A 69,817-nucleotide genomic window follows, 5' to 3' on the forward strand; every position below is an offset into this window, starting at 1 on the left:
AAGACCCCCCTTATGCTGCACCCTGTCCCTCATTCTACCTAAAGACCCCCCTTATGCTGCACCCTGTCCCTCATTCTACCTAAAGACCCCCCTTGTGCTGCACCCTGGCCCCAATTCTACCTGAAGACCTCCCATGGGCTGCTCCCTGGTCTTTATTCTACCGAAAGACCCCTCTTGTGCTGCACCCTGTCCCTCATTCTATCTAAAGACACCCCTTGTGCTGCTCCCTGGTCTTTATTCTACATAAAGATGCACCCTGTGCTGCACCCTGGCCCCAATTCTACCTAAAGACCTCCCATAGGCTGCTCCCTGGTCTTTATTCTACCTAAAGACCCCCCTTGTGCTGCATCCTGTCCCTCATTCTACCTGAAGACACCCCTTTTGCTGCTCCCTGGTTTTTATTCTACCTAAAGACCCCCCTGTGGTACTTCCTGGTCTTTATTCCACTTCAAGCTGGCCCCCATTCTACCTAAAGACCCCCCATGAGCAGCTCCCTGGTCTTTATTCTGCCTAAAGACCCCCCATGGGCTGCTCCCTGGCCCTCTTCCAACTAAAGATACCTACACTGTTGCTGCCTAACCTCCATTCTACCTAAGCTCCCTGCTTTTTATTCTACCTAAAGAACCCCCACCCCCGTGCTGCCCCCTGCCCCCCATTCTACCTATGCACCCACCATGTGCTGCTCCTGGCCCCCATTCTACCTAAAAAACCCCCCAAGGGCTACTCCCTGGTATTTATTCTACCTAAAGACCTCCATTGTGCTGCACCCTGTCCCTCATTCTACCTAAAGACCCCCCTTGTGCTGCTCCCTGGTCTTTATTCTACATAAAGATGCACCCTGTGTTGCACCATGGCCCCCAATCTACCTAAAGACCCCCTTGTACTGCACCCTGGCCCCAATTCTACCTGAAGACCTCCCATGGGCTGCTCCCTGGTCTTTATTCTACCTAAAGACCCCCCCATGAGCAGCTCCCTGGTCTTTAGTCTACCTAAAGACCCCCCATGGGCTTCCCCCTGGTCTTCATTTTACCTAAAGACCCCATGTGCTACACCGCGGTCTTTATTCTACTTAAAGATCCCTCATATGCTGTTCCCTGGCCCCCATTCTACCTAAAGACCCCCTTGTGCTGCTCCCTGGTCTTTATTCTACCTAAAGACCCCCCTTGTGCTGCACCCTGTCCCTCATTCTACCTAAAGACACCCCTTGTGCTGCTCCCTGGTCTTTATTCTACCTAAAGACCTCCCTGTGGTACTTCCTGGTCTTTATTCTACTTCAAGCTGGCCCCCATTCTACCTAAAGACCCCCTTGTACTGCACCCTGGCCCCAATTCTACCTAAAGACCTCCCATGGGCTTCTCCCTGGTCTTTATTCTACCTAAAGACCCCCCTTGTGCTGCATCCTGTCCCTCATTCTACCTGAAGACACCCCTTTTGCTGCTCCCTGGTCTTTATTCTACCTAAAGACCCCCCCATGAGCAGCTCCCTGGTCTTTCTTCTACTTCAAGACACCCCCTGTGCTGCACCCTGGCCCCCATTCTAACTAAAGAACGCCCATGGGCTGCTCCCTGGCCCCCATTCTACCTAAAGTCCCCCCTGTGGTACTTCCTGCTCTTTATTCTACTTCAAGCTGGCCCCCATTCTATCTAAAGACCCCTCTGTGCTTCTCCCTGGTCTTTCTTCTACTTCAAGACACCCCCTTGTGCTGCACCCTGTCCCTCATTCTACCTAAAGACACCCCTTTTGCTGCTCCCTGGTCTTTATTCTACCTAAAGACCCCCCCTGTGGTACTTCCTGGTCTTTATTCCACTTCAAGCTGGCCCCCATTCTACCTAAAGACCCCCCATGAGCAGCTCCCTGGTCTTTCTTCTACTTCAAGACACCCCCTTGTGCTGCACCCTGTCCCTCATTCTACCTAAAGACACCCCTTTTGCTGCTCCCTGGTCTTTATTCTACCTAAAGACCCCCCCATGAGCAGCTCCCTGGTCTTTAGTCTACCTAAAGACCCCCCATGGGCTTCCCCCTGGTCTTCATTTTACCTAAAGACCCCATGTGCTACACCGCGGTCTTTATTCTACTTAAAGATCCCTCATATGCTGTTCCCTGGCCCCCATTCTACCTAAAGACCCCCTTGTGCTGCTCCCTGGTCTTTATTCTACCTAAAGACCCCCCAAGGGCTACTCCCTGGTCTTTATTCTACCTAAAGACCCCCCATGTGCTGCACCCTGTCCCTCATTCTACCTAAAGACACCCCTTTTGCTGCTCCCTGGTCTTTATTCTACCTAAAGACCCCCGTTGTGCTGCACCCTGGCCCCCATTCTACCTGAAGATCCCCTTGTGCTGCTCCCTGGCCCCCATTCTACCTAAAAACCCCCCCAAGGGCTACTCCCTGGTCTTTATTCTACCTAAAGACCTCCATTGTGCTGCTCCCTGTCTCTCATTCTACCTAAAGACCCCCCTTGTGCTGCTCCCTGGTCTTTATTCTACATAAAGATGCACCCTGTGTTGCACCATGGCCCCCAATCTACCTAAAGACCCCCTTGTACTGCACCCTGGCCCCAATTCTACCTGAAGACCTCCCATGGGCTGCTCCCTGGTCTTTATTCTACCTAAAGAACCCCCTGTGGTACTTCCTGGTCTTTATTCCACTTCAAGCTGGCCCCCATTCTACCTAAAGACCCCCCATGGGCTGCTCCCTGGTCTTTATTCTACATAAAGACCCCTATTTTCTTGCTGCTTAACCTCCATTCTACTTGAAGACCATCCCCCCGTGCTGCAACCTGGCCTCCATTCTACCTAAAGACCCCCCAAGGGCTGATCCCTGGTCTTTATTCTACCTAAAGACCCCCCATGGGCTGCTCCCTGGTCTTTATTCTACCTAAAGACCCCCCTTATGCTGCACCCTGTCCCTCATTCTACCTAAAGACCCCCCTTGTGCTGCACCCTGTCCCTCATTCTACCTAAAGACACCCCTTGTGCTGCTCCCTGGTCTTTATTCTACATAAAGACTCCCCCTGTGCTGCTACCCGGCCTCATTCTACCTAAAGACCCCCCCTGTGCTGTACCCTGTCCGCCATTTTACCTGAAGACCCCCATGGGCTGCTCCCGGGTCTTTATGCTACTTCAAGACCTCCCCTGTGCTGCTCCCCAGCCCTCATTCTACCTAAAGACCCCCCTTTTGCTGCTCCCTAGTCTTTATTCTACCTAAAGACCCCCCCATGAGCAGCTCCCTGGTCTTTATTCTACCTAAAGACCCCCCATGGGCTTCCCCCTGGTCTTCATTCTACCTAAAGACCCCCTGTGCTACACAGCGGTCTTTATTCTACTTAAAGATCCCTCATATGCTGTTCCCTGGCCCCCATTCTACCTAAAGACCCCCTTGTGCTGCTCCCTGGTCTTTATTGTACCTAAAGACCCCCCCAAGGGCTACTCCCTGGTCTTTATTCTACCTAAAGACCCCCCTTGTGCTGCACCCTGTCCCTCATTCTACCTAAAGACACCCCTTTTGCTGCTCCCTGGTCTTTATTCTACCTAAAGACCCCCCCAAGGGCTACTCCCTGGTCTTTATTCTACCTAAAGACCCCCCTTGTGCTGCACCCTGTCCCTCATTCTACCTAAAGACACCCCTTTTGCTGCTCCCTGGTCTTTATTCTACCTAAAAACCCCCGTTGTGCTGCACCCTGTCCCCCATTCTACCTGAAGATCCCCTTGTGCTGCTCCCAGGCCCCCATTCTACCTAAAGACACCCCTTGTGCTGCTTCTTGGCCCCCTTCTACCTAACCAATCCCCTTGTACTGCACCCTGGCAGCAATTCTACCTGAAGACCTCCCATGGGCTGCTCCCTGGCCACCATTCTACCTAAAGACCCCCCATGGGCTGCACACTGTCCCTCATTCTACCTAAAGACCCCCCTTGTGCTGCACCCTGTCCCTCATTCTACATAAAGATACCCCTTGTGCTGCTCCCTGGTCTTTATTCTACATAAAGACTCCCCCTGTGCTGCTACCCGGCCTCATTCTACCTAAAGACCCCCGCTGTGCTGCACCCTGTCCGCCATTCTACCTGAAGACCCCCATGGGCTGCTCCCGGGTCTTTATGCTACTTCAAGACCTCCCCTGTGCTGCTCCCCAGCCCTCATTCTACCTGAAGACCCCCCTTTTGCTGCTCCCTGGTCTTTATTCTACCTAAAGACCCCCCTTGTGCTGCACCCTGTCCCTCATTCTACCTAAAGACACCCCTTTTGCTGCTCCCTGGTCTTTATTCTACTTAAAGACCCCTGTTGTACTGCACCCTGGCCCCCATTCTACCTAAAGACCCCCTTGCACTGCACCCTGGCCCCAAATCTACCTGAAGACCTCCCATGGGCTGCTCCCTGGTCTTTCTTCTACTTCAAGACACCCCCTGTGCTGCTCCCTGGCCCCCATTCTACCTAAAGTCCCCCCTGTGGTACATCCTGCTCTTTATTCTACTTCAAGCTGGCCCCCATTCTATCTAAAGACTCCCCATGGGCTGATCCCTGGTCTTTCTTCTACTTCAAGACACCCCCTTGTGCTGCACCCTGTCCCTCATTCTACCTAAAGACCCCGATTGTGCTGCACCCTGTCCCTCATTCTACCTAAAGACCCCCCTTTTGCTGCTCCCTAGTCTTTATTCTACCTAAAGACCCCCCCATGAGCAGCTCCCTGGTCTTTCTTCTACCTAAAGACCCCCCATGGGCTTCCCCCTGGTCTTCATTCTACCTAAAGACCCCCTGTGCTACACCGCGGTCTTTATTCTACTTAAAGATCCCTCATATGCTGTTCCCTGGCCCCCATTCTACCTAAAGACCCCCTTGTGCTGCTCCCTGGTCTTTATTCTACCTAAAGACCCCCCCAAGGGCTACTCCCTGGTCTTTATTCTACCTAAAGACCCCCCATGGGCTTCTCCCTGGTCTTTATTCTACCTAAAGACCCCCTTGTGCTGCTCCCTGGTCTTTATTCTACCTAAAGACCCCCCCAAGGGCTACTCCCTGGTCTTTATTCTACCTAAAGACCCCCCATGGGCTGCTCCCTGGTCTTTTTTCTATCTAAAGACCCCCATTGTGCTGAACCTGTCCCTCATTCTACCTAAAGACACCCCTTTTGCTGCTCCCTGGTCTTTATTCTACCTAAAGACCCCCCCATGAGCAGCTCCCTGGTCTTTTGTTTACCTAAAGACCCCCCATGGGCTTCCCCCTGGTCTTCATTCTACCTAAAGACCCCCTGTGCTACACAGCGGTCTTTATTCTACTTAAAGATCCCTCATATGCTGTTCCCTGGCCCCCATTCTACCTAAAGACCCCCTTGTGCTGCTCCCTGGTCTTTATTCTACCTAAAGACCCCCCCAAGGGCTACTCCCTGGTCTTTATTCTACCTAAAGACCCCCCTTGTGCTGCACCCTGTCCCTCATTCTACCTAAAGACACCCCTTTTGCTGCTCCCTGGTCTTTATTCTACCTAAAGACCCCCGTTGTGCTGCACCCTGGCCCCCATTCTACCTGAAGATCCCCTTGTGCTGCTCCCAGGCCCCCATTCTACCTAAAGACACCCCCTTGTGCTGCTTCTTGGCCCCCTTCTACCTAACCAATCCCCTTGTACTGCACCCTGGCCCCAATTCTACCTGAAGACCTCCCATGGGCTGCTCCCTGGTCTTTATTCTACCTAAAGACCCCCCTGTGGTACTTCCTGCTCTTTATTCTACTTCAAGCTGGCCCCCATTCTACCTAAAGACCCCTCTGTGCTGCTCCCTGGTCTTTATTCTACTTCAAGACCTCCCTGTGCTGCTCCCCACCCCTCATTCTACCTAAAGACCCCCCTGTGCTGCATACTGGCCCCCATTCTACCTAAAGACCCCCCTGTTCTGTTCCGTAGTCTTTATTCTACCTAAAGACCCCCCCAAGGGCTGCTCCCTGGTCTTCATTCTACCTAAAGACCCGCCCATGTGCTGTACCCTAGCCCCCATTCTACTTCAAGACCCCCTTGTGCTGCTCCCTGGTCTTTATTCTACCTAAAGACCCCCCCCCATGGGCTGCTCCCTGGCCCCCATTCTAACTAAAGACTCCCCATAGGCTGCTCCCCGGTCTTCATTCTACTTCAAGATCCCCCCTGTGCTGCACCCTGGCCCCAATTCTACCTAAAGACCCCCATGGGCTGCTCCCTGGCCCCCTTTCTAACTAAAGACCTCCCATGGGCTGCTCCCCGGTCTTTATTCTACTTCAAGACCCACCCTGTGCTGCACCCTGGCTCCAATTCTACCTAAAGACCCCCCGTGGGGTGCTCCCTGGTCTTTATTGTACCTAAAGACCCCCCTGTGCTACTCTCTGTTCTTTATCCTACTTCAAGACCTCCCTGTGCTGCATGCTGGTCCCCATTCTACATAAACACCCCCTGTCCTGCACCCTGGCCCCCATTTTACATAAAGACCCACCTGTGCTGCTCACTGGTCCCCATTCTACACAAGAAGCCATAAAGTGCTCCTCCATGGCCCCCTTTCTACCCAAGGAGCCCCCATAAGCTAAACCCTTGCACTCATTCTACCTCAAGACCCCCCATGTGCTGCACCCTAGCCCCCATTCTATCTAAAGACCCCCCATGGGCTGCTCCCAGGTCTTTATTCTATTTCAAGACCCCCCCTGTGCTGCACCCTTACCCCAATTCTACCTAAAGACCCCCATGGGCTGCTCCCTGGCCCCCATTCTAACTAAAGACCCCCCATGGGCTGCTCCCTGGTCTTCATTCTGCCTAAAGACCCCCCGTGCTACACTGGGGTCTTTATTTTACTTAAAGATCCCCCATATGCTGCTCCCTGGCCCCCATTCTACCTAAAGACTCCCCTTGTGCTGGTCCCTGGCTCTCTTCCACCTAAAGACCCCTACTCTGTTGCTGCCTAACCTCCATTCTACCTAAAGACCCCCCTTGTGCTGCTGCCTGGTCTTTATTCTACCTAAAGACCCCCCATGGGCTTCTCCCTGGTCCCCATTCTACACAAGAAGCCATAAAGTGCTCCTCCATGGCCCCCTTTCTACCCAAGGAGCCCCCATAAGCTAAACCCTTGAACTCATTCTACTTAAAGACCCCCCCTTGCTGCTCCTGGCCCTCTTCCTCCTAAAGACCCCTACTCTGTTGCTACCTAGCCCTCTTTCTACCTAAAGACCCTCTTGTGTTGCTCCCTGGCTGCCCTTCTACCTGAAGACCCCAATGGGCTGCTCCCTGATCTTTTTTCTACCTAAAGACTCCCCCATGGGCTGCTCCCTGGTCTTTATTCTACCTAAAGACCCCCCTGTGGTACTCCCTGGTCTTTATTGTACTGCAAGACCCCCCCTCTGCTGCACCCTGGCCCCCATTCTACCTAAAAACCCCTTGGTGCTGCTCCCTGAACCTCATTCTACCCAAGGAGCCCCCATAGACTGCTCCCTGGACCCCATTCTACACAAGGATCCCCCTGAGCTGCACCCTGGCACCCATTCTGCCAAAAGACCCCCCTTGGGCTGCTTCCTGGTCTTTATTCTCCCTAAAGACTCCTACTGTGCTCCTCCCTGATCCTCATTCTACCCAAGGATCCCCCCTGTGTTGCTCCCTGACCCCCATTATACCCACGGACCCCTGCTGCTTTGCTCCTCGGTCTTTATTCTACCTAAAGACCCCCCTGTGCTGTTCCCTAGCCCCCATTCTACCCAAGGCCCCCCCTTGCTGTTCCCTGGCCCCCATTCTACCTAAAGACCCACCCTATGCTGCTCCCTTGCCTCATTCTACCCAAGGAGCCCCCATAGACAACGACACCTAATGTGCTCCTCCCTGGCTCCCATTCTACTCAAAGACACCCCCCACCCCGTGTTGCTCCCTGGTCCCCATTCTACACAAGGACCGCCCCTGTACTATTCCCTGGACCCGATTATACCTACAGACCCACCACCCTATGCTGCTCTCTGACCCCCATTCTACCTAAAGACCCCTCTGTGCTACTCATGGCCCCCATTCTACCCAAAGGCCCCTACTGTGCTGCTCCCTGGCCATTGTACCAAATGTCCCACTTTTGCTGCTTCCTTGCCCCCATTCTACCCCAGAACTCCCCCTGTTTTGCTCCCTGGCCCCCATTCTACCCTAGGGCCTCCTACTGTGCTGTTTTCTGGCCCCAATTCTACCCAAGGAGCCTCCCTATGCTGCTCCCTGGTCCCTATTCTACCCAAGGACCTCCCTGTTCTTCTCTGTGAGTGGTGGGTAGCCTGTCCCAAGACTTCCCCCTACCTGCCTGTGAGGGACTCCCTACTGTGCTGCTCAGGGAACCCCGCCCCCACCAAGAGCTCAGGATGAACTCCTGGATGCCCACCACCCTCCTCAGATTATGTGCTATATATTTAGGAGAGACTCCCCCTGTTATGCCCAAGGAATTCCACACTACCCTGCTCGATGTCCCCCCCCCCAAAGTCTCTGTACTCATGAGAGACTCCCTTTTGTTGCCCCCCACCCAGCCCAGTGGTTTCTTAATTAGGAGGGTCTCCTCACTGTGCTGCTCCTTGGCAGTCTCTTTTGCTCCTGGGCTTTAACTTAGGTGGGCCTCTCCAATATGCTGCTCCTGCTCTGTCCCAGTACACCCAGTTCTTGTTCAGCCCTCCCCCTTTCCCAAGGACTCTATGATTAGGAGTGACTCCCACTGTACTGCTGCCCACATATTTAGGAGGGACTCCCGGATGTTCCACCCCCCCCAAGGGCTATCTGTATAGGAAGAGGGAGTTGCTCAGACCCCTCTTCCCTAAAGGTTCCATATTTACTGGGTGTTGGGTCCTCCCACTTTGCTCAAGGGCTCTGTCCTCAGGAGGGCCTCTCGGCCGAACTGCTCAGCCGAACTGCTCAGCTCTGGCCCAAGGGCACTATGGTTAGGAGGAACTTCCTGCAGTGCTGCTCCATGGAAGGTGGGCATATGCCCCGGGACTCCTGCTGTGCTGCTCAGGGATTTCCCCCCCCCCCCATTCTACCCACAGCTCTGTACTTAGGTTGGACTCCCAGATGCAGCTCCCCTCCTCCCTGCCCAAACTCTTGATGCTTAAGAGCGACTCCCTGCTGTGCGGCTCTGTGGAAGGTGGGCCGCTCTGCCCCAGGACTCCCTGCCCGTGCTGCTCAGCACCCCCCAGGGCTCCATAGTTAGGAGGGACACCTCGCTGTTGGGACACCCCTTTTTGTCCAAGGGCTCCGTCCTCAGGAGGGACTGCCCACTGTCCTGCTCAGGGGACTCCCCGCTGTCTCCCACAGGCTCTGTAGTTGGGTGAGACTATAGTGGGGCACTATTCCAAACGGTTCTATGCTCACAGACTCCCAGCTTTGCTGCTCAGGTGCCCCCACAATGCACAGGAGGGACTCTTGGGTGTTGGGCAACCCTCAGCCCATGAGCTCCATAATTAGGAGAGACTCCCTGCCCCCAGAAATCGGCAGCCCCCACAGACAGGTGAATAGCCCCTTGGGAACACAGAAAACCGCTAAGACTTATCACTTGCCTGTGGCCAGACCTGTCCTCAGCCCTGTAGGATCACAGGGGAAGGACCTTAGCAATGGCTCGGGCTTCTCCTTCTACGGCTGGATAAGGGAGACGGGGTTTCACAGGCTGAACTCGGGAACTCGGGGCCCCGCATGCTTAAGGCGGCCGCTTCCGCCGCCTGGGGGCGTGCTGGGAGCGGGTTCGCGGGCGCTCCGGGGTCGTGGCCCTTGGAGCCCCCGCTGCTGGGACCCTCTCGGCCTTTAGAACGCGGTCTGGAGTTAAAAATGGTTGCCCGGAGAGCGCTGTTTGGCGATGGAACTCGGAACAAAAGCGTTCGCTCATTTGAATTTCTCCGTGTGAATCCCAATCACCCCAATGTCCAACACCACGAACACGCAGAGAACCCCAGGAGATGACGCGGCGGAGTAAACCCGGCCCCAAAGAACCTTGCCCCGAGCTCGCCGGGGCGAGCCCCCGTGCCTGGAAAAGGCAGCTGGGGGCTTCGCTCTTCGGTTCCGGGCCTGGGGGCGAACCCCGCCCCGGAACCTCCGGCCCGAGGCGGGCTGGATTGGATTTGGGACCCTTAGCTGGAGACCTGGAGGGCGGAAGGGGAAGGAGCAGGGCGCTGGCCCGACTTCTGCTTTGCGTGTTTCATTAGGGGGGAAAAAGCTGTCATGGCCCAAAAGAGCCTGTCCGCTCCCAGGGGGAGTCCGGGCCTCTGCTTGGCAGGTGACTGAGCAGAACCAGCGCCGGCTTACAGGCGCTCGCTCTGTACCTGCCGCTGTTCTGGCGACCCCGCGGGACAGGTGTCCCCGTCATCCGTCAGCCCCCGGCTCTCCTCCCAAAGGAAGTTATCTGAGGGCACGAACTCTCGTTTTGTACCCCATCCTCCCCTGCCTTTCCACCTCCCATCCCCCTCCTCGTCTCCCCAATTCCTCCCAGTTCATCCCGCTCCCTCCACTGCCGCCTCCCCACCTCCCATCCCCCTCCTCGTCTCCCCAGTTCCTCCCAGCTCATCCCGCTCCCTCCACTGCCGCCTCCCCAGTAAGCCGGGCTCCAGCAAGGCTGACACACAGACACGGACACGGACTCTTGACATAGCTGCCCATCTGCTCAATTCAGGGGCCATCTTTATTTTGAAACCGGATCGGCTTGCTCCGGGGCAAAGGGATGGGCGGGGGAAGGGGGGAGGGGGAAGGGGAAGGGGGGGGGGCCGAGCTGCTAATCCTCCGGTGCTGCTCCCGTCCGCCGCGACAAAACTCGTTGAAGAGAAGGATAGTGAAGAGCAGCAGCATCTCGAACACTATGCCCAGTAAGGGCCAGAGCGCGGCAAAGTGGCTGCGCACCTTGAGCAGGACGACAGCGGCGTGGTGGCCCTGGCTGTTGCTGCCCACACAGATGTAGTGTCCAGGGTCCTCGGCCGCGTCCAGGCGTCGGAGGATCAGCTCGCTGCGGTGGCCGCTCTCGGTGATGAAGACGCGCCGCCCGGTGCCGTTGAGCAGCAGCCTGTCGCCGTTGACTTCGTGGTGCCGGTACCAGTCCCAGTAGGAGATGCAGGGGTAAGAGCGGCTCTCGCACGCCAGGATCACGTCCTGGCCCTCCATGGCGCGCTCGATCTTGGGTTTCGCGAACACCTTGGGGGGCTTCTTCAGCCGCTTGGAAGGTTTCGCACAGGCCGGCTTATCCGGGAAAACGAACTGGAATTCTCCTTTGGGGAGCGCCTTGGGGGCCTCGGGGGCCTTCCCGGAGCTGTCGAAGCGGTCCTCCCGGAGCTGCCACGCGTCCCTGAGCCAGCGGCCGCCAGACTTGGCCGTCAAATCCTCCTCGGGCCGGGCCTCTTCCTCCGTCTTGTTCAGGGTGCAGGTGAGGTACAGGTGGGGCTCGAAGGCGACCCCGGTTCTCCATACCGCAGCGGTCCGAACCTCCCAGGGGCTAACCGCCAAGATGCCGAGCACCAGAGCGAGCCCCAGCACCTTGGCCCGGAGGGCGAAGCCCATCGCCCAGACCCCTCCAAAAGGCGCTAACGTTTCCACTTCCTCCGCCCCACCTCCGACCTCCTCTGGCGTCTCCCACAGAATGAGGGTTCGGTGGCCCGACGTTAGTTACTAAGACACCGTTTTTGGAACCCAACGGACGGCGGGCTGACCTCACAATTGATCCTCGAATTATCGATTGCGATTACCGCCTTCTGGGATCCGGCCCGCTCCTGCACAAGGGAAATAACGGTTTTTCTTCTGTTGGGTCCAAATCCTCCCGACTCCCTTGGCGGTTTTCTCGGCAGAGATACTCTTGTCAAGGCCGCCCATCCGCGGAGACACTGACGAGTCTGCCCCTTTCCTCCTCCGGCTCGTTTTACGGATGAGGAAACTGAGGCGAGCATCGTGTAAATACCCGGCTCCGGGTCACACGGCTTGTAAGTGTCCGAGGCCACACTTGAACTCAGGAACGTGAGTGTTTCTGACTCCGGGCCCGACACACTGAAGAGTTCCGCGGTGCCGTCCACAGTCCCCCTCCCAGCCAGACTGCCTTCCCCTGCCGCTCTCTAGCTGGGACAACTTTCCTTCCCATTCGGGGTTTCTTCTGATGACTGAATGGGCTAAACCGAGTGCAGACCTCTAAGAATGTGGCCTTGACCTACGCCCTTAATTGTGCAGCTAAAACTCGCCTAAGATTGTCTCAGAGAAACATTTCCCTGGGGTCCTCCCCCCCACAAAGTACACACCTTCTCCTTCGCATTTAAGTAGCTCATACAATAAAGATTGACTGCTATTCTTTGTTTCTGGACTCTGGAGAAAGTGGAACTCCCCAGCCAATGGGAGAAAAGGTCAGAAGGTGGGGCGGGGGCTTCTGGTCAGGGTCTATGGAGTCTTGTGTTTCACAGCGCGCGATTTGTTCCTCTCCCGACACTTTGTTGGGAGTCGCCCCTTCTCTCCCAATGCTGCCGAGTCCTCGTTGGCTTTTTGACCTTGAGAGTTGCTGCTTTTAATCTGGGCAAGGTTCCAGGTCCCAGACGTGGCTTTCGATTGCAACCTGCCCCAAGAGCCAGCCGTTAGGCCCCCACTCAAGCACTCCCAGGTTTCTCTCTCCGGATTCCCTCAGCTGATGGCGGCCGATGGATGTGCTGGGTCCCATCGGGCTCCGCCACAAACCTTTCAGCTTCCCCGGCGCTCCATTCTACAGGATAGGAGCTGCCTTTCCCCTCAGTGGACCGCTCCATAGCTTCCCCACTGGGGTACTAATTCTGCCCTTTGGGGACAATCATTTGCTAACATTTGGAAAACAGAACTAGTTGGTCTCTCCCCAATCCCTGCAAGGATCTGCAGCCTTAAGGCAGCCCCACTCCCCCTGGTCTCACCAGCCAGGTGGCCTTTCCTCAGGCACTCCAGCTGAGCTCCATTTTCGTTTGACAATAGAAGTAGTTTGAATCCCTAGGGCCTTCCTTCCTAGTGCCTCCCTCCCTCCCTCCCTAGGGCCTCCCTCCCTAGGGCCTCCCTCCCTAGGGCCTCCCTCCCTAGGGCCTCCCTCCCTAGGGCCTCCCCTAGGGTCTTCATAAGAATCGCCTGTGATTTCTGTTACGGGTGCCAACGCCCAGTACATAGAGGGATAAGCCAGCTACAGACGGCACCTGGACCACCCTCCATCCTTAACAGAAGAAAAGGAGGCTCAGAGAAGGCAAGGGACTGTCTGGAGGTCACACAGCTTCTTGGTATACCTTGCAGCTGAGGTAGGAGACCTTCTCATGGTGTTTTTTTTTTCCTGGGGGGGAAGATCCAAAATGCTATAGTACTCCACTGTTTGGGGAAGGCTCGATTGGGCCCAATGTTTTTTTCTTAGTTCCTTTTCATTAAAGCAAACCCAAACGATCCGCTTAGGCATCGGCATTTATTAAATGCCGCCCCGTTCCTTCCCCTAAATACATCACACCTAACGGCTCAATTTTCTGAAATAACTTTTGGGGTTACTGAAGTCACTGAAGGTCCAAAATGGGGGCAGGGGCTGAGTCATCTTGGTTTTCTCTGGACACTAAATGCCCTGGAAGGGGAGAGGACGATCTGCTGAGTCGCTACAGCAGCTGCAGTGGGTTCTGTGGGAATCAGTGGGAGCTGATTCACTTCACTCACTATCCTAGTACCTGTAGGAATGTCCCTCAGCTTCTCTGAGCCTCAGTTTCCCCAGATGTAAAAGTGAGTGAAGGTCCTTGAGACCGTGTCTCCCTGTGTACCGGGTACAAACCCTCAAGTCTAAGGGTGAGGAAGGACAAAGATAACGACCTTATTAAGAGCTCAGTCCAGTAGAGGGAGGAAAAATCAGATTATAATGCAAAAGAGAATGGTCCAATATATCACGTTTCAAAAGGGAGAAGATCAGAGTGGGGAAATCAAGCTAAGGCCAAGAGGAGGGGGATGCGGGATGTGTATGGGGACACACTCAGGTCACTTCAGAGAATTGGAGGAGAGGCCCGGTCTTCTACCTGAGGCTGCTTTGGGGCCGGCCACCCCCCAGATCCAGCTTCTGACCTGATTTTACCTTTTTCTTGGGAATCGGTGGGCCCCAGCGGCCGCAAGGCTGGCTGGTTTACCTCTGTTCGAGTCCAGGACCCCTGGGCAGCCTAAAAGGGTGTACAGCTGCCCAGGGCAAACTAGGCATCGTCCCCACTCTTTGCTACATGTCCCACCCGGATAAGTGTGGGAACCAAGCAGAGTCTGAGCAGGGCCTCTTCCCCACGGCGGGTCCGACACCTCTGGGAACCGAGGGCTCCCGGGACAACTTGCTTGTGCCTGAGGCTTCCTGCGGGGCAGAAGGCCCAAGGCCCCCGGCAGCACTGAGAGTTAAGGTGCTACAGGGGCTCAGTTCAGTCTGCCGGGGGAGGTGAGAGGAGCTGGATTTGTTCCATTCAAACGGAAGCCCTCCGAGGTGCTGAAAGGAGCCCAGTGGAGAGAAAGCTGCCCTTGGGGCCAAAGTCTCCGTTCTGCCACTTGGTGCCGGGTGAGCCCGGGCTCCTCGTGTCTCTAATGTCAGGGGTGGCCCAGCAGATTTCCAAGGTCCCTTCTAGCTTGAGCTCTATGACCCTATAATCAACTGTCTGACCCTCAGGTTTCCTCACCGGTACAATGGGCATGATATTAGCTCAAATGCGACAAGGGCCCAGAGCATCTCAAAAACCCATAGTGCCAAATGAAGGAAAGGGGTGATCGGCCACGCACCGAAGCCAGGGGTGAGGTTTCTGGCCCGGAGGAGCGCCCATTGGCTGTCACAAGAATTTGCAGTCCAGATTTATTAAGACAGATCCAATAGAAATGATGAGCAATACAGAGGGAAGCCCGACTTCCCTACTGCTCCCCCCATCCCACCCGTAGCTGTCAGTTTTGTCAAAGCCCTCCCTGGCTCCCTAATAAATGTGTTGGTTCAGCCCCACCTCACCCCTCCACTGTGACTTCCTCTGGCCTTTGGCTCAGGAAGCAGAGGGTCCCGAGGTCCAGGTCCAGAGTGATCTTGATAGAGCGCCCTCGGGACGCTTCAGGGCCACAGCCCGGGAGCTTGATGATGTGGTGGGATAGCATCCCTAGTTCAAGATAAACATGCGGCAAATTCACAGAGGCCATTCTCTTTGGCAAAAGGTAGATTTATTTAAGGGAACAAACAGACAAAATGAAAGGCTACAAAAGACACCAGAAATGGTAAATATTAAATAGAATTGGGAGAGCGTATAGTTGGCAAGGAAAAAGACGGGGGAAGTCACAATTAACCAGGAGAAAGGTGGGAGAAAACCATTGACGGCGGGTTAGACTGCCGAAAGTTGGCTAGAGTAGGGAGAATGGTGCCAGTAGAAGGAAGGCACTATGAGAAAGAGAAAGGAAAACCTCATGGTGGCCTTAGTCCTGAAAGAACTTGGCAAAGATCTTCATCAAAAGCACATCTTTTATAGGGGAAATTTACCCCTGGGGGGGTGTTCTGCCAGGGGTGGGGGACCAGAGAAATAAGAGGGAAGAATCTGGAGCCCATGGAACACCTGGCTAAAAATATACTCATCAATCTCTCAGAAGGTTGCATGAAGATACCCAGAGGTTGGGGGATGGACAATGAGAGTCGCTAAAAAGTTCCTTCCTAGATAGCCTGGGAATTAGCTGCTAAATAGAATTAGCTGAAAATAGCTTCTTCCCGACCCAGGAAGAGAATAAATAAGTCACCTCATTCACCACTCTTTGATTTGCAAAAGAAATCTTTCAAAAGCTGGCTCACCCCTAAACAGGATGCTGAAGAGAGACATGTTACGCTTAAGCATAGACACTGGGAGGGAATCCGCTAGGGAGTGTTAGAGAAAGTCGGCCCGAAGGAGCGCCCAAGTTGGCTACCAGAGTACCATAGTGGAGACTAGCACGGCGTCTGTTTGCTCCTTCCTGAGGCCCACTCAGATTAGTGTTTGGGGTAGTAGTTTGTTGAGACTCGTTGGCCCCGACGATCAGTTTCCCTCCAGATGCATGGGGCCCAAAGGCCTTTGAGGTATGGGGCAATGATCTCATGGTCTGAAACTGCTTCCCCCTGGGAATGGGCGTAGAGCGGAATCATCCCATGGGATCCCAGACTGGACAGATGCTGAGCCTGAGTTGAGGGTGGGACAGGAGCCCATAAGAGCAGTGGGATTCTGAGTCAGATCCCTGAAGCCGGTCGATCCCGCTGCCTAGTGCTCATCATTTGAACGGAAAAAGCCTAGAAATGAACCTGATAGGCAGGGGTTATGGACGGGATGCTTGTGCCAAAATGTTCAGAGGACTTGGGCATTGGCTACAGAGGATAACCGGTTGAGATCAGGTTTGTTCTAGTCTGACCACACGTTCTCCTCTCCCCCACTGACAGGAGTGGGGCAGAGAGCTTGAGAGAGCTCTCCTCCTGGGAGGTGCATTTAAAGGAGCAGAAAAAAGTGTCTTTAAAGGGGTAGCTAGGTGGTGCAGTGGATAGAGCACCAGCCCTGAAGTCAGGAGGACCTGAGTTCAAATCCAGCCTCAGACACTTAACACTTCCTAGCTGTGTGACCCTGGACAAGTCACTTAACCCCAATTGCCTCAGGGGGGAAAAACAAAAACAGAAACAAAAACCTCTTTGGTTTGTGCTAACTTTAAAATATATCTCTAGTAATAGGCAGATGAAGAGCTCAAATATCCATCTACCCAATGATGGAAAACAGTCATTTACCACAGAAAAAGGAAGAGTTTCCATTTTGTTGGGGGCTTTTAAGCTGACCACTTGCTGTGAATAGGGATTTGCAGGGACATGATCACAAAGCATCCTTAGTTATTTGAGTTCAGGTAATAGTCTGTTGACAACCGATCATGTAGAAAAATTTCACCTCACAGCCAGACTCGGGAATAATCAGGTGGGAAATGCTTGTTCAAAGGAAACTGAGTAAGAAGGATCTGACATTAAGCAGAGATTAAGGATGTCCTCCTGGCTCTTGGCCCAAGTAGATGGAGATCCACCTATAAGTACAAGATGGCATCTCTTTGAGTAACTTATGGCCTTTCTTCTGAATGGTGGATTGACTTCATTATCCATCACATAATCATAATTCAAAATTCAAAAGAATATCTGTTATAGTCCCAAGAGATTCTCCCATATCAGAGACTTCAGGTCTAGAAGAAGGCTTACAGATCAGTCTACATAACCAAAACTAGATGTTCTCATAGCATGCTTTCTTTCCTTTTTTTTTTTTTTTTACCCTTTACATTAATTTTTAATACACATTTCTTTATGAATCATGTTGGGAGAGAAAAATCAGAACAAAAAATGAGCGTAAAAAAAAAACAGAAGAAAAAGGAAAAAAATTGAACATAGCATGTGCTGATTTACATTGGGTCTCCATAGTTCTCGCTCTGGACGCAGACGGCATTTTCTATCCAAAGTTTATCGGGACTGCCTTGGATCACGGAACCACTGAGAAGAACCGAGTCTTTCCCAGTTGATCGTTGCCCAATCTTGCTGTTACTGTGTACAACATCTTCCCGGTTCTGATTGTTTCTCTCAGAATAGGTTCATGTAAATCTTTCCAGACTTTCTAAAATCAGCCTGTTCATCATTTCTTATAGAATAATAATATTCCATTACTTTGATATAACAACTTATCCAGCCATTCCCCAATGGACGGAAGCTTTCTCTTCGCTTGCAGATGAACTTGTCTACGGGGGATTTCATTTCTTCAGCACCGTGCAATCTTAAAACACCTAAAGTTGTCTGTGCTTTTAAGAAAAGCTCTAGATCATAAACAGGGAGAGCATGATGCGCTAAATAAATATTCAATAATTTGTTGAGGACAGATGAAAATTATGTCAGAAGTCATCAGAGACTTTGTAGTCAACTAAAATGAAAAAAATCTATAATGAACTTGTCTTAAAAGTTCCTAGCATTGCTAAGCTTTTGATCCAGTATCACAAATGACTTGCTTTAAAACTACAAACTTGAAAAATAAAAGCAAATATTCAATTCTTAACACCTTGTAGACACAGGCTATTCCTTTAACAATAGTAGCCATTGGAAGGGTGTGGAATATGCCCTCATATTCCAGCTGATCTAAAATAAAACTACAATACCAATTTCAAATTCAAAAGCTATTTGTATCAGTGCAATTAGAACTTCAAAGAGAACCCAGGCCCGAATAAGGAGACCTCCCAGGTCAGAAAGATCACACCTGGATTTTCTTTCTTGTCTGTGAATTTCCTATTCCATCCCAAGCTCATTTCCTAAGTCTTATGGCCTTGCTAACTGGTAGAAAGACTGGTTCTGTTGGGGTTTTTCTTTTTCACTTTCCCCACCCTAAGAAAGGATATTGGGAAGGGCTAACTGAAATCAAATTTTCACTTTATCCTTCCTTTCTCGATGGAGTAGGAGCCAGTTTTAGGTTTTAAAATCAGTTTTGGATAACAGGAGAATAATTTATATCAGTACCACAATCTCAGAAAGAACCCGTGAACTCAGTTAATATCAGCAGATAATCTTTTTTTTGTTAAGGAACTAAGATGATTCTCAAATTCAGAATATAGATGATAACTAAATAATTTTGAATGAAAACTTCACGTAACCAAATAAGCACACGTCCAGCAGGGTGGACAGAATTTTAAAACGTAGCTCATGATATATATATATATATTTTTACAATTGTACAATATACAATTTGGAAAACAATCTAACACCTTAAAACATATTTTATCTCACGAGACCTCTTTGAGTAAGTTACCAGAGAACTTTGGTTTAGTACCCAGTTTTTGCTTAAAATCAAATTAAATACAGAGAGAGATTTCCAGTAGCAATATTTCAGTGTTTGCACACAAATTTCTCAGATCTTATACTCAGAATTCCAAAGTTCACCACTGTAGAACACACTAGTTAACAGTAATCACCTCGTACAATTTTAGAATCAGAATTCCAACTTAAAAACACACAGAGTCCCCAAATTTAAAATGGGAGAAAACTGCCCTTCCGAGTTTCATGAATTTTTGCTATTTCTACTTGTCTGTTCAACTCTTCTGCAGCTGGGACCGAAGGGAAGAGGTTTCTCACGGGGTGCATGATGACTGCTTTTACACACAAAGACAAGGGAGAGGAACATGGGGGGGTTCCCATTTGGCTGTAAGAGGGGCTTTAAGAAATTGGCAGACTTTAGGATTTGGGGGGAGAGGACCTGAGAATTCTGGACCTAGGTGTGTGTGGCGGGGGGAGTGGCTTAGTGATTAGCTTACTTTCCACGCCAGAGATGTCATGTTGAAGATGTTGGGGTACCAGCATAAACTTTAGGAGAATCTGGGCTAGCCAAGGAAGTTAGCTTAGCTACGACAGATTCCACAAGCCTTTCTAAGGGACAGAAGCATGGAACATCCCACAGAAAAGGGTTTTTCTTCCTGCAGCTTTTCTGCAAGCCTCGCAGAGGGCTTTCAGTCATACTAGACCTACTTAAAAATACAACAGGCCAACTCAAGTTAACTGACTGAGATTGCACGATCTGCTAAAAATATTTTTTCTGGTTTTGTTTTTCCAGCCTTAATTAAGGGGTTTCTGTAGATCCAAATTGGCCAGTTCTGGGGTTCCAAGAAAACGTCAGGTTTTTCTTTTTAATGTGGCAGTTAAAATTTTCCCCGTTTCTGAAGGCTAAAAGACAGAGATTTGAGATGAGGGAGGGACTTAAAATCTGGGATCCCATCTCCTAGTAAAAGCCACCCACAGTCCTTCCTCTCTTTTGCCTGAAAGAGCTAGCTAAAAGCTTTTTGTATAAGTCCAATTATTATAACTTCAAAGAGAATCCTGGCCCGAATGAGGAGACTTCCCAGGTCGGAGAGATGCTCTCACCATAGCTCAGCCCACCACCACCTCCCAGGGTTGGAGTTGGTTCCGGGCTCCCCGGGAGGGCCGGCTATGGCAAGCACATCAGGCAGTCCAATCAGATAAGTCAATTTCAGAGGAAAAGCTGGGTCCTAACACTCCCCAAACGGAGCCAGAGGCGTCTTACATAGCCAACCGGAAGGCCCCGAAGTAACTGGAGGTGCCGTCAGTATCATCCACAGCCAAGGAAGAGACGGATACCAGGAGCTCATCCCCTGCTTTCAGCTCAAAGAGGCCCCCCTGGTAGATGGCGTGGAGGCCATACTCGGCCTCTGGAGACCAGCACTTGGTGGCCACACCTTTCAGGAGCAGGATGGGCTGGCGGTAGGCCGTCTGCCGGCTGATGCACTGTACCAGCTGCTGGCTCGTGAGCTGGTTCCCTTCTGCCTCTGCTGGGTAGCGGAAGTAGATCTGGGAGTAAACGTAGTACTTGCCCCCTTGGCTGACCCGCAGCGTGCCTGCCTTGAAAGTGATATTCCGAAGATGGGAGAGCAGGCCTTGAGATTCCCAATTGTGCAGGGGGTAGCGGCAGGACTGGGGCAGCTCCCCGAGGTGGTCAAGGTTATCTGGAGGGAGATGAATGAGGTACAATTCAAATCCATGAGCAATTAAAAAGCACCTATTAGATGGAGAATAGATTAGAAAGGCCAGAGAAATGGGGAAGCTAGGCAGGGAGGAAGGTGCAGAGGCAAAGGGTTGGGAAAGAATCGGATCCGTAGCCTCCCGTCCCGTCTCCCTCGGCCAGGGACCTCGGTAGCCGTCTCATCCGGCTCTTCCACCGAAGGAATCCCTAGCAGCACACGCCCAACAGAAGCGGGCGGCCAACCTCCGCTTTGGAGAACCCCAAAGGGGAGAGCCGCCCACGTTGACTAGCTTTGCTACAGTCAGCCTAAACCTCTCTGCGACCCCTTTCTCCCACCTCCCGGCCCCAAACAAAACAAGTCTAACTTCTCCCCGCGTAACAACCCTTCAAAGGTTCATATTCTAGAAACCTTCTCCCCAAGCATCGAGCTCAGACATCACCAGGTCCCTCAGCCGATGCTCCCAGGACGTGGCAAACGGTGCGGGAGGCCTCTGAATTGCCACGAGATATAGGACGAGGAGCAGTTCTGGGCCGGATTTCTTTCCAACTGGCTGGGCTCTCCCTAACCTGGTGCTGTCCTTCCCAGAGGGCCTGGCTGGGGGTGGGGTGGGGATTCCCTAACTTGGAAGTCTCCCCAAGACTTCAAACCAAACCAGTTTGCACCTAGAGGGGTGCCTCCCCCTGACTCATTTCTCTCTCCCTCCTTCCCCCCCCGCCCCCTTCGCAGTCAGTCAGCCAAACTATGCGTGAGCCTCCGCAACCGCTCTCCCATCTCCTATTATGTGAGTGGTACTCCTGGACCAAGTTTAGGGCCCTGGAGTGCTAGAAGGGTCCTTAGGGACCAAGTGCTCCCAGCCCCTCATCTTGTAGTACCTGTATAGGGGAGGGGCCAAGAATCACCCAAGCAGAACAGCGGTCAAAGAGCCTGAAGCCAGCCTAGTTCCCAAAGCTCCTCCCTCAAGCCAGCCTAAGCTCCCAAAGATAACTTTTGATTCAAGCAAATCAATTTTTATAAAGTGCCTACTATGTGCCAGGTACTCAGGGCTTTCAGCATGCCGCACCCCTCCTGAGCTCATTTAGGTGAGGATCCTAACGAGGATCGTTGGAGTCTCTGGTCCCAGGCTAACCTTTTCCAGGCTTTTCTGTCATTATTCTCCAACACGTCTACCTGGGCTTCAGTCATACTGGCCAATTCACCGCTCCCCATGCATGTTATATACACCCTCCCCTCCGGGTCTTTGTTTAGGCCTTTATGTCTATCCAAATTCGATTGCCGACACTGCCTAGCTGTGTGACCTTGGACGAGCTGTCGGGTCTCTCTGAGCCTGTTTCTTTCATCAGTAAAATTACTGATTTTACAACCCAGAATTCCTAGAGGGTTCAATAGACTTTAAGCACATTGGGCATTATACACTTGAGCAAGAAGGACAGTCTATGTGTGAAGGGGATGCAAGGTGCTCCAGTCGGAGCTCTGCAAGGGCCCTTTGGCCAATTATGGCTCCCAGTGGTCTTGTCTGTTCATCTCTCCACTGGGCTCCTTGGATGTCAGGGTGGACGGAGACCTCAGCACAGACGCTGGAATGATGGTGCTGGAAGAGACCTATCTAGCCCAACAGAGGAGAAAACCGAGGCACACCCAGAGAAGGGCACGCGTCTTAGTCACCCAGTTACAGGTTTGAACCCAGCTTCTCCCATCTCTGTTAGTTTTGCTCGGTTTCTCCAACTGGCCGAGATTCGCTTCTTCCTCAGTTTCCCCCAATAACCCAGGGCCGGGCTTAGCAAATAGTGATTAACTGAGGCTCCCCCATCACTTAGATTGGGGGAGGGTCCAGTAGGATGGTCCTAAGTTGCTGTGTTAGCCTTCTATGGCCTTTCAGCAAGGAATAAATGAAGGCCTCGAGGGGTGCTAGGGCCCATTCTTAGTCTTCTGTGGGCCAGGATGGTCTGGGTGCGAGGTGGGTCTTTGCACTCACCCATACTGGCAGTGTAGGGGATGAGGGTGACATGGGCTGAGGGCTGAGCTCCTATGGAGAATGGGCGTGGCATCAGGGCCTGCCCCTCCACGCTGGTAGCGGTGCCTGCGGAAAAAAGCAGATACCAAGAAGATAGAGGAGAACGGGGGAAGGGGAGGCTGCTTGTGATATACCCTGGCCCCCACCCAGACCTCAAGGCCAAGGTCAGAAGGATAGCTTTCCTCTCCCCCACCCCCTTCTATAGGGCAGGAGGAGATACAAACAGCTGAAACACAAAGTTTGTGGGGGGGAGGGGAGGAAAGAAAGACAGAGAGACAGAGACAGACACAGACAGAGAGGGACAGAGGGAGAGCCAGACAAAGAGGGACAGAGAGAGACAGACAGACACAGACAGAGAGGGACAGAGGGAGAGCCAGACAGAGAGGGACAGAGAGAGACAGACAGACACAGACAGAGAGAGACAGACAGACACAGACAGAGAGGGACAGAGGGAGAGCCAGACAGAGAGGGACAGAGAGAGACAGACAGACACAGACAGAGAGAGACAGACAGACACAGACAGAGAGGGACAGAGGGAGAGCCAGACAGAGAGGGACAGAGAGAGACAGACAGAGAGGGACAGAGAGAGACAGACAGACACAGACAGAGAGGGACAGAGGGAGAGCCAGACAGAGAGGGACAGAGAGAGACAGACAGAGAGGGACAGAGAGAGACAGACAGACACAGACAGAGAGGGACAGAGGGAGAGCCAGACAGAGAGGGACAGAGAGAGACAGACAGACAGAGAGGAACAGAGAGAAGGAGAGGGAGACAGAGAGAAACAGACAGAGATAGATAGACACACACACAGAGACAAAAAGAGAGAGAGAGCGCGCACATGCATATTTTTCCTGGTCCAGAGACCTTGAACCAAAGTCCAAGGGGAAGAGGAAGCCTCTCCCCTTGTCCTCTTCCTTGCTCACACTCAGCACCCCGCTCCACTTGTCTGGGACCTCATTGTGTGACCCCACAACGGCCCTGTGAGCTCGGTGCAGCCACGTGCATCCTAAGCAACATTTCCCACATGTGCTCACTGATGCTCCCAGAGCTGCTGACACGGAACTGGAACCCAGCTCTCCAGCCTCTGCCCTCTCCCATCCTCCTTCCCCGAAGGTCCGACCGTGCTGTCCCCTCCCCGGCAAACCCCGGCGGCTCCAATAGCAACTGCACGGAGCTGCCTTTGGCAGGCATATGTTATTATTCTCTGTGGAAGCAAGCCCCGGGGGGCGCGGCTCACCTTTCTGTAAACGCCGGAGGAGAACGTTTTCAGTCACCTGAAAGGGAAAAAGGGCAGACGTGAGCCAGACGGGAGCCAGACGTGAGCCGAGAGGGCCGAAGCCAATCACCACGTATTCGGCATGACGGAGGGGCCGCCGGGGGTGTGGTAGAGAAGGGCACCCGTGTGTCCACATGTGAGTATGGGGAAGACCCGGGCGGGGGGGCGGGGCAGGAAGAAGGCTCCCGGCCAAGGCTGCTCACCGAGGTCACGTAGGATTTGATGCTACCCATGAGCTTGAGGCACGTCTGGTTGTTGATCAGCTCCTCCAGGTTCGGGTTCTCCTGCAGGCTGTTGATCAGCTGGAGGCACTTCAGTTCTTCTGGAATCCCCTGGGCCTGGGTCTTTAACTGAAGACAGAATACACACCCCAAATCTAGCACCTCGCTCTCTTGGCGGTCAAGATTTCAGTCTAGATTCAAGTCAAGGAGTCTGCCTCTGATTTGCCCTTGACTCCCACTGTGGGACTCGGGGGCAAGTTGAGCCTCACGTCATTCATCTGAAAAATGGGCATATGACATATGAATACCCGCCGTTGTCGAGGGAAGTGATGGGAGAGTCCAAAAGGAACTCTCACAACTTGAGCTAAGAAGAAAGCCAAGTTTGGAGAATGTCTGAAGGAGTAGCCCGCAGAGATGTCTAGTGAATCAGCTTGGCCCAAACGAGGCTTCAGGCTTCTCAGCCGGTCTGGGCTGAGGCAGAACATTCCTGCCAGCATCACCTCCCACCCAATCTGGGGTCCACATGTGGACCGCTCGCTGGGACTCGGGCTCCTTCCCACTCATCCAAACATCTCGGCCTAAATCCCTCATTCTCTCAGGGCCAAGCTCTCGGTGGGCCCTTGGCATCCCTCCCTGTCTTTCTTCCCCCAGGCTTCTCTCACCCCCCCGAACCCCTCCCTGTACCACATGTGGTTCTTCAAGTGTGGTCCAGGGACTCCCTAAAACCACTTCAGGGGGTCCCAAGGTCAAAACTATTTCCACGATACAAAGACATTTTAATTTCCAATACGGTAAATATAACCCACGGAAACCAAAGCTCTTGGGGGAGATCTTCAACCACTTTTGAGAGTGGAAAGGGGTCCTGAGAACCAAAGATGCCGAGCAGTCTCATGAGTGGGAACATTCGGATTTGCTTAACTGAGGCACGCTGGCCAGTGCCCCTCTCCTGCTCTGCCTGGTTCCAGCTCCCCTCTCCCTCCAACATGCTGATGACCCACTTTCCCCATGCCGCCCTCCCCCCATCTGCTTCTTTTCTTCCTCCTGATCTCTGTCCTCATCCCTCCCTTTCTGCTCCCTGGACAGAGGCTCCACCTGGGGGAAGACCAGCCTGAATTAGGAAGAAATGTGCTGCAAAGGCAGTCGCCTTGATTGTTCTTGGGCCGCTGCTAGCCCATTCATTTACACAGCAGGCTCAGACCCTCAGTCCACCAGAAGAAATTGGGGGGAGGCCAAGTTTGCAAGCACTTGACGTTCCAAACAGCTTTGGAGAGTCTGGGCAAACTACCGTGGACAGCTCAGCAGCCCTTCCCCCCCCAAAAAAGGGGGGGATGATAGCTTTTGTGACCCAGTACGGGGCAGAAAGCCAAGCCTGCCTGCTCACCCCATGGCGAGAGGAAGTGGCCAAGCCACTTTCCACCCAAAGAAAGTGACACTTAAGCAGCACGAGAAAATAAGAGCCACCCTGAGAGCAACTGAAGACAACCTAAAAGGACCGGCTTGAGACCTGCAATCCCCGAAAACGCAAGAAAATGTCATTTACTGGCTGATTTCTTTGGGGGTTTTGTTTAGAGGCAATGAGACGTGATGGAAACGACAGGATTGGGGAATCGGGATCTGCATTCGATCCTCCCCCCAACTCTTAGAAGCTGCAACCGGGCCTTGTTCTTTGAGCCCCAACTTCCTTTGTTGTCATTCAGTTGTTCTGTAGTGGAAGACTAGGATCCGACTCTGTGACCCCATTTGGAGTTTTCTTGTCAAATCTACTGGAATAGATTTTTACATTTTATGGAAGAGGAAACTGAGGCAAAAAAGGGTGAAGCCCAGGGTCATAAGGTGAGGAAGTGTCTGGGGCCACATTTCAACTCAGATGTTGAGTCCAGACCCTAAATCGGCTTCCCCATAATAGTCCACTGGCACTTCATAAGTTTGTTGTAAGACTCTAGAAAATACTCCCAAACTACCAAGTGAGCTATGGCCCTTGGGTGGCCCTCTTTTCACTGGTTCTCCCTCGGACAGCTTCAAGTCTCACATCCTTTCAGGGCAGGACTTCATCTTTTTTTTTCCACTAGTGACCCCTTTTTTGGCCCAAGAAATTCGCATGTGACCCCGGGTCTCCAGATATACAAACTAGACATAGGAATCAAACATTCGCCGATAAAGAAATCATCATCTGGGGTTCCCATATGGAATCCCGACGCAATTCCGGCTTTGTTTTAGAGAGACCTCCGAGCGTAACGTGTCCCTGATACTCCAGTCCCGACCCGCTACCGGTGCCACCCGTCTAGCACTTAAGTGGGGGGGAGGGGCGAAGTCCAGCCGGCAGGACTGAGAAGAAAAATGATGACTCGGCAAGGGAAAGACTGGAAGAGATGACTAAAAGAGGCAGATGGGACTAACCAGAAACACGATCAGAGTCCCAGCGAGCAAGCGACCAAGTGGGTAAAGGGAGGCTCCAAAGCTGGAAGCGCTCTGGGCTCACTGGGCTGAAATGTTTTTCCTGGTTCCGAGAGGATTCATTCCCAAAGTGGCCGGGGTCCGACAGTGCCGGTAAAAACAGGAGGCGGCGATAAAACTTAGCTTAGAAGACATAAAATGGCCCGACTAGATTATAGCAAGACATGAAAATCTGTCCAAGAAATGCTATTATTAACCTGGCAGGAGCCTCGCCCTTGCCTGGAAGCCCAGCCCAGGGTAGCTGGGGGTGGGGTGGGGAACACGAGGACCCACATCCCAAGAACCTCAGAACCTCTCCTCTGCCAATTCTAGTCATTGGCTGCTCTGCTCCATCGTCACTTTGTGGCCCTGGGGGAGTGGGGGTGAGAGAGACTGGCTGAGACTTGCTGAGTCTTCCCAGGAACTAAAGAAACAGTCGATGGGGCTGATTTTCGAGCTGAATTGGCTCTTCAGAGATTAGGGGAGGGAGGCCAGGCCCCCAGACAGATGTTTCCTTCCCTACAAAATCATCAGTGATGATGTGCACTGAGAATTCTGGGATACCCTGGGTTATTTATTACTTCCCCCATTTGATAAATGAAACAACTGCATCCCAGAATTCGTTTCTTGTCCAAGATTTCCCGGCTCACACTTACCGGCTCTCCTGACTCATTCGATGATTTCCCTCGCCCTACAACGCTGCTCTGAATCTCTGGCCAATCTCACCCCCACCCCCAGAAAAAACTGTGGAAGACTAGGATCGTCTTGCCCCACACAAGGTCTATTCTCTTTCTAGACGGGTAAACTGAGCCCCAGATTAAGTGACAGAGGTGGGATCAGAAGCCAGGTTTTCTCTGACTCCAAAGCAGAGGCACCCTACCGTGTTACCCCACCTGCCTCCCAAACACTGTCCCAACACCACCCCTTCCTCACTGCCCCCTGTACCTGGCCATGTTACCCAGACCAGGCTAGGTGTGCCAGTCAGCCTAAAACTCTGCTAATGGCTCCTTTGCCCCAAGATGCTCTGGATATATGTGGGCTCTAGGAGACAAAACCCACTGCCTGAGATAGGTCCAGGCCCGCTGGACTGTCCTAAAGCAGGACAGCAAGTTCGACCTAGTCTGGCGGTCCCAAGTCTCTGAGCCTGGAGCCCCCTCGTACCGAGGAGCAGCACCGAGAAGTCCAAAGGGAGGAGCATCTCAGCCCCGAAAACTAACCGAGGAACCAGGAGTCGATCAGCCTTTCCCTCAGGATGGCTCTGAACAGCTCACTCACCAACAGTCAGGGGCTGGGACTTGGGCTTCTCTGCCACCCTCCCCACCCCCTTCCCCAGTCTGTGCCCAGTCCAGGTCTAGCAGGCAGGGATGGCTCCCCAGACACCTGTGGAATGACTATCTGTCCTTCAGCCTGTCCTCCTCCTCCTCCTCGGAGGGCCCAGACCTTCCACAGAGTCAGTCAGGTATATCTGCACATGGCCCAGTTAGGAGGACTCCTGCTCCCGGAGGCCAAGGAGGTGCCCTCCACCTGGAGATCCTGGGCTAGTGACACAGCCAAGAACTGAAAGATAGGAGGGAGAGGGGGAGAGAGGGAAGGAGCGGGAAAGGAAAGGGACAGGGGAAGAAATGAGGGGCGGAGAAAAAGAGGAAGGGATAGGAGATAGAAACAGAGAGAGAGAGAGAGAGAGAGTATATGAGTGAGTGTGTGTATGTGAGGGAGATAGAGACAAAACAGACAGAGACAGAGAGAGACAGTCAGGGACATAGAGAGACAGAGAAAAATAGTGAGACAGACAGAAAAAGACAGAGAGATGGAGACATAAAAAGACAGACACCCGCTTTGGTGTAAAGACAAAAGGCATGGATTTAGAATCTGGAAAGGAGCTGGGTTCCAATCCTAGTCCCCCCCTCCACCTTTAAGAAGCATCTAGTCTTGGGAGACCCACTTCCAACTTCAGATGGGACAAGTGCTAACATTTACCGCCTCTAGAAGCAGCACAGTAGGAGATGGAGCAGAACACAGATTTGAGGTCGGAGGGCATGAAGCCAGATCCCAGCTTCCCCCTTTCTCTGTGTGATCTTGGATAAGTTGCTTCTCTCTGAGCCTCGGTTTCCTCACAGACCCAGAAAGCAACAAGGAGCCATTTAGCTCTTGATGCTCCAGCTCTTTGAATTTGGAAGGACCATTGAGCTTCCAGGGTCTCAGGGACTGAGATGAAGGGAGAAGTGAGTTTTGACTCATGCCAGACGGACTTGTGTATCTCTAGGGCCCCTGAGCCTAGAGTGCCGAGACAGCTAGTAACTGGGGAAGCTGACCACCAAATAATAAATTCTCTTGGTGTCTTTGATATTAAATCATTCGTGGAAATACCATCCTCCTGACTCCCTCCCCCCTTCTACCCCAGCTGCCCTGTACCCATCACACACGTACACAACTGCCCGTGTCGTCTCCCCGTTTGAAGGTGAACTCCTCCAGGGGAGGGACCAAGGTTTTGATTTTTTCCGACTTCCCCGGCCTTCGTACCGTGTTTGGAACACAGTAGGTGCTTGCTCACCGGGTCCAATTCAGGCGTTAATACATTTTCAAAGGAGCAAAAGCAACCCCAGACTTGAGGTGGGGTAAGACGGCCAGTCCCAACACGGCCAGGTAAAAAGTGACCCGCAAACCAAGTGTCGGCAGCCGCAAGTCGAGCTTTTGGGCTGGCTCTGAGCCTGGGTCTGCTCCATTCTGGGAAAGACAAAGCTTGTAGAGGCAACTCAGCTGGAGGCGGTAATCACAGCCAAAGCCAGGATGAGGAGGGGCTGATGCTAACAAGTCTGGGAGCTCAGATGGAGGCAATCAGATTAGGCCATGAGTATGAGTGGGGAGAGGAAGGGAGGGAACTGTCTCCCCTCCTTTCTTCCCTTAAACTCTGTAACTTATTTCCAAGATTTCCCAAGAATCAACGGGCATGTACCACATGGACAAAGAGCTGGGATTTGCCACCCTTTCTCCACAATGCAAAGATTCTGGGGCTGAGAGTCAGGAGCTCTGGCTGGGAGCCCAGCTTTGTGGCTGGCTGTGGACTGGCAGAATGGGAAAGCTGAGGGGACTCTAGTCTGAGGAATAAAAAAGGAGGTAGCCTCTGGGAAGGCAAGAGACAAATTCCCATCCCAGTGGCAGAGATGGGACAGATCCCAAATCCCTGAGCTCCCCTTTCAGGGCTCTTCATTTAGCCACGGTTTCCCTCGGAGACTCATTTTCTGCTGTGTCGAGTGGGATGAGAGACAATCCCTCGTCCGAGCCCCACAGACCTGGAGAGCGGGGAGGGGCTGGTGAGATAAAGCCAGGTGCTAAGTGTGAGCCCGACAGAATGGTGAGCAGGACCAAGAGGTCCCCGGGGGTCAGCTTGGAGAGGCTATGTGCATAGATGGGACCGGCCGGCCTGGAAGAGGAGTGACAGCAAGACGAATGGAAAGAGGGGGAGTGCCTTTCGGGACCCCCAAAGGCTCAATGGCAATAATGGAATCGCCAATGAGAGGTACTCGCCACGAGACCACCCAGAATGGCAAACGGAGCCTCCTTTCCACACAAGTGGCCCACAGCCACCCCAAGGGGCCCTCTGGGGGAAGGTGTGTAGTTCGTGCTACCTGGGTACCAAAGAGCAGCAGGTTTAAATAGTTCAGAGACGAACCAAAGCTACGGCCTCAGAGGCTACCTGATCAAGAGTGGGAAAGGAACTAACAAGTAAATCCCTTCCCTTCTAACCTAGAGGAAGACTTCCATTGCTGCTGAAGGGGGGGTGGGATTGAAGAGGGCCGTGAGGGAACAGAATCCACAGAACCTTTGAATTTGCAAAGAAAATTGCAGTGAAGACTTGTGAACCTGAGCACCTGGAAAGGGATCTGCTGGTAGCTCCTTTGGGGTAAGAGCCAGATACCGAAGGTTCCCTAGCTTCCACCGGTGGGGCAGTAAGCCTCCCAATAAGTAAGAAGTCCCCAGAGTGTATCCAAGCTGACAGCATCAGGAGCTGCCTCAACTAGATGGGCTACTCTGTTTATACTGAGAAACTGAGGTAAGGAGGTCTCAGGCTAGGAAAAAAAAGGGATTTGGAAACCTGAAGGCTTCATCTTCCCTTGGGAAAGGGGAGCTAGCTACTGGCACCTCCTCAACTTGACTCAGTTCTTCTACACTATAAGGGGACTGGGAGCACAAGAGGCCACCAAAAGTGGGTGCTGGCTTTGGGATCAAAGCACTTGAGTTCCAATGGTGCTCCGGTCTGTGCAATCCTGAAAAATGCTAACCAAGCTGGGCCTCAGTTTCCCTGGGGTTAAATGAGGGGGTGGGGATGCCAGGCACTGAAGGCCAGTTCTAACCTGAGGTGATTGGGGTTCGGGAAAAGGCTCTCAGCTGAAAAGCGGGGCGGGGGGCGGGGTGAGGGAGGTAACTGTGGCGTCTGTGGGGGCCTACTTTTGCACCAGCCCCTTGCCGGCTCCCGCGGCTGCTTCACTTTCCCTCAATGTCGTCGCTCGGTCTTTCCACAGTTCGCGAGTGGCCCGACCTCGGCGCTCGGCCTTTGCTTTCATTTTCGTTCCTCTTCCACGAACGTGCCCTTTGTCCGGGCGCCGGGGTCACGAGCGAGGCGCCCTGGGGCCGAGCTAGGGGCGCGAGCGGAGGGCAGCGGCCGTCGGGGACCAGCTCGGGCCGGCGCGCTAAGTCCGCAAGCTGCCCGCAAGCTCGGCCCTCCCGGGGTCCGGCCTCCCCCTCCTGCCGCTGCCGCGGCCCCGCTTCTCCGAAAGCCGGGACTAGGCATTTCTATACAAGCACAGGCTGTTTTGCAGCAGGATCTCGAAGAAAACAGAATCCCCCCGCCCCCAGCCACAATTCCTTGTAAAACTTTTTACTAATCCGTCCCCCCTCACTCCTTCCCCCGCCCCCCGCCCCGTTCCCGCTCCGGGGAGCTCCTTCCTCAAGGCTGAGCCTGAGGGGAGCGCAGACGAGGCTCTCCGGACCCGTCTCCGCCAGTGCCCAGGGTTTGGGGGGGGGGCAGAGAGAAAGGGAGAGCCCGCGGACCGCCCGCGGCCCGGGGCAGAGCTCCAGCCCCGGCTCACCTTGGAGATGGACATGGTGAAGTAGACGAAGAGGCCGGTGGTGGAGGCGACCTGCAGCGCCAGGATGGCCATGGCCGCGGCCGCGAGCCAGACGGGGCTGCAGGAGCCCGACCTCCCCTGCCTCCTCCTCGGGACCTCGGCGTCGTCCGAGGTCCCCATCATGCACGCCGAAGAGTCGCTGCTGTCCGAGCGGAAATAATGCTGGGTGGGGGGCGGCAGGCCCATGACCGGGCCGGGGCGGCGGCGGCTGGCGCGCGAGGGGGGCGCCGGGGCAGCCGGGCCGGGGAGCTCCGAGTCCCGAAGTGCGCGCGAGGTCGGCGATCTCCAGCAAAAGCCCCTCAGCGTCTCCGCCTCTCCGCGGCCCGCCCCCAGACACACCAGCCCTCAATCTCCGAAGCGCCGGGCCCGCGGACCAGACGAGAGGGGCGGGGAGGGGCGGGGGACAGCCCGAGAGGAGGGGCCCAGATTGTTTACCAGTCCCAGGCCCGCCCCTGGAGTGCACTAACTCCCAGCTCCGCAGAGTCCTCCCTTCCCGAGCTAGCCCAGCTCCGGGCGCCCTCCCGAAGAGGACCCGTTCTTTTTGTCCCTTTCCAAAGACCCTGGGATCTCCGTGGGCCCCCCGAGCCGAGCCCAGAGGCCTTTGCGGCAGCTCGCAATCCCCTTAGAAAAGCCTACGGAATACGCTCGTTCCTCAGCCCCCTGGCCCTGCTCGTGGCCAACTCACGCTCCTCTCCCCTGCTACTGGCCTCTAGGAACTGGTGACCCTCGCCTACGGGGGGAGGGGGTCCGTGGACCACAGCCCACAGTCACAGCTGGCTAAGTGTCTGAGCGCTCCTTCCTGGGGCAAGAAACCGAGGCTCCGAGTTGGGGTTAGCAGTCCTGACTTGGAAACCGGCTTGTGAAGCTGGAAGTCGTGACCTTGCTCGATTAGCTGTCTCCCAGCCGGACTCCCCTTTGTCCCGAAAGGCTCAGCATCACCTTGGTGGCAGGGACCTCTCCAAAGGCCGTCCGCAAGCCTGGAATGCCAGTATCTAGGAAACGATGGCGCCTTGGATTGCCCAAGTCTTACTAAGACCAGGTGGCTCCCTAGGTTGCTATGCTGGGGATACATGAGAAATCAGAGAAGGAGGAAGGCACCGAAATTAAAAGCAGTTGGAAAGACTTCTTGTAAAGTGGGATTTTAGCTGGAACTTGAAGGAGGCCAGAGAAGCTGAGGAGGCAGGGATGAGGAAGGAGAGCCTTGCAGCACGGGGGAGAGATTTTTCAGAGCTGAGGGATGGAATACCTTGCTCATGGAAGGCCCAGGAGGCCAGTCAGTGGATGGAAGGCAGTTGTCAGGGAGTGAGGTTTAAGACCTTGGAAAGTTAGGGTTATGAAAGTACTTTGGGTTTGTTCCTGGGGGCCACAGAGAGTCCTGGAGTTCATTGAGTAGGGAGGTGACAGGATGGGCCCTGGGCTTTTGGGAAAATCACTGGCCAGCTTCGAGAACTTAGAAGGAATCTTCCAAGTCCTCTTGGCAGGGCCTCTCGTTGGAAGTGATGAGGAAACCGAGGGACAGAAGCGACTCGCCCAAAGTCAAGCAGGTTCTAAATGGAAGAGCCCGATTTTGACCAGGTCCCTCTGCCTCCCAAGTCTCCAGAATCCTCTTTTTTACTGAAATAACTCTGGTTTTTTCTCCCCAGTGGCCATGGTTCTGCTCTTGGGCTTGAAAGAAAAAGCGAATTTCTTTCCCACTCACCAACAATTTGGATACTTTATTGTCTTTTGAGAGCTAAGTGGCCCCTCCTGCCACTGACCACTCACCAGCCGCTCCAGTGGCCACTGGGCTCCTTCTGGTTTCTGCCGGGTGGAACCTTCCATTCCTTTCACCCTCAGGCATCCTCAGAAAGGCAGCTTCATCCTAATGTTCCTCCCTTCTTACAGTCTCCCTGAGCCCTTCCCCAGACTTGGGGGCCGAGAGGAGGGGTGGGCGTTTGTACACCTTCCCTCCCGGCCCGTCCTCTCTCCCTCCAAAAGGACTCCGTCTCTCCCGAGGAACTTCAGAGTGGCTCTCTTCTCTCCTCAGGTTAGATCGCTCTCCTTTCCCCCCAGACCACTGGCAGTCTTTTGGTCTAGCCCCAATAACCCCGTTCCCTTTGGAACACTCCATGGGCCTCCCATGGCCTGAACTTCCCTGAGCCTCCAGGCACAGAAATGTGCATCCCAAAGAAGGGGGGGTTCCCGCACGAGGAGCTGCGAATTCCCAGGGAGCCCCAAGAAGCTAAGCAAGGGGGCAAGAGCACTGGGGTCAGTAATTACACTAGTCAATTGAGATTCATCCCTAGTGCTTCTTCAGTGCTGATTGATCCTTGTATATAGCCATTTCCATGAGTGGGGGAGGGAGTGATGTCCTGAAAGCAGAAGGTACAGGGTGGGGAACCTAATTCGGGGTACGGCTTGGTTGCCGTTTTAACACTTGACTTTGGGCACTGGCTCACCAGGCCCACTGGCTTTTAGGCCACCGAGGGGCCTGGGCACAGGTACTCCTTCGGAGCTTAAGCGTGCTCTCCGGATTCCTCCTTCCCGGAACAAAGGTTTCTGGGCAATCCCTTTCCTAGAATGACTTTGGGGTGGGGCCTTTCTCCATAGAAAAAGTCAGCCCGCTCAAGAACTGAAACTCCTCGGGGTGAAAGAGGCTGAGCCAGAGGAAGAAAGTCCACGGCAATGTAATTATTCAGCTCTAAGGTCTCGGGGCGCTGGGAGTTTTTGCTTCTCCCGACATCCTTAGGGCGTAGTCCTCGTTGGGAGTTAACTGTCTGCAGGGATTGGAAGCGATAAAGAAATCAGGAATCGGTTTAAACAGTTCTCCACTTCCTTGTTTTTTTGTGAGTGCGTGTGCACTTTGGGCCCCCCCTCCTCCCCGGAGTGAGTATGGGTGTGGATACAGGTGTGGAGGAGGGACTTTGGCCTAGAATGCCCTCTCTCCCTATTCTGTTCTTCTAGTAAGGGAAGCACTGGAGTGGTCTGGGACAGCTGCCCCAGGCTCCGGCTGGGCTGGCTGGAGACAGAAGCAGGAGGAATTCTCTCCCCTCCCCGGCAGAGAAAGGAAATGGCCCTTTGTTCAGAAGGGAAGGGAACGGGGCAGGAGAGTTGGAGACTCTTATCTCTGAGCTTTCGGAGGAATCCAGCTGTGGGGCCTCTCCATTGGCCACCAAACTGGCGTCCCCTTGTGGTAGACGTAAAGCTTCTCTCCGCTTAAAATCCACCCAGTCTTTTTCCCACCGATCCTTCCTGCCGACTGTGCTGCCGGCCCATAGCTCTCCTCACTGCTAAAAGAGCCAGTAACATAAGGGGTTCCACCCTGATCTGAGCCTTAAAAACCACCTGGTCAAGAAAGCCCTAGAGGAAAAAAAGAAAGAAAGCACTAGAGGAATTATCGTTCCACTTTTACAGGTAAAGAAACTGAGGCTCTGAGGGATCAGGTGGCTGATCAGCTCGGGTTCCGAAGCAAAGACTGAAATCAGGTCCTCCATAGGCGATGGCACCATGTGACCCAAATCTTCACGAGCCAGTCTCCATCCTTGCAACCTAGATCTGCTGAAAACCTGCTGGGGAAAAACTGGCTCTTCCATGGCTTCCTCTCACTTCTCAGCCTCCTGATGTGGGCAGATGGGCCGGTAGTAGGAACCATTGCTTCCTTCTCCCCCAACACGTTACTTAGGGCAGCTCCGCTCCCTATGACTGGCAGTAGAGTCTATCCTGGCAGCTCCACAGAGGAACAGAGACTGTGGCCCAGTGAAAGGGGCCTATACCAGTCAAGCCCCCAGCTACTGAGGGGCAAAGGTCAATGTTGAGTTGGCATGTGAGGGACCAAAAGTGCCATTCATTTGCCTTTTCCTTCTGCTCATTTTGTCTGGTCGTTTTTCAGTCATATCGGATTCTTTTTTTGACCCCACGTGGGGTTTCCTTAGCAAAGAGACTGAAGTAGCTTGCTATTTCCTTCTCCAGCTCATTTTACAGATGAGGAAACTGAGGGCAAACAGAATTGATTTGCTCAGGGTCACACAGCTAGGAAGCGTCTGAGACTGGGTTTGAACTCTGGTCTTCTTAACTCCGGCCCCAGCGTTCTATGCACTATGATGCCCTTTAGATGCCTCGGCCCTGATACCACGAGCATCACAGCGGGGAATCCCCTCCCCACGTTAAAGCTATTGGCTGAATTATGGGGCCTAAGCATCGGAGTGGGGATGTTCCCATAGTTTACAATGCCAGGTCAAAGTGGGGCAGAGGCAGACAGGCAGAGGGCCCCTGACATGAATTACAGTCCTTCAAAGAGGTGGGGTTCCTCGAGTAGCACAGTGGGATCACCCCTGAACACAGCTTTTAGTCCGATTGAATGTAGAGGCAATGGGCAGCCCAGCAGGGAGTCCCCTGAAACATACAGTGTTTATAGCTGTGGGCTGAAGTTAGGGTCTCTCGACACAGCAGGGAGCCTGGGATTGTTATCCCCATTTTGTAGATTAAGACACGGGGTGAGGAGTTGGGAGACAATGAGAGGCTGGGATTCTTCCCCCTTTCTCCCTCCTTGCCCACTAGCTTGAGCCCACCAGTGCTTCATAACCACAGAACCTTGCCTCACACGTGACCACGATACTCTGGAGGCAGGCCCGGATTACCTGTTGCCCTCCCAAGATAACCAGATCCGAGCAAAGGGTTACAAGAAGGGGGAGGACTCTCTGCCCATCTCCCCTTACATGGACTGGGGGCTATATGATGAGATGGGATTCCCACTTCAGCGAAGGACTTTATGGGGGGGCTCCCTGGCCAGGGATTGGAAACTTTGTGTGGGATTCCCTATTTGTGCTGCCTAGGAGCCCCCGCCCACTTCAACCAAGTTGAGGGTTATAAATTGTGGCAAAGGGATTCCCCCTTGTGTTGTTGCAAGTGGGGAGGGACACTCACTTTGGCCAGAGTGGCTATAAGCTGCACCTGAGACTCTCTGCCGTGTTGCACTCTGATCTGGACAGGACTTCTGGGCTTCCCCTGTGGGCTGCCAGGGCCCCACTTTGGCCAGGGGTTGTATGCAAAGGGTCACAAGTTGAGCCACTTTGGCAGGTGCAGTCAGCTGTGTGGAGATCCCCACTCTGGCAGATCTCAAGGTGAACAGAGTTCTACACACATCGGTGTGTGTGGCTATGAGGGGGGTCCCTGCTGTGTCGGGAGACCCTAACTTCAGCCAGCACCTATAAGCTCTGTATGTCTGTTCGGGGGACTCCCTGCTGGGCTGCCCATTGCCTCTACATGCAATCAGACTAAAAGCTGTGTTCAGGGGTGAGCCCACTACTCGAGGAACCCCACCTCTTTGAAGGACTGTAATTCATGTTGGGGGGGCTCTCGGATATCAAATACCAAGCGTGGGCAATCACCATCTGACTAGTTACCTGGGATATAAACTAAACTTAAATACTCCATCTTGATAAAGTCCATGCCGTATGAATATTACTCCAAACCACATTAATGCAGAGCGGTAAGATGGCCGCCCACAGACACCAGGTAACTTCTGCTTCACGACCAACGTGAATTCAGCAAGAAGGGAATATTCCAAGGAAAATGGTCCATAAGAGGCACGTGTGCCATTTGTTGATGGTGCTGCAGGGGCAGGAGATGTAGGCTTAGTTATGGGCAGGGCATTTTTAGGAATAGAAGGCAGCTGTTTCTTTGGAGCAGTTCGTGGCGGACTAATTTTCAGGTCCCCAGCCACTGTCTTCTCTTCACCATCAGAACACTTGTGTGCAGAACCTGTAGACATGCTCTGGAAAGGGTTCATAACATGTATTCCAAGCAAAGAAATTAAATTCTCTGTCACCTAACTGTCAAGCCCTCAAGATTCTCTTTCCACCGGACGGCCCAGCGGCTAGCCGCAGCCTGCCCCGTGGTGTCTCAATGCCGTGTCCTCCGCCGCCGAGCGCCACGGCTGCCCGACGCCGTCTCCAGCCACAGCGCTGGGCCCGCCTCCCCCCGCTCCGGCTGCACTGCCCCACTTTGAACTGGGCTTGTAAACTACGGGAGCATCCCCACTTGGTTGCTTAGATTCCCCATAATTCAGCCAATAGCTTTACCGTGGGGAGGGGATTCCCCGCTGTAATGCTCATGGTCCCTCATGTTGGCGTGCCACTCACCCCTTTTCCTTGCACTGTGGCCTGGGATTGCAAACTAAGGGTGGGGCTCCCTGATTGCTGAGGGTACCCGACTTATATGAAGGAGTGTAATTTGGTGGGGAACTTCTTGCAGGCTTGATAAAGCCTGCTACTGGGGAAGGACCATAATCTGTGACTGGGGACTCCCTGCTGTGCTGAGAGGGGGGGGGGGCCCACCCAGCACACACATTTGGCTAAAGATCGAAACTTCCAGGATCCCCCATGGAGCTATTCCGGACTGGCTGTGGGCTGTATGCTGACGGGACTCCCTAAGGTCGTTTGTCGTAGCCATTTTTGATTGTTTGGGAACTCCACAAGGTGCCGCTTGGGGCCTTTCACTTTGTGTAGGCAATGTGAACTCCGAAGGGACTTTTTGCTGTGTCTCTCAGAGATCTTAACTTCAACCAGGAGCTATAAACTGTATGTATAGGGACGCCCTACTATGCTGCTGTGGGGAAGATTCCCTGTGGAGTTGAGGCCTAACCCCTGCTGTCCTCCTCAGTCTCTGCATAAGGGAAACTCCTACCTATATTACAGACAGTTCCTACTAAGAATGGCTATATGTGTGTGTGTGTGTGTGTGTGTGTGTGTGTGTGTGTGTGTATATATATGCGCTATGCTCAGGGATACGCTTCTATGGACCAGTCATCTGAGTAGAGAGGATTCCCCACTGATCTGCTTTGGAACCCCTACTGTGGCCAAGGCCTACCTGCTTAAATGGAGAGACTTTGCCATTTTTTTCAGTGATTATCAACAACAATTAGGAGCTCAGGGAGGAAACTCTCTGTACTGTGTCCTACTCAGGGCATTCCCTGCCCACCCTGAGGATTATCCTCGGAGGAACTTCGAGCAGTGCTGATCAGGGGCCTCCCACTATAATATTTTCTAAGGACAAATCCCTCCTGTGCTGCTAAATTGGCCCCACCTTTGGCTAAAAGCACTATTCCCACTGGGACTTCCTTACTGTGCTGCTGCAGCACCCCCCACTGTGGACCAGAGCTGGGATTCTAGGGACCCCCTACTGGGACTTTAGCCAACCCTACTACACTGGGGACCGGAGAGGTCTTCTTGGGGGAGACTTCCTGTTGGAGGACCTCCCACTATGTCCAGCGGATGTATTTTTAGGAAGGAGTGTGCCTGATTCTGTAGGCCCTCTGGGATACCCTCTTGGGACGAATCTGGAAGACTCCCTGCTGTGCAACTCTGGCACCTCCAATTAAGAACCAGAGCTGTCTTCACAAGAGAAAACCTCCTGCTATGGTATAATGTAGCTCAGGAATGCTATACTTGGGACAAGAGCCATCTTTGCTCCTTTCATTGCTGCTCAGGGTCCTCCCTCTCCTATGGGGATCAGAGTTCTTATAATAAACCCCGCTGTTCTACTGAGACTCCCCCACTATTTCCAGTGAATGTATTCTTAGGAAGGAGAACATAATACAAGTCTGTAGGCAGGACAGCTAGCTGGGTTACTCTGGCACCCCCAAATGACGAGAACTGGCTTAGTATGGAGAGCTCCCGGTTGTGAAGCTCAAACCCCCCCAGTGTTGCCCCATATCCCCACCTTGGGAGGACCCCCTGCCATGGTGTTCAGGGTCTCCCCCCTCAGTAGGGACAAGAGCTGTTTTTGACAAACCTATGAACTATATGGACACAATTAGAAAACACTTTTCATCCGTATAAAGTCAGATCTCAACAATTAAAATATCAATTGCCCATGGGAAGGCTGAGCTAATAAAAATGACAATTCTACCTAAATTAATCTACTTATTCGGTACTTTAGCAAACTGCCAAAAAATTTTGTGGATCTAGGAAAGATAGTAACAAAATTCATCTGGGAAGAACAAAAGGTTAAGAATAACAAGGGAATTAATTGGGGGGAGAAAGCAGCAAAGGAAGACGGCCTAGCTGTCCAGGTGGGGAGAAAGCAGCAAAGGAAGACGGCCTAGCTGTCCAGGCTGTTTGATGTTCATCAAAACCATTTGGTACTGGCTAAGAAATAGAGTGGTGGATCAGTAGAATAGGTAGGTTAGGTACATGAGACACAATAGTCAATGATTCCAGTGGAGTCCAAGACTCCAGCTTCTGGGATAAGAAACTCATTGAGAAAAATTGCTGGGAAAAGTGGAAAGTGGTATGGCAGAAACAAGGCACTGACCAATATCTTACACCCTGTGCCTAAATAAGGTTGAAATGGATTCATGATTTAGATATATAGGGTGATACCATTAAGCAAGTTAGGAGAGCAAGGGTACTTCATTAGATCAATAAAGGGAGGAATTTAACAACATTTTGGTGTAGATGACAGGAAAAGAAATGAATGTTGCAGGGATTGTGGGAAACTGGGAATATTACTGTGGGAAAACTGGGCCATTTCTGTATTGGTGGGAGTTCTGGACTGATGCAGCTATTCTGGAGAGCCATTTGGGACTATGCCCCCAAACTATAAAACTGTTCTTATCCTTTAATCCAGTAGTCTCATTACTGGGTCTGCATCCCAGAGAGACAAAGAGGTTGGGACCTCCCCAGGGACCTCCCTCTTTCCCCCCTTCCTCCTTCCCCCCCCCTCCCCCCTTCCCCTCATCCACCCCCCACCACTGTGGATTTAATTATCTAGGTATAAACGACTCCATGCTATTTTTTTTTTTTTTATATTTTTTTAATTTTTTTCTCTCCCTGACGCCGGATCCCCCACTATTTCTAGTAGATGGTTAAAGGAGTATCCATGTAGGCAGGCAGTACATCCTGTGGTATTTTGGAACTGTTTGATAACTGGACCTCCCTGTTTGTAGCCAAATATTCCCACCAAAATTACTGTAGCCCAATGGTATTTCCCTGGGAAGGACTTCCTGCCGGGCTCCTCAGATGTTTCACTATAGTGAGGGCGCTCCTTTCACTTCAGAGTGTTAGATGAAGTTTAGGAGGGGCAGTATACTACTTGTTCTTGCTCAGGAACCATGTCTTCCATGCACTCTCCTCCGATGATGATCTCTGTATGGAAGGCACTGTGTGCTGCTATACTGATAAGTTCCTGTTTCCAGGGAATGTATTCGGAGTATCGAAGGAGTGAATCTGTAGGTAGGAACATCCTGCTGTGTTGTTTCTGTTTCCAGGGAATGTATTTGAAGAGTATTTGTGAATCTAGGTAGGAACATCCCGAACATCCTGATGTATCATTCGTTCCTGTTTCCAGGGAATGTGTTCGAAGGAGTATCCGGTGAAATTGTAGGTAGGAACATCCCGAACATTCTGATGGTTTCCAGGGAATGTATTCGAAGGAGTATCCGGTGAAACTGTAGGATCATCCCGAACATTCTGATGGTTTCCAGGGAATGTGTTCGAAGGAGTATCCGGTGAAACTGTAGGTAGGAACATCCCGAACATTCTGATGGTTTCCAGGGAATGTGTTCGAAGGAGTATCCGGTGAAACTGTAGGTAGGAACATCCCGAACATTCTGATGGTTTCCAGGGAATGTGTTCGAAGGAGTATCCGGTGAATCTGTAGGTAGGAACATCCCGAACATTCTGATGGTTTCCAGGGAATGTGTTCGAAGGAGTATCCGGTGAAACTGTAGGAACATCCCGAACATTCTGATGGTTTCCAGGGAATGTATTCAAAGGAGTATCCGGTGAATCTGTAGGTAGGAACATCCCGAACATCCTGATGTGTCATCATTCTGTTTCCAGGGAATGTATTCGAAGGAGTATCCGGTGAATTTGTAGGTAGGAACATCCCGAACATCCTGATGTGTCATCTGTTCCTGTTTACAGGGAATGTATTCGAAGGAGTATCTGGTGAATCTGTAAGTAGGAACATCCCGAACATCCTGATGTGTCAAACGTTCCTGTTTGCAGGAATGTATTCGAAGGAGTATCTGGTGAATCTGTAAGTAGGAACATCCCGAACATCCTGATGTGTCATTCGTTCCTGTTTCCAGGGAATGTACGAAGGAGTATCCGGTGAATCTGTAGGTAGGAACATAGCTCTATGTTACTCTGGAACGAGGTCAGTGTGGACCAGGACCCTGGTCATGTTCCTATAGATCCTTTCCTATTCCCACCCCCAGTGGATCAGATCTAGCTTGGTTGCCTGCTTAGTACCCCTCTCCCCCACTGGCTTTTCACACTCTGGAGGACTCTACCTTTCCTCCTGAAAGATTCTTCTATTTCCAGTAGATGTATTTTTTCAGTTACTGTATCTTTACGATGTTGTACGATGTTGCTCTGGAACCTGGACCTGTTGAAGACAAATGAGCTTCGTTATAGAGGACTCCCAGCCATGTAGCTAAAGATTTCCCCTGAAACCTTTGGTTTTTTTTCCCCACTGAGGGAGCCCGTTATATACTGCCCTGGCTCTCCCCTTGTTATGGCTCAAGCTGTCTTTGAAGGGAACCTGTAATGATCCAGAATGGCTTCTCAAGGAGGGTTCCCCTACTATGTTGCTCAGGGACCCCCCGTGGTGGACCTGCTTATCTACATTTAGACTACTCTCTGGTGCTCTGCGTTAATTGCCCACAGTTTCCAGTGAACATACTGGTAGATAGACAAACGCATTTGTCTAAGCAGGACAATCAGTTGTGTCGCTCCAGGACTCACCTGTCGAGGACTCGGTTACGATGGAGGAACCCATGCTGTGCATATATAATGATGTTCTTGCAGATCCACTTGTACACAATGCTTTCTTCCCTTAAGGAGGAGTCCCTGTTGTATTTTTGAGGGTCTCCCACTACTATGGGCCAGATTATTTTTTCATTGGCAAGGCACCCTTCTCAGCTGTTCAAAAATCACTCATGATGTTTTTCAGGAGGAATATTCTCCCAGCGGTGTTGAAGGACGCCTCTGCACCCTCTGCAAATAGATTTTATATTGGTAAGGAGACCCCTGGTCTTGTCCCTGCTGAACCCTTTCCCCTTCTTCCCCACCACAATGGCTAAGATCTAGTTTGGGAGGGAAAAGCCCTGCTGGGCTGCTTCAGTTCCTCCCCCTGCTCAGACCCATCATAGCTTAAGCTGTGACTACGGAGGATTACCTGCTGTTCTGCAGAACATTTTCTAGGTTTTCCAAATGATGTTCCGAGGGAGACGTACAGTGGCGAATAGGGAGAGTTTTGGTTGTGGCACTGTTGGAACCCTAAATTGTAGATGAGAACTTGTTAAGTATGGAGTATCCCGATGAGCAGGTAAGGGGGGAGAGGCCTCTTTGCCCTGTACTTGAGGAACCGCTCCCATTTTGCTGGCCATTCAGCTTTTTTTCTTTGTTAAAAAATTTTTAAGCATCGGTTTTATCCTCCCACTTGTCCACCCCCACCCCCTGAACAATCTTTAAAAATATTTTTCTGCTTATAAAAGACCCCTTAGGCTAACAAGAGGTTCCCACCATGTTCACTCACCTGGGAAACCTCCCAGAAGAACTTTCCCTTGTCAATGAGATGTTATGTCCCTAGGTGGTATTGGACATTAGGGTTGTAAACACTCCAGAACTGAAAAACAAACCGCCCAAGGACCCGAGTCAGTGATGTCCTACCAGCCGTGGCTGCCCTGGGGGTTTTCCGGAAGCAAAAGGGCACACCCCCTGCTGGCACAGTGGCAGGTTACAGGGGAGGAATGGCCTCTAGGAAGGTTGAAGGTCTGGGCAGGGGAGAGTCCAGGCTCTCTGGGAGCCCTGGGCAGGAAGGGGCCGGGGGTACTCTAGGTAGTCTAGGTAAGAAGGAGAAATAATACCTTAAAAGAGAGCAGAGTGGAAGCCTGAAGCTTGGTAGTAAGGAGAGAGGCAGGAAGAAAAGTGGCACCTGGGAGAGTAGGCACTGCCTGGCAGTCAGGGGTAGTGAGGAGAATGGTTCCTAGTGTGTACCATTCGTTGCCAGGAAAACTATGGAACTCTGCTGGTTGTGAGGTCACTGGTGTGACAGTTAAGAGCTTAGGGTGGGGGTGGGGGCAGTTAAGTGGGGGTGGGTGGGGCTGCAGGTGAAGATGGAAATGATTATAACCGAATATACATGAAGGTCTGATGATCATGTGACAATCATCCCTCCCCACTAGCACCATGGTCTGCTAAATTTTTACATTTATTTGAATTTCACCCTGAATCTGACTTGGAGAGACACCAGCTCTGTAGATATTTGTATTAGTACCTCCCCTCCCTCCCCCCCTCCAAAGCCAGACTACTGGTTTAGAATGGAGGCAGCTAAGAGTTTCCCTTCAATACACAGTTTCCCTGGGGAGGTGCTCCCTTCCGGCCTGCACAGAAATCACTCACGATGTTTTTGGAGCTGTCCCTTGAAGGGGGGTTCCATTTAAAGTTGCCAAAGGATGCCTCTGCACGTCTGCAAATTAGATATATATATATATATATATACATAAGTAAGAAGACCCCTGATCTTATTTCTCCCGATCCCTTCCCCCTTCCTCACCCCTATGGATTAGGGGGAACCCCTGCTGTGCTGCCTGCCCCCATCCCAGCCCAATTGTCAGCTTCTTTGAACTCTGGGGGATTACCTGATGTTATGTTGAAGATTTGCCAGTTGTTCCAATTGATGTTCTGAGGGAGACTTGTACAGATATAGGGAGAATTTTCAGTTGTGATGGTCTGCAACCCCAAATTGTAAATGAGAATTGGTTAAGTATGGAAAGACTCTCTGCTGTGCGATCAAGGGTTTCCCCTCAACTAACTTTCCCTAGGCAGGACCCCCTGCTGTTTTCCCCAGCTTCTCCCCCTGCTAGGGATGAGAGCAGTTGCTTTAAGTGTCATGTACACCTCTGGATCCCTTCCCCCTTCCCCACCACAGTGGATTCTAGCTTAATAGGGCAAAGCCCTGCTGTGCTGCCCAGGGAGGCTCCAGTGTGGATTGGGTGATTGTTAAGGAGGACTCCCTGCTGTCCTGCTAAAGATTTCCCAGTATTTCTAATGGATATATTCTGAGGAAGAGCTGTGTGGAGGTATATGGGGAGAATTTCCAGCTGGGATGCTCTGGAAAGGCCAAATATCAATGAGAACGTGTATTATCAAGAACTCAGACACGTCGTTAAGCAATTTCCCCCAAATCTCACTTTCCCAAGGAGCCCTGAAATTACGTCGTTAAGCAATTTCCCCCAAATCTCACTTTCCCAAGGAGCCCTGAAATTTTCCCAAGGGTCTTTCCCTACTTACCATGAGGAGTGCAGGGCTGCATAGAAATCACTCACCATGCTGTGTGGAATTCTCTTTACTAGGACTCCCCCCTTCTAGGCTGTTCAGGGACCCTGTCCTCCGAAACGGGGAAATACGTCTATATGGATAGATAGGAAGACCATTTGTCCTCTACCTGGGGAACATCTGCCACACACTGCCCCCCCCCCCCCTACCAATTATATAGCTTATTGCTTAAGAACTAGTTTGCTAGAAGAGCCCCTGCTGTCCTGCTTAGGTACCCTCTCCCCAGCACCATTGGAAGACGAGTTTTTCTTCTCCTGAAGGATTTCCTGTATTTGTTGGGAGGGCTCCCTTCCCTCATTCCAATAAATCTCACAAAAAGGACTGGAGCTGCCTTTTTGGAAGGAGGACTCCCTGTTGGGCTGAATGGGAGGGAGACCTTGAAGGCCTTGTCCCTCCAGATCCCTTCCCACATCCACTACAATGGGCTAAGATCTAGCTTGGGAGGGAGAACCCCTGCTTTACTTGATTTTCCCTCCCTCTCCTTGGCCCAATTGTGTGTTAACTTCTTTGAGTATGGAGGATTACCTCATGATCTGAAGATTTCCCCGTTTTCCCAATCGATGTATTCTGGGGGAGGCTTGTACAGCTGTGTATAGGAAGAATTTTGAACTGTGATTATCTGGAACCCGAACTTCTAGAGAACTGCTTTAGTATGGAGGCTCCCTGCTGGGTGGCTAACGGTTTTCCCCCAATACTGTTTCCCTGTGCCTGACCCTTGTTTTTTCCCTAAAAGTCTCCCCCTGCTGGAGAAGAGACCTCTTGCTTGAGGGAGTTTTCCCTTCAGTGCTGCACAGGAGTCCCCGTCCCTGTTTTGGGGCCCTCTTTCCCAGTAGTTTTGTCCTGGTGAGAGACCCTGTCCTCCTGTGCTGGTCATTAGAAGTATGTGGGTGGGGAGGCCTCTTTGCCCTTTACCTGAGGAACCCCTCCCATTTTGCTGTCCATTGAGCTTTTCTTTGTTTAAATTTTATTTTTTAAGCATTGATTTAAGCGTTAATTTCTTTTAAAATATTTTTTCTACTTATCCATGTTCATAAATTAAAAAATACCCATTTCTTTTTGGGTGGCCATTGAACTTTTAAAACAAATCCTCAGGTCACCAGATCTTTCCAGTGCCTGTGGAGGCTTTTGGATCCTTCTGACCCCCCTTGCTCCAGAGACATCCTATCCCTCCACGGGGCAGTTCTTGGCAGTGTCCCTCCATCTCTGTCATTTCCTGTCCCCATTCCCCAGTTCTGATTTTCAGAACCACATAGAAGATGGTTTTAGATTTCCTCTCTCCCACAATCCCTCAGGTCACTTCTTTTTAAACCGCTAATATTAACAGTATGTTTAACGTTCCAGGAAGGAACTTCCAACTTTCCCCGTCTTGCCCCACATATGTTGAGGCGCTTCCCCCTGGGAACAAACACTGTTACTTGCTTCAATCTACCTCGTGGATAACGGCTCGCAATGGAATATGTTCAAAACCCTCTTGGGACAACTAGTGGTGAGGAGGTTGGGCCTCGGGCGGTGGGGGGAGGCCTGGCCTAGAGATGGGGGGCGGACTCTCGCTCACTCCTACTTACTGGTTGACTGTGGTCTGCTTTCCTTCTCTAGGTCTCCTGTTTCTCCTCCTCCTCATGTCTGCGCGGCGTTGGATTGGTGGCTGTGGTGTTGGGGTAACCTTCATGGTCTTCAAGATCCCCGCGGGCACTGCTGCTGTTCAGACTGTGTTTGTTCTCCAACTGCTTCTGTACCCAAAAGGTTGCATATCTCAGAGCGGTCCAGAGCCTCCGGACGCTCCCTCCCGCTGGGGCCCCTCTGTCAGCTGTCGGGGCCAGACCCCAGAGTGATCCCCCGGGCCGAGGAGAGGCTTTGGCCCGGGTGCTCCGGCGACCCCTGCCCCCAGCCAGCTGTGGCCTTCCCAGCTGTCCCCAGCTGCCGCCCTTGGGCGGATCTCCTGACTTGAAGGGCCCAGGCTTCTGCCTCTCCCTGGGCCCCCTGGGGGCTGCTCCCTCTACAGTCGGGTCACTTCCTATCTGGGATGTGACATTGGGCCGAGCGCAGTACAAGGCTCCGTCCCTGGATTTCTGCCACTTCCTAGGTCTGTGACCGTGCCGAAAATCCCCTCCCGGCTCTGGGGGCCCTTTCCCCCTGTCCAGTCTCTGAGTTGCCCGCCAGTCCTGAAATCCACGGCCCCTTAAGCTAACGAGGGACCCCCATCATGTTCTCTACCTGAGGAAGCAACCAGAAGGACCACTTCGTTCCCTTCTTCAAAAATGTTGTATCCTCAGTGGTGTTGTGCCATAAACACTCCAGAACTGAAAAACAAACCGCCCCGGGACCAGTCATTGATGCGCTGCGACCAGCCCTGGCTGCCCTGGGGGTTTTCCGGAAGCAGAAGGGCACCCCCTGCTGGCACAGTGGCAGGTTACAGGGGAGGAATGGCCTCTAGGAAGGTTGAGGGGTCTGGGCTGGGGAGACCCAGTGGTTCTCAAACTTTTGTTTTCAGTATCTTTATCCTATTAAAAATGATTGAGGATCTCTCCAAAGCATTTTTGTTTATCTAGATTCTATTTATAGACATTTACCATATTGGAAATAAAAACTATTTGAATTTGTAGACCCTCTAAAGGGTTTCAGAGATCCCCAGGATTCTCTAAGACCATACTGTGAGAACCACTGCTAGGCTCTCTAGGAGCCCTGGAAGGGGGGGAGGGGGAGAGGAGATACCTGCCTAGGGAAGAAGTAAAAAAAATTTAAAAATTACCTTAAAAGAGAGCGGAGTGGAAGCTTGAAGCCTTATGTTAAGAAAGATAGAAAAAAGAGAAGGGGAGGAAGAGGAAGAAAGGGGGAGGAAGAAGAGGAAGGGAGGAAGAGGAGGAGGGGGGAGGAGGAGGAGGAAGACAGAGAGGTGGGCACCCGGGAGAGTGGGCTCTGCCTGGCAGTCAGGGGCTGTGAGCGGTGAGTGGTGCCTGTGCCACTTTTATGCTGTCTGGAGGACTACTGGTGATTGTGAGGTCACTGGTGTGGCAACTATGGGCTTAGGGTGGGGTTGGGGTGGGGCCGTGGTAGGACGGTTGGGGTGGGGGTTGGGAGCGAAATTGGAAATGATTATAACCAGATTTCCACGTTTGGACAGTAGGACGCATACCCATCAGATGTGGCTCCACATTTGCAATAAACTTTGGGGGGATGAGTTCTTAGCTGAATGGTGGGGCCTGAGTGCCATGGGGGACCCTCTATCCTGCTCTGAAGCCCACAGGCCTCTCCCAAGGCTCCCAGGCCATCAGCACTTGGTCTGGGGACATGGGGCCGGGGCCCAGCGGAGCTTAGTACTCTCCTTCCCTGGAAAGCCACTTCTGGCTTCGATGGCGTCACCTTTGTCTCCCCTGTTCACCCGGCCAGGGGGTCTTGGCTCATCTCCTTGGCCACTTGGGGGGTAGGAGGGCGGCTGACTCGAGTGTTTGTCCCTTAAAACTGTTCAGAAACTACATGAAGGTTCGGTGATCATGTGACATAATCATCCCTCCCCACTAGCAAAATAGTCTGCTAATTTTTTTTTATTTGAATTTCACCCTGAGTCTGACTTGGGGAGACGCTATTTGTAGAAGTCCCTCCCCCAAGTCCTCTAAAGCCAGACTACCCCCCAGTGTATGTCTGAGAGTGGAGGAGGCACAAGGGGCCCCAAAGAATTAGGCTCACTGCCCTTTCCAGAACAGGCTGTTGTGGCTCTCCTCCACCCCCACTCAATTCTCTGCCCTACCAGGATTAGTCATATCTGGCTTTCCTGGACCCCCCGTCTCTCTCCAACCCTGCATAGGAATCACTGTCAATGTTTTGGACTCTTCTGAATAAGGAGGATGCCTGTTGGGCAGTTGAGTGGCCTGACCATGAACTCTGGGAACTAGATTTATATTGGAAGACAGACCCCTGGTTCTCTCGTTCCAGATCCCTTACCACATCCACCACAATGATTCAAGCCAGCTTGGGAGGGAGAACCCCTGCTATGCTGCTCATGGAGGCTCCAGTGTGGATTGGAGGACTGCGTGCTGCTCTACAGAATATTTCCCCATATTTCTAATAAATATGGACTAAGGAAGAGCTATGGAGAAATATATGGAAAGAATTTTCAACTGGGATGCTCTGGAACCCCGCAATGTTGATGAGAAGTGGTATGTCATGTAAAACTGGCTGATGTGTAGCTTAGCATTTCCCCCAACGCTCAAGTTTCCTTAAGGGTCTCCCCCTGCTAGCCATGAGAACTGGGGTCTTAGGGAGGACTGCCTTCAGACTGGCACAGAAATCAATCTCCATGTTCTAGAGCTGTCTTTGGAGGAGGACCCCCTGCTGTGCTGCTGAAGGCCGCCACCACACCCTCTCTTGGTAAAGAAAGTCCTAGTCTTGTTCTCCCAGATTGCTTCCCAAACCCAACATAATGGCTAAGATCTAGCTTGGTGGGGAGAACCCCTGCTGGGCTGCTTCTGTTCTCCCTCCTCCTCAACTCAATGGCCCATTAGATTTTTGACTAAGAGGAAGACCTATACAGATATTTTTGTAGAGAGAGAGAGAGAGGGAGGAAGAGGGAGAGAGAGAAGATATATTTTGAGCTGTGATGCTCTGGACCCCCAAATTATAGGTTAGAATGGGAGTAGTATGGAGGAAGCCTTATTGTACATCTAATGGTTTCCCTGTAAATTCTCCCACAATGACCCAGAAGGGGCTTTGAAAAGGAGATTCCCTCCTCTGCTGCTCAGGGACCCTCCATAGGGGGCCTGCTCCTCTACATGCAGGCCCCTCCCTGCTGCGCTGAGGAAGGATTCCCCACTCTCTCCCATGGGTGTTTTCCTAGGAAAGTGTATGCATTTCTGTATAGGGGAGACATCATTGACTTTGTTCTGGAACCCCATCTGTTGATGAGAACTGGCTTAGCATGGAGATTCCCCACAAACACACTGTTGTACAAAGGTTTTGGGGAGGACCCCTTATGTTGTCCCCCTGCTAGGAGCCAGAACTTTTTTTGTTGGGAGGAATCTCTTCCCAGATGCTCATGAAACTCTCAAGGAGGACAGGAGTGTGTTTGGAGGGAGGAATCCCTGCTGTGCTGAGTGGTTGGGAGACCCCTGGTCTTGTTCGCCCAGATCCCTTCCCATAGACATCACAATGGCTAAGGTCTAGCTTGGTGGGGAGCACCCCTGCTGGGCTGCTTCTGTTCTCCCTCCTCCTCAACTGAATTCTCCCTTAGATTATTGACTAGGAGGAAGACCTATACAGATCTATCTATCTATCTATCTATATACAGAGAAAGTGAGAAAGAGAAAGAGAGGAGAGACAGAAGGAGAGAGAGACAAAGAGAGGAGAGAGAAGAGGAGGAGAAAAGAGAAAGAAAGAGAGAGAGAGAGAAAATATGAGAATATTTTGAGCTGTGATGCTCTGGACCCCCAAATTATAGGTTAGAATGGGAGTAGTATGAAGGAAGCCTTATTGTCCACCTAACGGTTTCCCTGCAAATTCTCCCACAATGACCCAGAAGGGGCTTCAAAAAGAAGATTCCCTCTTCTGCTGCTCAGGGACCCCCCATTGGGGGCCTGCTCCTCTACATGCAGGCCCCTCTCTGCTGCTCTGAGGAAGGATTCCCCACTCTCTCCCATGGGTGTTTTCCTAGGAAAGTGTATGCCTTTCTGTATAGGGGAGACATCATTGACTTTGTTCTGGAACCCCATCTGCTGATGAGAACTGGCTTATGGAGCCAGTATGGAGATTCCCCACAAACACAATGTTGTACAAAGGTTTGGGGGAGGACCCCTTATGTTCTCCCCCTTGCTAGGAGCCAGAACTCTCTTTGTTGGGAGGAATCTCTTCCCAGATGCTCATGAAACTCTCAAGGAGGACGGGAGTGTGTTTGGAGGGAGGACTCCCTGCTGTGCTGCTGAAGGCCGCCACCACACCCTCTCTTGGTAAAGAAAGTCCTAGTCTTGTTCTCCCAGATTGCTTCCCAAACCCAACATAATGGCTAAGATCTAGCTTGGTGGGGAGAACCCCTGCTGGGCTGCTTCTGTTCTCCCTCCTCCTCAACTCAATGGCCCATTAGATTTTTGACTAAGAGGAAGACCTATACAGATATTTTTGTAGAGAGAGAGAGAGAGGAGGAAGAGGGAGAGAGAGAAGATATATTTTGAGCTGTGATGCTCTGGACCCCCAAATTATAGGTTAGAATGGGAGTAGTATGGAGGAAGCCTTATTGTACATCTAATGGTTTCCCTGTAAATTCTCCCACAATGACCCAGAAGGGGCTTTGAAAAGGAGATTCCCTCCTCTGCTGCTCAGGGACCCTCCATAGGGGGCCTGCTCCTCTACATGCAGGCCCCTCCCTGCTGCGCTGAGGAAGGATTCCCCACTCTCTCCCATGGGTGTTTTCCTAGGAAAGTGTATGCATTTCTGTATAGGGGAGACATCATTGACTTTGTTCTGGAACCCCATCTGTTGATGAGAACTGGCTTAGCATGGAGATTCCCCACAAACACACTGTTGTACAAAGGTTTTGGGGAGGACCCCTTATGTTGTCCCCCTGCTAGGAGCCAGAACTTTTTTTGTTGGGAGGAATCTCTTCCCAGATGCTCATGAAACTCTCAAGGAGGACAGGAGTGTGTTTGGAGGGAGGAATCCCTGCTGTGCTGAGTGGTTGGGAGACCCCTGGTCTTGTTCGCCCAGATCCCTTCCCATAGACATCACAATGGCTAAGGTCTAGCTTGGTGGGGAGCACCCCTGCTGGGCTGCTTCTGTTCTCCCTCCTCCTCAACTGAATTCTCCCTTAGATTATTGACTAGGAGGAAGACCTATACAGATCTATCTATCTATCTATCTATATACAGAGAAAGTGAGAAAGAGAAAGAGAGGAGAGACAGAAGGAGAGAGAGACAAAGAGAGGAGAGAGAAGAGGAGGAGAAAAGAGAAAGAAAGAGAAAGAGAGGAGAGAGAGAGAGAAAATATGAGAATATTTTGAGCTGTGATGCTCTGGACCCCCAAATTATAGGTTAGAATGGGAGTAGTATGAAGGAAGCCTTATTGTCCACCTAACGGTTTCCCTGCAAATTCTCCCACAATGACCCAGAAGGGGCTTCAAAAAGAAGATTCCCTCTTCTGCTGCTCAGGGACCCCCCATTGGGGGCCTGCTCCTCTACATGCAGGCCCCTCTCTGCTGCTCTGAGGAAGGATTCCCCACTCTCTCCCATGGGTGTTTTCCTAGGAAAGTGTATGCCTTTCTGTATAGGGGAGACATCATTGACTTTGTTCTGGAACCCCATCTGCTGATGAGAACTGGCTTATGGAGCCAGTATGGAGATTCCCCACAAACACAATGTTGTACAAAGGTTTGGGGGAGGACCCCTTATGTTCTCCCCCTTGCTAGGAGCCAGAACTCTCTTTGTTGGGAGGAATCTCTTCCCAGATGCTCATGAAACTCTCAAGGAGGACGGGAGTGTGTTTGGAGGGAGGACTCCCTGCTGTGCTGAGTGGTTGGGAGACCCCCGGTCTAGTTGGCCCAGATCCCTTCCCATAGACATCACAATGGCTAAGGTCTAGCTTGGTGGGGAGAAACCCTGCTGGGCTGCTTCTGTTCTCCCCCCTCCTCAACTGGATTCTCCCTTAGATTATTGACTAGGGGGAAGACCTATACAGATATAGATATATAGATGTATATATAAATAAAAAAATACACACATATATCTATACCTATATCTATCTATATACAGAGAAAGAGAGAAAGGGAAAGAGAGGAGAGAAAGAAGGAGAGAGAGAAAAAGAAAGGAGAGAAAGAAGAACAAGAAGGAGAGAGATAGAAAGAAAGAGAAAGAAGGAGAAAGGGAGAGGAGAGAAAGAAGAAGAAAGAGAGAGAGAGAGAGAGAGAGAGAGAGAGAGAGAGAGAGAGAGAGAATGAGAATGAATGAATATCTTTTGAGCTGTGATGCTCTGGACTCCCAAATTACAAGTTAGATTGGGATTAGTATGAAGGTTCCCCACAAACACACTGTTGTACAAAGGTTTGGGGGAGGATCCCTTATGTTCTCCCCCTGCTATAACCCAGAACTCCCTTTATTGGGAGGGATCTCTTCCCAGATGCTCATGAAACTCTCAAGGAGGACGGAAGTGTGTTTGGAGGGAGGACTCCCTGCTGTGCTGAGTGGTTGGGAGACCCCTGGTCTTGTTCGCCCAGATCCCTTCCCATAGACATCACAATGGCTAAGGTCTAGCTTGGTGGGGAGCACCCCTGCTGGGCTGCTTCTGTTCTCCCTCCTCCTCAGTTCAATTGCCCCTTAGATTATTGACTAGGAGGAAGACCTATACAGATCTCTCTGTAAGAGAAAGTGAGAAAGAGAGAGAAGAGAGACAGAAGTAGAGAGAGAGAAAGAGAGGAGAGAGAGAGAGAATATGAGAATATTTTGAGCTGTGATGCTCTGGACCCCCAAATTATAGGTTAGAATGGGAGTAGTATGGAGGAAGCCTTATTGTACATCTAATGGTTTCCCTGTATATTCTCCCACAATGACCCAGAAGGGGCTTCGAAAAGGAGATTCCCTCCTCTGCTGCTCAGGGACCCCCCATTGGGGGCCTGCTCCTCTACATCCAGGCCCCTCCCTGCTGCTCTGAGGAAGGATTCCCCACTCTCTCCCATGGGTGTTTTCCTAGGAAAGTGTACGCATTTCTGTGTAGGGGAGACATCATTGACTTTGTTCTGGAACCCCATCTGTTGATGAGAACTGGCTTAGTATGGAGATTCCCCACAAACACACTGTTGTACAAAGGTTTGGGGGAGGACCCCTTATGTTCTCCCCCTGCTAGGAGCCAGAACTCTCTTTGTTAAGAGGGATCTCTTCCCAGATGCTCATGAAACTCTCAAGGAGGACGGGAGTGTGTTTGGAGGGAGGACTCCCTGCTGTGCTGAGTGGTTGGGAGACCCCCGTCTAGTTGGCCCAGATCCCTTCCCATAGACATCACAATGGCTAAGGTCTAGCTTGGTGAGGAGAACCCCTGCAGGGCTACTTCTGTTCTCCCTCCTCCTCAACTGAATTCTCCCTTAGATTATTGACTAGGGGGAAGACCTATACAGATCTATCTATCTGTCTATCTGTCTTTCTCTCTCTCTCTATCTATATACAGAGAAAGTGAGAAAGAGAAAGAGAGGAGAGACAGAAGGAGAGAGAGACAAAGAGAGGAGAGAGAAGAAGGAGGAGAAAAGAGAAAGAAAGAGAGAGAGAGAGTGAGAGAGAGAGAGAAAATATGAGAATATTTTGAGCTGTGATGCTCTGGACCCCCAAATTATAGGTTAGAATGGGAGTAGTATGGAGGAAGCCTTATTGTCCACCTAACGGTTTCCCTGCAAATTCTCCCACAATGACCCAGAAGGGGCTTCGAAAAGGAGATTCCCTCCTCTGCTGCTCAGGGACCCCCCATCGGGGGCCTGCTCCTCTACATGCAGGCCCCTCCCTGCTGCTCTGAGGAAGGATTCCCCACTCTCTCCCATGGGTGTTTTCCTAGGAAAGTGTATGCATTTCTGTGTAGGGGAGACATCATTGACTTTGTTCTGGAACCCCATCTGCTGATGAGAACTGGCTTAGTATGGAGATTCCCCACAAACACACTGTTGTACAAAGGTTTGGGGGAGGACCCCTTATGTTCTCCCCCTTGCTAGGAGCCAGAACTCTCTTTGTTGGGAGGGATCTCTTCCCAGATGCTCATGAAACTCTCAAGGAGGACAGGAGTGTGTTTGGAGGGAGGACTCCCTGCTGTGCTGAGTGGTTGGGAGACCCCTGGTCTTGTTCGCCCAGATCCCTTCCCATAGACATCACAATGGCTAAGGTCTAGCTTGGTGGGGAGCACCCCTGCAGGGCTACTTCTGTTCTCCCTCCTCCTCAACTGAATTCTCCCTTAGATTATTGACTAGGGGGAAGACCTATACAGATCTATCTATCTGTCTATCTGTCTTTCTCTCTCTCTCTATCTATATACAGAGAAAGTGAGAAAGAGAAAGAGAGGAGAGACAGAAGGAGAGAGAGACAAAGAGAGGAGAGAGAAGAAGGAGGAGAAAAGAGAAAGAAAGAGAGAGAGAGAGTGAGAGAGAGAGAAAATATGAGAATATTTTGAGCTGTGATGCTCTGGACCCCCAAATTATAGGTTAGAATGGGAGTAGTATGGAGGAAGCCTTATTGTCCACCTAACGGTTTCCCTGCAAATTCTCCCACAATGACCCAGAAGGGGCTTCGAAAAGGAGATTCCCTCCTCTGCTGCTCAGGGACCCCCCATCGGGGGCCTGCTCCTCTACATGCAGGCCCCTCCCTGCTGCTCTGAGGAAGGATTCCCCACTCTCTCCCATAGGTGTTTTCCTAGGAAAGTGTATGCATTTCTGTGTAGGGGAGACATCATTGACTTTGTTCTGGAACCCCATCTGCTGATGAGAACTGGCTTAGTATGGAGATTCCCCACAAACACACTGTTGTACAAAGGTTTGGGGGAGGACCCCTTATGTTCTCCCCCTTGCTAGGAGCCAGAACTCTCTTTGTTGGGAGGGATCTCTTCCCAGATGCTCATGAAACTCTCAAGGAGGACAGGAGTGTGTTTGGAGGGAGGACTCCCTGCTGTGCTGAGTGGTTGGGAGACCCCTGGTCTTGTTCGCCCAGATCCCTTCCCATAGACATCACAATGGCTAAGGTCTAGCTTGGTGGGGAGCACCCCTGCAGGGCTACTTCTGTTCTCCCTCCTCTTCAACTGAATTCTCCCTTAGATTTTTGACTAAGGGTAAGACCTATACAGATATAGATATATAGATGTATATATAAATAAAAAAGACACACATATATCTATATCTATATCTATCTATATAGAGAAAGAGAGAAAGGGAAAGAGAGGAGAGAAGGAGAGAGAGAAAAAGAAAGGAGAGAAAGGAGAGAGAGAAAAAGAAAGGAGAGAAAGAAGAACAAGAAGGAGAGAGATAGAGAGGAGAGAAAGAAGGAGAAAGGGAGAGGAGAGAAAGAAGGAAGAAAGAGAAAGAGAAAGAGAAAGAGAGAGAGAGAGAGAGAGAGAGAGAGAGAGAGAGAGAGAGAGAGAGAGAGAGAGAATATGAGAATATTTTGAGCTGTGATGCTCTGGACCCCCAAATTATAGGTTAGAATGGGAGTAGTATGAAGGAAGCCTTATTGTTCACCTAATGGTTTCCCTGTAAATTCTCCCACAATGACCCAGAAGGGGCTTCGAAAAGGAGATTCCCTCCTCTGCTGCTCAGGGACCCCCCATCGGGGGCCTGCTCCTCTGCATCCAGGCCCCTCCCTGCTGCTCTGAGGAAGGATTCCCCACTCTCTCCCATGGGTGTTTTCCTAGGAAAGTGTATGCCTTTCTGTATAGGGGAGACATCATTGACTTTGTTCTGGAACCCCATCTGCTGATGAGAACTGGCTTAGTATGGAGATTCCCCACAAACACACTGTTGTACAAAGGTTTGGGGGAGGACCCCTTATGTTCTCCCCCTTGCTAGGAGCCAGAACTCTCTTTGTTGGGAGGGATCTCTTCCCAGATGCTCATGAAACTCTCAAGGAGGACGGGAGTGTGTTTGGAGGGAGGACTCCCTGCTGTGCTGAGTGGTTGGGAGACCCCTGGTCTTGTTCGCCCAGATCTCTTCCCATAGACATCACAATGGCTAAGGTCTAGCTTGGTGGGGAGCAACCCTGCTGGGCTGCTTCTGTTCTCCCTCCTCCTCAACTGAATTCTCCCTTAGATTTTTGACTAAGGGTAAGACCTATACAGATATAGATATATAGATGTATATATAAATAAAAAAGACACACATATATCTATATCTATATTTATATAGAGAAAGAGAGAAAGGGAAAGAGAGGAGAGAAAGAAGGAGAGAGAGAAAAAGAAAGGAGAGAAAGAAGAACAAGAAGGAGAGAGATAGAAAGAAAGAGAAAGAAGGAGAAAGGGAGAGGAGAGAAAGAAGAAGAAGGAGAGAGAGAGAGAGAGAGAGAGAGAGAGAGAGAGAGAGAGAGAGAGAGAGAGAGAGAGAGAGAGAGAGAGAGAGAATGAATGAATATCTTTTGTGCTGTGATGCTCTAGACTCCCAAATTACAAGTTAGATTGGGATTAGTATGAAGGTTCCCCACAAACACACTGTTGTACAAAGGTTTGGGGGAGGATCCCTTATGTTCTCCCCCTGCTATGACCCAGAACTCTCTTTGTTAAGAGGGATCTCTTCCCAGATGCTCATGAAACTCTCAAGGAGGATGGGAGTGTGTTTGGAGGGAGGACTCCCTGCTGTGCTGAGTGGTTGGGAGACCCCTGGTCTTGTTCGCCCAGATCCCTTCCCATAGACATCACAATGGCTAAGGTCTAGCTTGGTGGGGAGAACCCCTGCTGGGCTGCTTCTGTTCTCCTTCCTCCTCAGTTCAATTGCCCCTTAGATTATTGACTAGGAGGAAGACCTATACAGATCTATCTATCTATCTATATACAGAGAAAGTGAGAAAGAGAAAGAGAGGAGAGACAGAAGGAGAGAGAGACAAAGAGAGGAGAGAGAAGGAGGAGAAAAGAGAAAGAAAGAAAGAGAGAGAGAGAGAGAGAGAGAGAGAGAGAGAGAGAGAGAGAGAGAGAGAGAGAGAGAGAAAATATGAGAATATTTTGAGCTGTGATGCTCTGGACCCCCAAATTATAGGTTAGAATGGGAGTAGTATGAAGGAAGCCTTATTGTCCACCTAACGGTTTCCCTGCAAATTCTCCCACAATGACCCAGAAGGGGCTTCAAAAAGAAGATTCCCTCTTCTGCTGCTCAGGGACCCCCCATTGGGGGCCTGCTCCTCTACATGCAGGCCCCTCTCTGCTGCTCTGAGGAAGGATTCCCCACTCTCTCCCATGGGTGTTTTCCTAGGAAAGTGTATGCCTTTCTGTATAGGGGAGACATCATTGACTTTGTTCTGGAACCCCATCTGCTGATGAGAACTGGCTTATGGAGCCAGTATGGAGATTCCCCACAAACACAATGTTGTACAAAGGTTGGGGGAGGACCCCTTATGTTCTCCCCCTTGCTAGGAGCCAGAACTCTCTTTGTTGGGAGGAATCTCTTCCCAGATGCTCATGAAACTCTCAAGGAGGACGGGAGTGTGTTTGGAGGGAGGACTCCCTGCTGTGCTGAGTGGTTGGGAGACCCCCGGTCTAGTTGGCCCAGATCCCTTCCCATAGACATCACAATGGCTAAGGTCTAGCTTGGTGGGGAGAAACCCTGCTGGGCTGCTTCTGTTCTCCCCCCTCCTCAACTGGATTCTCCCTTAGATTATTGACTAGGGGGAAGACCTATACAGATATAGATATATAGATGTATATATAAATAAAAAAATACACACATATATCTATACCTATATCTATCTATATACAGAGAAAGAGAGAAAGGGAAAGAGAGGAGAGAAAGAAGGAGAGAGAGAAAAAGAAAGGAGAGAAAGAAGAACAAGAAGGAGAGAGATAGAAAGAAAGAGAAAGAAGGAGAAAGGGAGAGGAGAGAAAGAAGAAGAAAGAGAGAGAGAGAGAGAGAAGAGAGAGAGAGAGAGAGAGAATGAGAATGAATGAATATCTTTTGAGCTGTGATGCTCTGGACTCCCAAATTACAAGTTAGATTGGGATTAGTATGAAGGTTCCCCACAAACACACTGTTGTACAAAGGTTTGGGGGAGGATCCCTTATGTTCTCCCCCTGCTATAACCCAGAACTCCCTTTATTGGGAGGGATCTCTTCCCAGATGCTCATGAAACTCTCAAGGAGGACGGAAGTGTGTTTGGAGGGAGGACTCCCTGCTGTGCTGAGTGGTTGGGAGACCCCTGGTCTTGTTCGCCCAGATCCCTTCCCATAGACATCACAATGGCTAAGGTCTAGCTTGGTGGGGAGCACCCCTGCTGGGCTGCTTCTGTTCTCCCTCCTCCTCAGTTCAATTGCCCCTTAGATTATTGACTAGGAGGAAGACCTATACAGATCTCTCTGTAAGAGAAAGTGAGAAAGAGAGAGAAGAGAGACAGAAGTAGAGAGAGAGAAAGAGAGGAGAGAGAGAGAGAATATGAGAATATTTTGAGCTGTGATGCTCTGGACCCCCAAATTATAGGTTAGAATGGGAGTAGTATGGAGGAAGCCTTATTGTACATCTAATGGTTTCCCTGTATATTCTCCCACAATGACCCAGAAGGGGCTTCGAAAAGGAGATTCCCTCCTCTGCTGCTCAGGGACCCCCCATTGGGGGCCTGCTCCTCTACATCCAGGCCCCTCCCTGCTGCTCTGAGGAAGGATTCCCCACTCTCTCCCATGGGTGTTTTCCTAGGAAAGTGTACGCATTTCTGTGTAGGGGAGACATCATTGACTTTGTTCTGGAACCCCATCTGTTGATGAGAACTGGCTTAGTATGGAGATTCCCCACAAACACACTGTTGTACAAAGGTTTGGGGGAGGACCCCTTATGTTCTCCCCCTGCTAGGAGCCAGAACTCTCTTTGTTAAGAGGGATCTCTTCCCAGATGCTCATGAAACTCTCAAGGAGGACGGGAGTGTGTTTGGAGGGAGGACTCCCTGCTGTGCTGAGTGGTTGGGAGACCCCCGGTCTAGTTGGCCCAGATCCCTTCCCATAGACATCACAATGGCTAAGGTCTAGCTTGGTGAGGAGAACCCCTGCAGGGCTACTTCTGTTCTCCCTCCTCCTCAACTGAATTCTCCCTTAGATTATTGACTAGGGGGAAGACCTATACAGATCTATCTATCTGTCTATCTGTCTTTCTCTCTCTCTCTATCTATATACAGAGAAAGTGAGAAAGAGAAAGAGAGGAGAGACAGAAGGAGAGAGAGACAAAGAGAGGAGAGAGAAGAAGGAGGAGAAAAGAGAAAGAAAGAGAGAGAGAGAGTGAGAGAGAGAGAAAATATGAGAATATTTTGAGCTGTGATGCTCTGGACCCCCAAATTATAGGTTAGAATGGGAGTAGTATGGAGGAAGCCTTATTGTCCACCTAACGGTTTCCCTGCAAATTCTCCCACAATGACCCAGAAGGGGCTTCGAAAAGGAGATTCCCTCCTCTGCTGCTCAGGGACCCCCCATCGGGGGCCTGCTCCTCTACATGCAGGCCCCTCCCTGCTGCTCTGAGGAAGGATTCCCCACTCTCTCCCATGGGTGTTTTCCTAGGAAAGTGTATGCATTTCTGTGTAGGGGAGACATCATTGACTTTGTTCTGGAACCCCATCTGCTGATGAGAACTGGCTTAGTATGGAGATTCCCCACAAACACACTGTTGTACAAAGGTTTGGGGGAGGACCCCTTATGTTCTCCCCCTTGCTAGGAGCCAGAACTCTCTTTGTTGGGAGGGATCTCTTCCCAGATGCTCATGAAACTCTCAAGGAGGACAGGAGTGTGTTTGGAGGGAGGACTCCCTGCTGTGCTGAGTGGTTGGGAGACCCCTGGTCTTGTTCGCCCAGATCCCTTCCCATAGACATCACAATGGCTAAGGTCTAGCTTGGTGGGGAGCACCCCTGCAGGGCTACTTCTGTTCTCCCTCCTCCTCAACTGAATTCTCCCTTAGATTATTGACTAGGGGGAAGACCTATACAGATCTATCTATCTGTCTATCTGTCTTTCTCTCTCTCTCTATCTATATACAGAGAAAGTGAGAAAGAGAAAGAGAGGAGAGAGAGAGAGAAAGAGAGGAGAGACAGAAGGAGAGAGAGAAAAAGAAAGGAGAGAAAGGAGAGAGAGACAAAGAGAGGAGAGAGAGAGAGAGAGAGAGAAAATATGAGAATATTTTGAGCTGTGATGCTCTGGACCCCCAAATTATAGGTTAGAATGGGAGTAGTATGGAGGAAGCCTTATTGTCCACCTAACGGTTTCCCTGCAAATTCTCCCACAATGACCCAGAAGGGGCTTCGAAAAGGAGATTCCCTCCTCTGCTGCTCAGGGACCCCCCATCGGGGGCCTGCTCCTCTACATGCAGGCCCCTCCCTGCTGCTCTGAGGAAGGATTCCCCACTCTCTCCCATGGGTGTTTTCCTAGGAAAGTGTATGCATTTCTGTGTAGGGGAGACATCATTGACTTTGTTCTGGAACCCCATCTGCTGATGAGAACTGGCTTAGTATGGAGATTCCCCACAAACACACTGTTGTACAAAGGTTTGGGGGAGGACCCCTTATGTTCTCCCCCTTGCTAGGAGCCAGAACTCTCTTTGTTGGGAGGGATCTCTTCCCAGATGCTCATGAAACTCTCAAGGAGGACAGGAGTGTGTTTGGAGGGAGGACTCCCTGCTGTGCTGAGTGGTTGGGAGACCCCTGGTCTTGTTCGCCCAGATCCCTTCCCATAGACATCACAATGGCTAAGGTCTAGCTTGGTGGGGAGCACCCCTGCAGGGCTACTTCTGTTCTCCCTCCTCTTCAACTGAATTCTCCCTTAGATTTTTGACTAAGGGTAAGACCTATACAGATATAGATATATAGATGTATATATAAATAAAAAAGACACACATATATCTATATCTATATCTATCTATATAGAGAAAGAGAGAAAGGGAAAGAGAGGAGAGAAGGAGAGAGAGAAAAAGAAAGGAGAGAAGGAGAGAGAGAAAAAGAAAGGAGAGAAAGAAGAACAAGAAGGAGAGAGATAGAGAGGAGAGAAAGAAGGAGAAAGGGAGAGGAGAGAAAGAAGGAAGAAAGAGAAAGAGAAAGAGAAAGAGAGAGAGAGAGAGAGAGAGAGAGAGAGAGAGAGAGAGAGAGAGAATATGAGAATATTTTGAGCTGTGATGCTCTGGACCCCCAAATTATAGGTTAGAATGGGAGTAGTATGAAGGAAGCCTTATTGTTCACCTAATGGTTTCCCTGTAAATTCTCCCACAATGACCCAGAAGGGGCTTCGAAAAGGAGATTCCCTCCTCTGCTGCTCAGGGACCCCCCATCGGGGGCCTGCTCCTCTGCATCCAGGCCCCTCCCTGCTGCTCTGAGGAAGGATTCCCCACTCTCTCCCATGGGTGTTTTCCTAGGAAAGTGTATGCCTTTCTGTATAGGGGAGACATCATTGACTTTGTTCTGGAACCCCATCTGCTGATGAGAACTGGCTTAGTATGGAGATTCCCCACAAACACACTGTTGTACAAAGGTTTGGGGGAGGACCCCTTATGCTCTCCCCCTTGCTAGGAGCCAGAACTCTCTTTGTTGGGAGGGATCTCTTCCCAGATGCTCATGAAACTCTCAAGGAGGACGGGAGTGTGTTTGGAGGGAGGACTCCCTGCTGTGCTGAGTGGTTGGGAGACCCCTGGTCTTGTTCGCCCAGATCTCTTCCCATAGACATCACAATGGCTAAGGTCTAGCTTGGTGGGGAGCAACCCTGCTGGGCTGCTTCTGTTCTCCCTCCTCCTCAACTGAATTCTCCCTTAGATTTTTGACTAAGGGTAAGACCTATACAGATATAGATATATAGATGTATATATAAATAAAAAAGACACACATATATCTATATCTATATTTATATAGAGAAAGAGAGAAAGGGAAAGAGAGGAGAGAAAGAAGGAGAGAGAGAAAAAGAAAGGAGAGAAAGAAGAACAAGAAGGAGAGAGATAGAAAGAAAGAGAAAGAAGGAGAAAGGGAGAGGAGAGAAAGAAGAAGAAGGAGGAAAGAGAGAGAGAGAGAGAGAGAGAGAGAGAGAGAGAGAGAGAGAGAGAGAATGAATGAATATCTTTTGTGCTGTGATGCTCTAGACTCCCAAATTACAAGTTAGATTGGGATTAGTATGAAGGTTCCCCACAAACACACTGTTGTACAAAGGTTTGGGGGAGGATCCCTTATGTTCTCCCCCTGCTATGACCCAGAACTCTCTTTGTTAAGAGGGATCTCTTCCCAGATGCTCATGAAACTCTCAAGGAGGATGGGAGTGTGTTTGGAGGGAGGACTCCCTGCTGTGCTGAGTGGTTGGGAGACCCCTGGTCTTGTTCGCCCAGATCCCTTCCCATAGACATCACAATGGCTAAGGTCTAGCTTGGTGGGGAGAACCCCTGCTGGGCTGCTTCTGTTCTCCTTCCTCCTCAGTTCAATTGCCCCTTAGATTATTGACTAGGAGGAAGACCTATACAGATCTATCTCTCTATCTATATACAGAGAAAGTGAGAAAGAGAAAGAGAGGAGAGACAGAAGGAGAGAGAGACAAAGAGAGGAGAGAGAAGGAGGAGAAAAGAGAAAGAAAGAAAGAGAGAGAGAGAGAGAGAGAGAGAGAGAGAGAGAGAGAGAGAGAGAGAGAAAATATGAGAATATTTTGAGCTGTGATGCTCTGGACCCCCAAATTATAGGTTAGAATGGGAGTAGTATGAAGGAAGCCTTATTGTCCACCTAACGGTTTCCCTGCAAATTCTCCCACAATGACCCAGAAGGGGCTTCGAAAAGGAGATTCCCTCCTCTGCTGCTCAGGGACCCCCCATCGGGGGCCTGCTCCTCTACATGCAGGCCCCTCCCTGCTGCTCTGAGGAAGGATTCCCCACTCTCTCCCATGGGTGTTTTCCTAGGAAAGTGTATGCATTTCTGTGTAGGGGAGACATCATTGACTTTGTTCTGGAACCCTATCTGTTGATGAGAAGTGGCTTAGCATGGAGATTCCCCACAAACACACTGTTGTACAAAGGTTTTGGGGAGGACCCCTTATGTTCTCCCCCTGCTATAACCCAGAACTCCCTTTGTTGGGAGGGATCTCTTCCCAGATGTTCATGAAACTCTCAAGGAGGACAGGAGTGTGTTTGGAGGGAGGACTCCCTGCTGTGCTGAGTGGTTGGGAGACCCCTGGGCTTGTTCGCCCAGATCTCTTCCCATAGACATCACAATGGCTAAGGTCTAGCTTGGTGGGGAGAACCCCTGCTGGGCTGCTCAGGGAGTCTCCAATGGGGATTGAATTATCTTAATAAGGAGGACTCCCTGCTGTTCTGCTGAAGATTTCCCCATATTTCTAATAAATATGTACTAAGGAAGAGCTATGTAAAGATATATGGGGAGAATTTCCAGCTGGGATGGTTGGCAACCCCACACTGTTGATGACAAGTGGTATGTTTTGGAGAATTGTCTGATGTGTAGCTAAACATTTGTCTCCACCTCTCCCTTTCCCGATGCCGTTTCCCTAGGGAGGAGCCCCGTTATTTCCCTAAGGGGATCCTCCTGCTAGCCAAGAGAGCTGTGCTTTTAAGGAGAGCTGCCTTCAGTCCTGCACAGAAGTCCCTCACCGTGTCTTGGAGCTGTGTTTGGAGGAGGACCTTCTGCTAAGCTGCTGAAGGACGCCACTGCATCCTCTGTTGGTAGGGAGACCCCTAGTCTTGTCCCTTCAGATCCCTTCCCAAACCTACCACAATGGCCAAGATCTAGCTTGGTGAGGAGAACCCCTGCAGGTTCTCCCTCCTCCTCAACTTAATTCTCCCTTAGATTATTGATTTAGGAGGAAGACCTATACAGATACAGATATATAGATGTATATATAAATAAAAAATACACACATATATCTATATCTATATCTATCTATATAGAGAAAGAGAGAAAGGGAAAGAGAGGAGAGAGAGATAAAGAAAGGAGAGAAAGAAGAACAAGAAGGAGAGAGATAGAAAGAAAGAGAAAGAAGGAGAAAGGTAGAGGAGAGAAAGAAGGAGAAAGGGAGAGGAGAGAAAGAAGGAAGAAAGAGAAAGAGAAAGAGAGAGAGAAAAAGAGAGAGAGAGAGAGACAATATATTTTGAGCTGTGATGCTCTGGACCCCCAAATTACAGATTAGATTGGGATTAGTATGGAGGTTCCCCACAAATACACTGTTGTACAAAGGTTTGGGGGAGGACCCCTTATGTTCTCCCCCTGCTATGACCCAGAACTCTCTTTGTTAAGAGGGATCTCTTCCCAGATGCTCATGAAACTCTCAAGGAGGACGGGAGTGTGTTTTGAGGGAGGACTCCCTGCTGTGCTGAGTGGTTGGGAGACCCCTGGTCTTGTTTGCCCAGATCCCTTCCCATAGACATCACAATGGCTAAGGTCTAGCTTGGTGGGGAGAACCCCTGCAGGGCTACTTCTGTTCTCCCTCCTCCTCAACTGAATTCTTCCTTAGATTATTGACTTAGGAGGAAGACCTATACAGATCTATCTATCTGTCTATCTGTCTTTCTCTCTCTCTCTATCTATATACAGAGAAAGTGAGAAAGAGAAAGAGAGGAGAGACAGAAGGACAGGGAGAGAAAGAGAGGATAGAAAGAGAGGAGAGACAGAAGGAGAGAGAGACAAAGAGAGGAGAGAGAAGAAGAAGGTGAGAGACAGAAAGAGAGCCGAGAAAGAAGAAGGAGAAAAGAGAGAGAGAGAGAGAGAGAGAGAGAGAGAGAGAGAGAGAGAGAGAATGAGAATATTTTGAGCTGTGATGCTCTGGACCCCCAAATTATAGGTTAGAATGGGAGTAGTATGGCGGAAGCCTTATTGTTCACCTAACGGTTTCCCTGCAAATTCTCCCACAATGACCCAGAAGGGGCTTCGAAAAGGAGATTCTTTCCTCTGCTGCTCAGGGACCCCCCATTGGGGGCCTGCTCCTCTGCATCCAGGCCCCTCCCTGCTGCTCTGAAGAAGGATTCCCCACTCTCTCCCATGGGTGTTTTCCTAGGAAAGTGTATGCCTTTCTGTATAGGGGAGACATCATTGACTGTTCTGGAACCCCATCTGTTGATGAGAACTGGCTTAGTATGGAGATTCCCCACAAACACACTGTTGTACAAAGGTTTGGGGGAGGACCCCTTATATTCTCCCCCTTACTAGGAGCCAGAACTCTCTTTGTTGGGAGGAATCTCTTCCCAGATGCTCATGAAACTCTCAAGGAGGATGGGAGTGTGTTTGGAGGGAGGACTCCCTGCTGTGTTGCGTGGTTGGGAGACCCCCGGTCTAGTTGGCCCAGATCCCTTCCCATAGACATCACAATGGCTAAGGTCTAGCTTGGTGGGGAGCACCCCTGCTGGGCTGCTTCTGTTCTCCCTCCTCCTCAACTGAATTCTCCCTTAGATTTTTGACTAGGAGGAAGACCTATACAGATATAGATATATAGATGTATATATAAATAAAAAAATACACACATATATCTATACCTATATCTATCTATATACAGAGAAAGAGAGAAAGGGAAAGAGAGGAGAGAGAGAAGGAAAGAGAGAAAAAGAAAGGAAAGGAGAGAGAGAAAAAGAAAGGAGAGAAAGAAGAACAAGAAGGAGAGAGATAGAGAGGAGAGAAAGAAGGAGAAAGGGAGAGGAGAGAAAGAAAAAGAAAGAGAAAGAGAGAGAGAGAGAGAGAGAGAGAGAATGAATATATTTTGAGCTGTGATGCTCTGGACCCCCAAATTACAGATTAGATTGGGATTAGTATGGAGGTTCCCCACAAATACACTGTTGTACAAAGGTTTTGGAGAGGACCCCTTATGTTCTCCCCCTGCTATGACACAGAACTCTCTTTGTTAAGAGGGATCTCTTCCCAGATGCTCATGAAACTCTCAAGGAGGACGGGAGTGTGTTTGGAGGGAGGACTCCCTGCTGTGCTGAGTGGTTGGGAGACCCCCGGTCTAGTTGGCCCAGATCCCTTCCCATAGACATCACAATGGCTAAGGTCTAGCTTGGTGAGGAGAACCCCTGCAGGGCTACTTCTGTTCTCCCTCCTCCTCAACTGAATTCTCCCTTAGATTATTGACTAGGGGGAAGACCTATACAGATCTATCTATCTGTCTATCTGTCTTTCTCTCTCTCTCTATCTATATACAGAGAAAGTGAGAAAGAGAAAGAGAGGAGAGACAGAAGAAGAGAGAGACAAAGAGAGGAGAGAGAAGAAGGAGGAGAAAAGAGAAAGAAAGAGAGAGAGAGAGTGAGAGAGAGAGAAAATATGAGAATATTTTGAGCTGTGATGCTCTGGACCCCCAAATTATAGGTTAGAATGGGAGTAGTATGGAGGAAGCCTTATTGTCCACCTAACGGTTTCCCTGCAAATTCTCCCAAAATGACCCAGAAGGGGCTTCGAAAAGGAGATTCCCTCCTCTGCTGCTCAGGGACCCCCCATTGGGGGCCTGCTCCTCTGCATCCAGGCCCCTCCCTGCTGCTCTGAGGAAGGATTCCCCACTCTCTCCCATGGGTGTTTTCCTAGGAAAGTGTATGCATTTCTGTATAGGGGAGACATCATTGACTTTGTTCTGGAACCCCATCTGCTGATGAGAACTGGCTTAGTATGGAGATTCCCCACAAACACACTGTTGTACAAAGGTTTGGGGGAGGACCCCTTATGTTCTCCCCCTTGCTAGGAGCCAGAACTCTCTTTGTTGGGAGGGATCTCTTCCCAGATGCTCATGAAACTCTCAAGGAGGACAGGAGTGTGTTTGGAGGGAGGACTCCCTGCTGTGCTGAGTGGTTGGGAGACCCCTGGTCTTGTTCGCCCAGATCCCTTCCCATAGACATCACAATGGCTAAGGTCTAGCTTGGTGGGGAGCACCCCTGCTGGGCTGCTTCTGTTCTCCCTCCTCTTCAACTGAATTCTCCCTTAGATTTTTGACTAAGGGTAAGACCTATACAGATATAGATATATAGATGTATATATAAATAAAAAAATACACACATATATCTATACCTATATCTATCTATATACAGAGAAAGAGAGAAAGGGAAAGAGAGGAGAGAGAGAAGGAAAGAGAGAAAAAGAAAGGAAAGGAGAGAGAGAAAAAGAAAGGAGAGAAAGAAGAACAAGAAGGAGAGAGATAGAGAGGAGAGAAAGAAGGAAGAAAGAGAAAGAGAAAGAGAGAGAGAGAGAGAGAGGAGAGAGAGAGAGAGAGAGAGAGAGAGAGAGAGAATATGAGAATATTTTGAGCTGTGATGCTCTGGACCCCCAAATTATAGGTTAGAATGGGAGTAGTATGAAGGAAGCCTTATTGTTCACCTAATGGTTTCCCTGTAAATTCTCCCACAATGACCCAGAAGGGGCTTCGAAAAGGAGATTCCCTCCTCTGCTGCTCAGGGACCCCCCATCGGGGGCCTGCTCCTCTGCATCCAGGCCCCTCCCTGCTGCTCTGAGGAAGGATTCCCCACTCTCTCCCATGGGTGTTTTCCTAGGAAAGTGTATGCCTTTCTGTATAGGGGAGACATCATTGACTTTGTTCTGGAACCCCATCTGCTGATGAGAACTGGCTTAGTATGGAGATTCCCCACAAACACACTGTTGTACAAAGGTTTGGGGGAGGACCCCTTATGTTCTCCCCCTTGCTAGGAGCCAGAACTCTCTTTGTTGGGAGGGATCTCTTCCCAGATGCTCATGAAACTCTCAAGGAGGACGGGAGTGTGTTTGGAGGGAGGACTCCCTGCTGTGCTGAGTGGTTGGGAGACCCCTGGTCTTGTTCGCCCAGATCTTTTCCCATAGACATCACAATGGCTAAGGTCTAGCTTGGTGGGGAGCAACCCTGCTGGGCTGCTTCTGTTCTCCCTCCTCCTCAACTGAATTCTCCCTTAGATTTTTGACTAAGGGTAAGACCTATACAGATATAGATATATAGATGTATATATAAATAAAAAATACACACATATATCTATATTTATATAGAGAAAGAGAGAAAGGGAAAGAGAGGAGAGAAAGAAGGAGAGAGAGAAAAAGAAAGGAGAGAAAGAAGAACAAGAAGGAGAGAGATAGAAAGAAAGAGAAAGAAGGAGAAAGGGAGAGGAGAGAAAGAAGAAGAAGGAGGAAAGAGAGAGAGAGAGAGAGAGAGAGAGAGAGAGAGAGAGAGAGAGAATGAATGAATATCTTTTGTGCTGTGATGCTCTAGACTCCCAAATTACAAGTTAGATTGGGATTAGTATGAAGGTTCCCCACAAACACACTGTTGTACAAAGGTTTGGGGGAGGATCCCTTATGTTCTCCCCCTGCTATGACCCAGAACTCTCTTTGTTAAGAGGGATCTCTTCCCAGATGCTCATGAAACTCTCAAGGAGGATGGGAGTGTGTTTGGAGGGAGGACTCCCTGCTGTGCTGAGTGGTTGGGAGACCCCTGGTCTTGTTTGCCCAGATCCCTTCCCATAGACATCACAATGGCTAAGGTCTAGCTTGGTGGGGAGCACCCCTGCTGGGCTGCTTCTGTTCTCCCTCCTCCTCAACTGAATTCTCCCTTAGATTTTTGACTAGGAGGAAGACCTATACAGATACAGATATATAGATGTATATATAAATAAAAAATACACACATATATCTATATCTATATCTATCTATATACAGAGAAAGAGAGAAAGGGAAAGAGAGGAGAGAAAGAAGGAGAGAGAGAAAAAGAAAGGAGAGAAAGGAGAGAGAGAAAAAGAAAGGAGAGAAAGAAGAACAAGAAGGAGAGAGATAGAGAGGAGAGAAAGAAGGAGAAAGGGAGAGGAGAGAGAGAAGGAAAGAGATAGAAAGAAAGAGAGAGAGAGAGAGAGAGAGAGAATGAATATATTTTGAGCTGTGATGCTCTGGACCCCCAAATTACAGATTAGATTGGGATTAGTATGGAGGTTCCCCACAAATACACTGTTGTACAAAGGTTTTGGAGAGGACCCCTTATGTTCTCCCCCTGCTATGACGCAGAACTCTCTTTGTTAAGAGGGATCTCTTCCCAGATGCTCATGAAACTCTCAAGGAGGACGGGAGTATATTTGGAGGGAGGACTCCCTGCTGTGCTGAGTGGTTGGGAGACTCCTGGTCTTGTTCGCCCAGATCCCTTCCCATAGACATCACAATGTCTTGGTGGGGAGAACCCCTGCTGGGCTTCTTCTGTTCTCCCTCCTCCTCAGTTCAATTGCCCCTTAGATTATTGACTAGGAGGAAGACCTATACAGATCTATCTATGTATATATGTACAGAGAAAGTGAGAAAGAGAAAAAGAGGAGAGACAGAAGGAGAGAGAAACAAAGAGAGGAGAGAGAAGAAGAAGGAAAGAGATAGAAAGAGAAGCAAGAAAGAAGAAGGAGGAGAAAAGAGAGAGAGAGAGAGAGAGA

General features: G+C 50.9%; 2 protein-coding genes and 1 long non-coding RNA gene across 5 annotated transcripts; all 3 read right to left on the reverse strand.

The window, feature by feature from the left end:
* Nucleotides 1–10,600: 10,600 nt before the first annotated feature.
* LOC127543166 (basigin-like) lies at nt 10,601–11,479 on the reverse strand. Its single transcript, XM_051969183.1, has one exon. It carries the CDS (start codon nt 11,477–11,479, stop codon nt 10,601–10,603), a length of 879 nt encoding a protein of 292 aa, XP_051825143.1.
* A 3,605-nt stretch (nt 11,480–15,084) lies between these two features.
* On the reverse strand, nt 15,085–31,827 carry LOC127542467 (tumor necrosis factor ligand superfamily member 10-like). Its single transcript, XM_051968102.1, has 5 exons — nt 31,460–31,827; nt 23,922–24,068; nt 23,680–23,716; nt 22,404–22,508; nt 15,085–20,413 (listed from the first exon to the last, which is right to left on the reverse strand). The coding sequence occupies exons 1-5, from the start codon at nt 31,682–31,684 to the stop codon at nt 19,971–19,973; spliced, it is 957 nt and encodes a 318-aa protein (XP_051824062.1). The 5' UTR covers nt 31,685–31,827; the 3' UTR covers nt 15,085–19,970.
* Nucleotides 31,828–40,269: 8,442 nt separating this feature from the next.
* Nucleotides 40,270–47,755, reverse strand: LOC127542561 (uncharacterized). Of its 3 annotated transcripts, none has more exons than XR_007948717.1 (12): nt 47,573–47,755; nt 47,038–47,123; nt 46,389–46,550; nt 45,349–45,409; nt 44,779–44,896; nt 44,127–44,217; nt 43,888–43,954; nt 43,022–43,111; nt 42,662–42,762; nt 42,229–42,480; nt 41,775–41,869; nt 40,270–41,598 (listed from the first exon to the last, which is right to left on the reverse strand). It is a non-coding gene; the product is annotated as an uncharacterized LOC127542561 (long non-coding RNA). The 3 variants fall into 3 exon arrangements; XR_007948716.1 differs by having other exon boundaries at nt 44,814–44,896; nt 46,389–46,553; XR_007948715.1 differs by having other exon boundaries at nt 46,389–46,553.
* Nucleotides 47,756–69,817: the final 22,062 nt, after the last annotated feature.

This window comes from Antechinus flavipes, chromosome X (assembly GCF_016432865.1).
Source record: "Antechinus flavipes isolate AdamAnt ecotype Samford, QLD, Australia chromosome X, AdamAnt_v2, whole genome shotgun sequence".
Classification (NCBI taxonomy): Eukaryota; Metazoa; Chordata; class Mammalia; order Dasyuromorphia; family Dasyuridae; genus Antechinus; species Antechinus flavipes.

Bases quoted from the DNA above. Each gene is read 5' to 3' on its own strand.
- LOC127543166 (XM_051969183.1), bottom strand. From the start codon at position 11,479: ATGGGCTTCGCCCTCCGGGCCAAGGTGCTGGGGCTCGCTCTGGTGCTC.
- LOC127542467 (XM_051968102.1), bottom strand. From the start codon at position 31,684: ATGGGCCTGCCGCCCCCCACCCAGCATTATTTCCGCTCGGACAGCAGC. The intron at 24,069-31,459 runs GTGAGCCGGGGC...TTCTGTCTTCAG, and splicing joins TCACCATGTCCATCTCCAAG to TTAAAGACCCAGGCCCAGGG. The intron at 20,414-22,403 runs GTGAGTGCAAAG...ATCTCCCTCCAG, and splicing joins CCCCTACACTGCCAGTATGG to ATAACCTTGACCACCTCGGG.